General features: G+C 40.1%; 1 protein-coding gene across 2 annotated transcripts; it reads left to right on the top strand.

Annotated features, from left to right (window-relative positions):
* Positions 1–4,756: 4,756 nt before the first annotated feature.
* On the top strand, positions 4,757–33,742 carry herpud2.L (HERPUD family member 2 L homeolog). Of its 2 annotated transcripts, none has more exons than XM_041565254.1 (10): positions 4,757–4,971; positions 13,617–13,742; positions 13,862–13,999; positions 16,427–16,504; positions 19,256–19,366; positions 23,212–23,366; positions 24,983–25,102; positions 28,066–28,377; positions 30,059–30,170; positions 32,293–33,742. In XM_041565254.1, exons 2-10 carry the CDS (start codon positions 13,731–13,733, stop codon positions 32,446–32,448), a joined length of 1,194 nt encoding a protein of 397 aa, XP_041421188.1. In that variant the 5' UTR covers positions 4,757–4,971; positions 13,617–13,730; the 3' UTR covers positions 32,449–33,742.
* Positions 33,743–72,089: the final 38,347 nt, after the last annotated feature.

Consider the following 72,089-nt stretch of genomic DNA (forward strand, 5'->3'; position numbering starts at 1 on the left):
GGGTGGTGTTTGATTATCATTGCACCTTAGCCAATAATATTTATGATTAGATATATTTAGTGAATAGTGTACCCCCCTATATAGGGATATTATTAGTCACAGAGGATTGTCATAACCATATAAAAAGCATGAAGCCAAAAGTCAGGTTGTGGGTTATCATGGTATTTTACAAAGGGGGGTACATTTTTTATTATGATAAATTATTATTTGAGTGAGTCATGTGACAAAAATTACATCACTAAGCACCATTTATAAGGATATAATTTAAAGGATATTAAAGGACAAGGACACCCTCCAAACGCATAACATTCACAGACAATTGTTCATACTAGCCCCTTGCGGCTTGCCAAACACTATATTTATTTTGCCCCAAAATATATTTATTTTGCCCCAAACAGCTTACTTTTATTAGCAGAACCTTGAAGAATATCACTCTATTTTTGAAAAGTGCGACCACCATATTTATTTCACTGATATCATGTATACCATGTATACCCACATTGTCCCGCTCTGTACTTGGGAACCACTACAAGTAGCTGGCTACAAGTAGCACCGTGTGTCATAGCTATATTACTCTATTTGCTGTATCCGACTAGGCTTCCTGATAACAAGCAAATTCCTAGACAAAGCATTTTAGACTTTTTTCAGTTTTTTTCTTTGGGGGGAAGGTTTAAGCACACTGAGATGTAAATTGGGCAAATAGTTGTGGTTTCTTTCCAGTACAGTTTCTTGTGGAATGCTATTAATACTAGGGATGCACCGAATCCAGGATTCGGTTCGGGATTCGGCTAGGGTTTGGCCTTTTTCAGCAGGATTCGGATTAGGCCAAATCCTTCTGCCCAGCTGAACCCGAACCCTAATTTACATATGCAAATTAGGGGTGGGGAGGGAAATCACGTGACTTTTTGTCACAAAACATGGAAGCAAACGATTTTTCCCCTTCCCATCCCTAATTTACATATGGAAATTAGGATTCGGTTCGGTATTCGGCCGAATCCTTCACCAAGAATTCGGGGGTTCGGCCGAATACAAAATATTGTATTCGGTGCATCCCTAGTTAATACATTTTAAAGTCATATATTTGCCTTTGACTCAGAACACATTGCAAGGGTAAATGGTAAGATATGTTGTTGATGGCTAAATCTGTGTTTCCGCAGGTGACAAATCTCCTGAAAATGCCATCCCCTTTAGGGTCACGGCACACGCTCAGATTCGGGGAGATTAGTTGCTCGGTGACAAATCTCCTCTTATTCGGGTGACTAATCCCCCACGAAGTGCCTCCCGCCGGCTAGAATGTAAATCGTCTGTGGGATGGCACTCGGAGCACTTAAGTTTTCCAAAGTCCCCCGAACAGCGATTTACATTCTAGCCGGCGGGAGGCAATTCGGGCAGATTAGTCGTCCTGAAGAAGAGAAGATTTGTCGCCGGGCAACTAATCTCTCTGAATCTGAGCATGTGCCCTGACCCTTAAATTGCCACTATTGTAAATTACATTACTCCTGGCAATTCAGCTTTAGCAAATCTACATAAGTAATATAATTAACATGCATCAAAAATATCCTATATCAGTTGGTTCCATTTAAAATGGATTTTATTGTTGAAACAATAATAACCTATGTGTGTTGGCGTTACACATCATCATTTATTTATATAACACCAGCAAGTAACATAGCACTTACATTAATTTAAAACAAACTAGGGTCTTACTAAAATTTAACAAATAAGGATTACAGATACACATACATAAACACTAGTTACACCAATGGGTGGACTACCAAAACAAACTGGATTACAGCATATACCTCTCATAACTAACTTTGGTAACTTTTTTTGTGAATTTTATACACACTTTTTACACTTTACATATACTGTCCTTTAGACAAAAAGTATTGTGGTTTACTTAATACTCTTAGATTATTTAAATTTAGGTTAATATTTCAAATGTTCCACTTTTCTTTCCTTAGAGATTGGGAGCTAAAATACATTCCTTGCATCTGTGCCAAGAACATCTGCTTCTTTTATCACCAACATTTACTATAAGTACTCTCCACCATCTTCAAGAACAACATTTTACTTCAGCTGAACATACCTGTTTTCAATCAGCCATAAAAATTCCTCATTGCTGAAGAGATCTCCTCTGCTCTGCAGGCAAGAATAAAAAGGAAATAAACATGCCATCTCAGACTATAGAATGTATTTATATATGTACTCTGAAAAAAATCTGATTATTAACCCTAAAATATCTCCCAGTACCCGAACAATGAGAAATATCTCTAGAAAAGTGAAGTGACACTATGGGGTAGCTTTATCAAGGGTCGAATTTCGAAGTAGAAAAAACTTCGAAATTCGACCATCGAATAGAATCCTCCGACATTTGAAGTCGGAAGATTTTATACATCGTACGATCGAAGTCTAAGTAAATTTGAAGTCGTCCTATTCGATGGTTGAAGTATGATACACTGCAGGCATTTTTAGACCTTTTTTATTGTTAGAATTTAAAATAAAGAGGAATTAGGTTTTTAAAAATTCAGTCTTGGATTAAGATCAGCCCACAGTTGTAGTCAGAAGGAGGGGGAAGTTGGGGGAACTGTGGAATCTTAACATGCACCCTTTCCACCAATCACCACTGCAACCGCAGGGTCTGCTTACCTAGTTACACGTTTGTATAGAATTGAACAAATCATCTTATCTCCTGTGTAAATGCATTGTCTACAGCCCAATTTTTACTTATATGGTTGTTCCTTTGGCTACATATAAGATTTATTATTTAATTATTGTTCTTTATAACCTGTATTAGTGTTTGTGAATCAACTATACAAAATGTTCCTGTACAGTGTTACATGAGGTTTAATTAATCAATGAGCATTAAGAGCTGCAAAAACACACCTCTTAGTGCTTATTCCACAAGCACTTACCCTGGGCTATATCTGTGATCCTTTTGCCAAAATCTGGTTTAAGGTGGAGAAGCCAGCAGGCATGTACTTACCACTTGCCATAGATGGATACGAGGAGAAAATGCCTATGTGTAGTGCAGGTTCTTGCTCTGTAGAAGCTGGGCCAACTGGTGTTAAAAGCTCAACATTTTAGTATGCTCATCTCCCATAAGTTTCATTTTAAGCAAATAATCCTATATTTTTAAACTTATTTTAAAATTATTTCAGTTTTCTCTGTGTTAATAAAACACTGTTCCTAACTAACCTGTATGAATCCATAATCTTAAAGTATGGTGGTCCAAATTATGGAAAGACCCCTTATCCAGAAAATCCCTAGCCCCACACATTCCCGATTTATAGATCCCATAACAGCATATGTGTGTGCAACATGGGAGCACAAAATCGAGTAAAACTCAACCTGCACCCTGCCCACAACCAACCCGAACCCACTCATAACCAGCCTGAACTCGCTCATAACCAACCCAAACCCGCCTTCCCCCCTTTTTTATAGACATACCTATAAAACCAGAATCAGGCAGCGTAAGGTCAGGGAGAGCAGGCAGAAGAGCTCAACTCTAACCTGCCAGCGACCCCAAATGGTGTCGGCCCCACCCGTCTCGCAGGTATCATGCTGGCCCACACATCACTAGTGCACAAGGAAAGAAAAACCGTGTCTGTGAAAGTGTAGGTGATGCTTTCAATCAATCCATTTCTGCATTGATCTTGCTGGCACGTCTGGAGTTAATGTAGTGCTTATTGACCATTTTTCAGTGATCTTACTGGCATATGTGGAGTTAATGAAGTGCATATTGGTAATTTTTAGTGATCTTTCTGGCTTGACTGGGGTTGATGGACCATACCTCCCAACATTTTGGAAGTAAAAAGAAAAATTTTCTGCACATAGCGCAGACCACACCCCTTTCTGTGGCCACACCCCCAATTACCATGTTTGTTTTACAAAATTTGGCAGGTTATGAAAGTTTGAAAATATTTCTCCTTATCTAAACTGTGTTTTTGTGTCTCAAAATTGTTACAAAGTATCTTATTTGCACCTGTTAGCTGTTCTGGGCTCTCTGCTAAAAGCCAATTAAGTGAGAAACTTTGTTTCTTTTTCTGGCTGTTCAGTGCAGAGAAATGAGGGACTTTCCAGTACAAATGAGGGACTGCAGGTTGAGCCGTCAAAAGAGGGACTGTCCCTCCAAAAAAGGGACAGTTGGGAGGTATGGATGGACACTCATCTGCCATTTCTACAGTGATTATACTGGTACAGCTAGGCTTATTATGCTGATTATATATTTGCTATAGTAATGACACTGACATGTTCAAGATTGATATGCACTTTTTATTTAATTATATTAGCATGTCTACAGTTAACATGCCGATTATCAATTTTGTTTAGTGATTATACTGTCACATCTGGGATTAATATGCTCATTATCTATCTATGTTATCTAGTAGGGAGGTATGTGTATGGATGCTGGGTTTTCATTTGGAGGGGTCGAACTTGATGGACTTTGTCTTTTTTCAAACCAATTTAACTATGTAACTATGTTATGTATTAATAATACTGTCAGGTCTGGCTTATGTTTTGGTAATGGATGTGGTATTTAGTGGCGTGACCACAATGCGAGCATGGGCAAAATTGGAAGTATATTGCTTTTCTTATGCATAATCTAGTATCGCGTCCTCCAATCAAAAAACCCGTGCCACATCCGTTTCACCAATCATACCCACTGAACGTCAGAAAGGAGGCAGAAACAAAGATAGCGGCATCCATGTTGTTTATCTCCATATACGGATGTCAAAACACGAAGGTCTGCCTTGCTCGCTACGTAAAGTATTGGCGGAAGACAATTCAATAAGGTTGGATTCAAGTGCGCATCACATTCAGTGAAACGTCGTTGTGAGGGCAGTTTCTCCAGCCTTCTTGCCATTCTCTTACGTAACGCGTAGAGCGACGTCCCGGGGATGTGTCAGAGAGTATAGAGGCTCGGAAGGGGGAGAGGCAGTGACATTATAGCACTTGTTCGAGCTATGGGTTAGTATTTTCCCTAATATACTGTATATACTTTGTTATAGTAATTCTGCAAGGTTTGGCAGTCTTGTTCTGTACGGACGGGTAGCAGCGAGGGCCTTTGCGCAATAAAAGCGAAACAAAAATAATGGAACGAACAGAAGGCCCCGCAGGGAGTGGGGCTAAGAGGTGCGGGATCTCTTTTGGGTCGCATTTTGGAATAAGAATCTATCCTATATAACCAATATATAATAATTGTCTTGTAATAATACTGTAGTGGAAACAATGGAATTTACATGTCAATACCGATTGAACATAAAAGGATTTGGGTTATTCAGAACTTCCCAGCTGTGGCTGAGCTCTTATTCTCAGTGATCTGCTGGATGTTTGAGCTCAGCAGCAGTTGATAAAGTTAATACATGTTATATTGATCTTCGCTTTGGAGTGCTTACTTGAAAGGAAACTTGAGACTGTAGGATGAGCAGCACAGAGTTTTGACAAGTTAGGCTCTTTGTACAGGTATGTGATGTGTTATCTGGAATACTTGAATGCAGACACTTTGCAGTCCTCTGAATCTTGTGAAAAGTATTTATTGGCACAATAAACAATTTTCAGAAGATTCGGAGTTCTGTAGTGTGTTTGCTCAAGTTATATGTGGCAGCTTGGCAGTGGGACAAGCAGCTTGCACCTGGCATTACAACAAGCAATTGGTAAAATACAGCATTGCCTGAATTTGTTGTTTGTTATATGAAATACTTGGAATCAGGGTTTTTCTCGATAAGGAATCTTTCTGTAATTTGGATCACCATACCTTAACTGCCAAAACACACTTCAGTACTAAAGGGGACCTGCCACCCAGACAGAAAAATCTGTATAATAAAAGTACTTTTCAAATGAAAAATTAAACCCAAATTATTTTTATGAAAGCATCCATACCTGTCAAAAACACATTTAAAGGCTTTGCTGTCAGTCATTAGAGATGGGCGAAGTTTTTTGCCGCAGAAATGACGCCCATAGACTTGTATGGCGTCGTGCGACAAAAAAAAAAAGATGCGCTTCAAAATCTTTTTGATGCCCATAGACTTTAATGGGTGTAGGCAACATTTCGCCGGCGGTGAATTTTGGTGAAGCGAAACGTGTCAAATTCGCCCATCCCTATCAATCATGTATTGCCTGCCCCTACTCTATGCCTTAAAGGACCAGTAACATCAAAAAGTTTTTAAAAAAAATTTGTTAGTATACAACGAAAAATAAACACCAAGACAAATTAGACTTTTCAATTTCAAAGCCTTTATTAAGAAATAACTTACCGAAACTTCACTTCCTGTCCTCTGCAAAAAAGGCGAAAGGGCGACCATCCATCCTGCAGAGCTCGATTTCTCCTCCTGGCTATTCTAGTGACATTCTGCAGCGCTTCCCCTATTCCCAACAGCAGCAGGTACTGGGAGAGCTGGATAAGTGGGGTGTGCATGCCACCTGCTCCCCATCGATGTGCCCATCTGAGTGTGCCTGGGGCTAGCAGTGCCCGCTGCTGAATCCTCCCAACAGAAAACCGCACCTCGCCTCCTCCTCAGTCCATGCCTCCTGCCCTCAGCGCTGTGCAGCAGCAGCATTATGTGCAGCGGCAGCCCCCACAGCATCCTGTCCAACAGGCCCGTGAGTCTGGAGGCTGCCCGCTGCTGCATGAGAAGGCGGTAGAGCCATGCAGGCACCTACCTGGTGTCCAGCCCCAACTCGATGGAGTTGCCTTGCTGAGCCAGTGTGTTGGTCTGGTGCGGGGAGTTGAAATCGCTGACTCTTTGCCGATGTGATACACCGCCCTGCTGTCAGAGATGTGGATGCTGCGATACCGCTTATTATACCGATTATTGCCCAAGCTCGTGCTGCTGAAGCCGTCAGTCTTGGGCACAGAGCTGCAACTTGTGGCCAGGGAAGTCTAAACACTGAGTGCACAGGGCGTGGAAGGGAAGCCGAACAGCTCGCTGCATCCTTTGCCTTCATATGCGATCAGCAGCAGCAGCGGCTCCGGGCAGCAGCCTTTCCCAGGAATTGGTCTGTGCCTACGATATTGCCATGCTGATGGTGCGCGATCCCATCTTATTTCTTGGGCATCGCCGGCTGCCCAACACTACTCGTCCCCATTAGGAGACTGACTGCTTCAGCAGCAGCACGAGCTTGGGCAATAATCGGTATAATAAGCGGACAGCAGGGCTGTGTATCACATCGGCAAAGAGTCAGAGATTTCAACTCCCCGCACCAGACCAACACACTGGCTCAGCAAGGCAACTCCATGGAGTTGGGGCTGGACACCGGGTAGGCGCCTGCATGGCTCTACCGCCTTCTCCTGCAGCAGCAGGCAGCCTCCAGGCTCACGGACCTGTTGGACAGGATGCTGTGGGGGCTGCTGCTGGACATACTGCTGCTGCTGCACGGTGCTGAGGGCAGGAGACATGGACTGAGGAGGAGACAAGGTGCCGTTTTCTGTTGGGAGGATTCAGCAGCGGGCACTGCCAGCCCCAGGCACACTCAGATGGGCACATCGATGGGGAGCAGGTGGCATGCACACCCCACTGATCCAGCTCTCCCAGTACCTGCTGCTGCTGCTGCTGGGAATAGGGGAAGCGCTGCAGACTGTCACTAGAATAGCCAGGGAGGAAAAATCTAACGGTGTAGTAAGTGCATAGGCATCAGGAGCCCCATTGTCTAGCATAAACAAGATTTTGGTATGGCTTAAATAAAAAAATTCGGTTTCATGTTTAATTTGAAAAGGACTTTTAAAGGACATGGTGTGAGCGGCCATGTTGGTCCAAGCTCATGCGCATAACTCACTTATGATGTCATGCGCATAATGAGCAATTTGCAGCATTCGCTCACTAAATGCATGTGTGTGCCCAAACATGGCCGCTTGCACCAGGAGATCCCTCCCAATGTGGGTGGCTTAGCGCTGGCGAAGCCAATTTAATAAGAAGACAATCTTCCTTCCCCTGCAACCGGAATACGGGCTCTATTAGCCCACACCTGTGGTTGGGGATATTTTTTGGCAACAGGTGCCCTTTAAGCAAAACACAGTGGAGTCTTTTTTTCTTTTTTTTTTTTTTAAGACCACTAAGACCTGTAGTGGCATTTAGAAGGGTCACCACCTGGATAATTAATTTTTTCCCCCAAGATGAAATAACAAAAAATGGTGGTCATCTGCCTGCTCATTGCCAGGTCAATCCTGTGTGTGAGGGGGGGGAACTTATGTAATGAAAGCTGCAACGTTTGCTACACTACTGATCACCAATAGCAATCAATCAGGAGGTAGCATTTACTCGTTACATAGTTAAAAGCAAACATCTAATTGGTTACTGCACCTGGGCAAACTTTGCCTTTTAATACATATGGGGGCTGTTGAATCCTGGTGGGCAGCTGAAGCCCCTGTACATCTGATTAGTCCGCTACAGCTTACTTAAACAAAGTAAAAAATATTTTAAATTTATTTAAATTAAAAGCCAGAATCCGAAAATACTCCTGCTAAAATCTGTATATATATATATATATATATAAAGTCAATGGCAGAGGTCCCTTGAACCATTTGAAGAAGTTTTTTTTTTTACCAAGGTTTTTCTCAAAAACTTGGTTAATTCAAGTTATTCGAGATTTTTCTCCCAGTTGTATCAATCAAATTTTTTTCATTCGGGTTTTTTCATAAATAAGCACATATTCGGCAAAACCCCACAAACTCAACCTTTGATAAATAACCCCCTAAATATCTTATGCAACTTGGCCACCAAGATTGCCACTTTGTCCAGATCCTCCAGCAAGCATGACACATCCTGCATGTGCTTAATTGGCTTGTATAGTTTTGTGTCATTGGCAAACATATTTGATTAAAGTGCTCTTCTCTAAGTCATTAACAAATAAAAATATTTCATTTGACCCACCCAATACTGAATCTTGAGGCACTCCACTAATAAGCATAATTCAAGTAAAAATTGTACTGTTGCACACAAACATTTACTTTACATTTTCTATGTACAAATACCAAGACCAAAATATATCAAACATTTAATCAAACATTTAAGTGGTACTGTATTATACTTTGTTAAATAGACCACATCTACGGAAACCCACTGTGCAACCCACTGCGCAAATGCCTACCTTTTTCATCCTTCAAAATGCCATGCTTATTGCTATTTATATGCATTCTCTAGAATATAATCTTGAATGTGTTTCTTTAATAAATAACCACAACAGATGTTAAACTTGTATGCCTATATTTAGCAGGTTTGACTGTTCTAATCCATTTTTCTAATAGGATGGAGCACTGTTTGTATTTGCCCATCCCCAAGCACATTAGAAAGCTGCTCTTCTTTAAGCCTGTCAGAGCTAGGGGGAGGGGGGCATCTCCATTAGAAAACATGAGCAGCACTAGAGTTTTTATAGGTACAGTAGCACGTTCCTGTTATGTGTCACTATACCTTTTAAATATTTGGTTTACATCACCTTTCTTCCATTCCATTTATACCATACTAGATAAAAGAGAGTCTGACAAAATTGTAAAACTGGTTTGCTAAAACAGAACTAAGGTCTCAGTTTAACTACCGACATCTTGCAGTTCCTCTTCAATACCATTAAAGGGGTGGTTCACCTTTAAGTTAACTTTCAGTATGTTCTAGGGTGGCTAATTCTAAGCTAATTCTGATCTTAATTTTTTCTTTTTTTTTTTATAGTTTTTGCATCATTTGCCTTCTTCTGACTCTATACATCTTCGAAATGGGGCTCACTGACCCATCTAAAAAAAACAAATGTCCTGTGTAAGGCTGCAAATGTATTGTCATTGCTACTTTTTATTACTTATTTTCAGGCCATCTCTTATTCATATTCTAGTCTCTTATTCAAATAAATACCTGGTTGCTAGGGTAACTTTAATGCTAGCAACCAGATTGCTGAAATTGCAAACTGGATAGCTGGTGAATAAAAAAATAAACAACTCAAAAAACACAATTAAAAATTAAAAACAATTGCAAATTATCTCAGAATGTCACGCTCTACATCATACTAAAAGTTAACTCAAAGGTGAACAACCCCTTTAACTTGGTAACCTCTCATTTAAGCCAAATAGGTGAAATCCAGGCCTGCTGCTGTTTGACCAGGGAACTAAGCAGCAAAAAGCTAACCCCCACCAAAAATTAAAGAATGAGGAGAGCACTGCTCAATAGCAAAAACGCTGTGGTTGTGTTTATTAAAAGCTACTACACTAACCTCCACCACTTACTACAAGGATCCGAGTGATAAGAGCATGGATGTTCTACAAAAGTAAATATTCACCCTCTGCCCTTCATTTCCTGTGGTTATATCCTCTGTCACACAGTTCTATAGGAGGCCCTAGCAGATGAGAGTGGGAATTTGATTGATCAAAGAGTTTAGCCTATAATAGGTTGATTTGGACTTGGCTTGGACCCTTCCTGTTGCAACCATGAGGATTCAACCCTTTACAAAAAATCCCCTACCCCCACCCCACGTAAACTCCCTCCCTCCTCCCCTCCCAGCCTAATTGCCCCCGGGTAAATGCCTCTAACTTTTTACTTACCCCTCGGCGCAGATTCAGGCACTGGAGTTCACTACAGCCATCTTCCAGGTCTTCGGTAAGCTGAGATGGAGACCAGCGAAGCGGCGCATGCACAGTTGAAGCAATTTACCGGTTTGCCACAACTGCGCATGTGCCGAAATAGACGGAAATTGCAGAAGTGCCGGAAGACAACACAAAGTAGGGGTGGCCTCTGGTACGGTGATCCTCTTTATGGGTAAAAAGGCCCCCTGCTATTTTTCTATAATGTCCTCTAATGTACTTGTAAAGTGCAATCATGTCCCCTCGCAAGCGCCTTTTTTCCAGAGAAAACAACCCCAACTTTGACAGTTTACCCTCATAATTTGTCTTCCATCCCTCCAACCAATTTAGTTGCACGTCTTTGCACTCTCCCCAGCTCATTTATATCCCTCATAAGGACTGGAGTCCAAAACTGCACTGTATAGGTGAGGCCTTACCAAGGACCTATAAAGAGGCATAATTATGTTTTCATCACTTGAGTTAATGCCATTATTTTTATCTAAAACATAACTTTATTTGCTTTTGTGGCCACAGAATGACACTGCCCAGAATTAGACAACTTGCTAACTTCAGAACCACCTATATCCTTATTAGTTCAGGAAACTCCCAACACACTGCCAATTAGTGTAGAACTAAAGTTTGCTTTTTTTTACAATATAAATATGTTTGTTCCTTTCAGATTTCTGCCATTTTCACTTGTTTAGTAAAATTGGATTTTATTATTTAAACAATCCTAACCTTTCTGTAGTCAATCTGGGAAAGATACAGAGTGTCACTGAGTGGGCTGGTGTTACGTTAACATACATGCTTAAGGGTGGGTTACACAATCAAACTGGCTTATTGCATTAATTTTGTAGTTATACATCTTTTATCTTGACAATTTGGTTACTTGTATAAATTATCTTTGTATATCATACATTTGCACACAATCTATATATATATATATATATTGTTCTATGGGCAAGACAGTAGTAGTTTACCTAATGCTTTTTGATTATTATTATTATCATTTCAAACTTTCCATTTTCTTTTCTTAGAACATTGGGAGGTAAAAGAAATGTCTAGGCAGATGCACCAAGAACATCTGCTCCTTTTATCAACCACATGTATTACAAGTCCTCCTTACCATTTCTAAATAAACATTTTACGACAGCTGAACATACCTGTCTTCAATCAGGCCATAAAAATTCCTTATTGTTGAAGAGATCTTCTCTGCTCAGCAGGGAAGACTAGAAAGTAAATAAGCATGCCATATCTGCCTACAAAATAGATTTATATGTGTACTCTGCAAAGAAAAAAAAAATAACCCCAAATACCTCCTACTCGCTAGGCAATGAGAAATATCTTTATAAATGTCAACTGTCACATGTCATTAGGGAAGTAATCATTCACTGTGAATCTCTGTGGATTGAGACCTTATCTAAGGAATAGTTCACTTTTACTTTAACTTTTAGTATGTCCCATTCTTAACAACTTTTCCATTGGTCTTTATTTGCTATCTTTATATTGTTTAAATTATGTAGCTTTCTCCTCTAACCCTTTCCAGCTTTCATATGGGGATCACTGACCCCTTCAGCCAAAAAACTTGGATAACAAATAAAATTGGATAGCATCTGCTGTCATCGGATAGACATTAAGCCAGCTCTCTGATATCTTTTCAAAATTAGTTTGAGTACCACACACTTCATATGTCAGTTTAATTAAAGGAAGTGTATGGTTTAATGATGTACAGGTAGACTAAATGTCGACCTGCATCCTAACCTGGCCCCAACCCTAACCTGGTGCTCTACCATATATATTCTATCTATATTCTTTATCCGCTCTCGCTGCACCCACTGTGACATTTCGGAAGGAGTGGGGCACACCAGAGCAAGTATAAAGAGGCAGATGTGGGGCATAGAAGGTTGCAGGATGGACACAGGTTAAAGTTCAGCCAAAACCCATCCGTGAACATTGTGAGGAAGTTGGCCCGAATCGGCCTGACTTGAGGGTAGACCCAAGGGTCCAACAGCCTTTGGGCCGGGCCACACATCACTAGGAACCCCAGGACAACAACCGAGGAACCAGTGAAGGCATTATTCTCTGTGGTGTGAAAGATAGAAGCCCCTTCTCCTAGCTCCTTCCAGCATGATAATGATCCAAAGCAAAACTACAAAGTAGTGAAAATGTTGGAGTGACCATTACAAAGTGAAGCAATTCCACTAAATAAAAAGTTTCTATAAAGGTTTGACCCACAGGAAATCAGACATGGTAAATGAAAGCTCAAACAAATCAAGCTATTAACATCATAGAGAAATAAACTAGAGAATCAATTTCATTAATGCAAAAAAGAGATGAGGGAGCACTCACTGATCTTGCTAAAGAAACCATGCTTTTTGTCTGTGCAACATGCTGTAACGCTTCTCACAAATTTCCATTGCGTGATGCAACAGGAGCAAGCGATTTAAAAAAAAAAAAAAAAAATCAGCAATTATACCTAATTTATTTTAATTTATTTTTAGATGGGCTCAGTGACCCCCATTTGAAAGCTGGAAAGATTCAGAAGAAGGGAAATATTTAAAAACCTATAAAAAAAAAATTAAATAATGAAGAGCAATTGAAAAGTTACTTAGAATTATCCATCGTATAACATATTAAAAGTTAACTTAAAGGTGAACCACCACTTTAACGTCTTTCAATCAACATGGAAAATACATTAGGAACATAACAACAAAAACTGTTGTGGTCCGCGATCCGACAGGATTTTTAGCCCTGCCCAATTGACATCTGGCTGACTTTCGGCCAGATATTGATCAGGAAGCCTGCTGGAAGGCCCCATACACTGCCCAATAAGCTGCTGACGCTGTCTGTCTGCAGCTCTTATAGGCCTGTGTATTGGCACCATTACTGAGAGAGCTGGTGGGTCTCCCAATATCCAATAGAGGAAATGAGCGAAAGGGACAGTGGACTTTTGGGATTTTGGAGAAACTGAATCCAATAGTTATGCTAAAAACTGTAGTGCCTTCAATTTTGTAACATGTATAATTATACAGTATTAGGCTAAGTGAAACGTATTTACTTTTTTGCTTTTTCCTTACAGGAAATCTGGGAGAAAGCAGTGTATATAAAAGTCTGAATGGGAAGCATCATACTGTCTTGTAGCTCTTATGGTATTAAAACACTGGTAGACGCTGGAAACATATTCTGAAAAGCCATGACATGCCAGGTGATATCACATAATTTGTAATGTTTTCTGGGGCTTATTGATTTTTATTTTTTCAAGTTTATTTTATTGCCTGCCAGAGAACACTAAACTCTTGGATTTTCTCGTTGGCCATGGACCAGCCTGTGATGGATTGCCCTGTAACTTTGGTTATTAAAGCTCCAAATCAAAAATATGATGACCAAACCATTAACTGCTTTCTGGACTGGACTGTGGAAAAATTAAAATCTCATCTCTCAAAAGTATACCCCAGCAAACCGGTGAGTTTTGTAGTAAGCTCATAATTATGGTAACTCTCTGCCCATGCTGTGGTAGCACATTCACAAAAGTAAAGGGTAAAAAAAGCACTATGTCTATACATTCAGCTCATTAGTATTCATGTTATGTATTAAATATTATATACAATATATATATATATATATATATATATATATATATATATACGAGATCCAAAGGTGCACTCCGTTAACTGCGTCAAGCCCTGGGTGCCAGCCAAAGTAAATGGATATTTGCAGAAGAAAGCGACACTCACAGGAAGTTTTTGATGCAAGATATTCGTGTATTTATTCCACTCAACGTTTCGATCCCTCACTGGGATCTTCGTCAGGAGATTTTTTGTAATCTCCTGACGAAGATCCCAGTGAGGGATCGAAACGTTGAGTGGAATAAATACACGAATATCTTGCATCAAAAACTTCCTGTGAGTGTCGCTTTCTTCTGCAAATATATATATATATATATATATATATATATATATATATATATATATATATATATATATATATATATATATATATATATAACAATTGATAACAAAAAACTAAAAAACTAGGGAAAGTAATGCTCACAAAATTTTTTAAACCATTAAGGGTGGTGCAATGAAGACAAATACAAGAGGTCCTCTGCACTCAACCCATTATCAATATATCTGAGACATTTTGTGCATACAGCTACTAAAAATGCCATACCCTTTAAAACAGGGATTGTTTGTCCATATATTGCAATATATTTAAGCTGACCAACTACGTCAAAGTCATCCCATATCTGGCCAGTCCTACGCTCAACTATATCAGTCATCCCATATCTAAATTTTCATCTGATCCATTAAGAATTTGATTGCTTCATTATACATTTAACACAGGGACTTAGTTTTACATGCAACTTACTTGCTGCTTTCAAAGTTAAAACTCCCAAACATGGTTGCCCTTTTATTGGCCACCACTAGGATCACCTGACTATAGCTGGGAAGGGATGGGAGCTAAAACAAATTTTTAAAACATTAAGTGAGGGTGCAATAAAGCTGTGACCACAAAATTCATATAGACAAATACAAGAGGTCCTCTGCACTCAACCCATTATCAATATATTTAAGACAGAGACATTTTGTGCATACAGCTACTAAAAAATGCCTTATCCTTTAAACAAAACAGGAATTGTTTGTCCATATATTTCAACATATTTAAGCTGACCTACTACGTTAAAGTCATCCCATATCTGGCCAGTCCTACGCTCAATTTTCATCAGATTCATTAAGAATTCTATTGCTTCATTATACATTATATATACACACACCAAGGGTTCTGCTTCCTCTATAATTGTTAGAAATCCCCCCTCCTTAGCCTCACTCCTAACTGTCATAGTGCCAGTGTGTAGCTGGGTGGGCGGCTTAGCAGATTTTTTTTGTAGGGGGACTCCGTAAGTTGTAGTTCTCCCATTGGAAATGGCCATCTTCTAATTTAGAGCTTTCCAGATAAGAGATTCCAAACTTGTATTGCCTTCCATTATTTTTACAAAGCAGAGCAGCCACTGTCGACTATATGAAAATGTCAGGAAAAGGCCGTAGTGTCTCCACTGTTACTGTTACACCAGCTTTATAAGATGATGGCACTCAATAAAAATAGTTTAAAATTTGCAGGGCAAAAAGAGACACAAACTAGTCATGTAACCTGCACCCAATCCTAACAAAAATGTTGTCATTGTAGGACCCGCACCCAACCTGTACCCATGTCTTCTTGCTCTTTACGCTATTTTTGTGTATGCCTTTGGTTCAAGACAGGGAATCTTCAGGAGCAGTGGAGGAGTGTACTTCCCCAGACCTCAGCCAACTCTAACCTGTAATTTTTGGCCAAATTTCAAACCCACCCAACCTGTGGTCAACCCACACAGCATTAACACAAACCCCTTGTTGAGTAGCTCTTGTGCAATCAATTATTCTACCTCAGTCCATTATTGCCAAAGAACTGCCCACCATCAGTCAACATTTGCTACTGTGCCCGCCCCTGCCGTAGGGTTTGCCAATGTGCAGCCCTTGCTGTCCATTATTGCCATTGGACATCACTGTGACAATCTGTAATTATGTAAGGATTACTAGTCTTAAAATATAACAGGATGCTGACTGGATAATGCATTGGTGCTGCTAATTGACACATACGATTGGAAGGAGAATTATTCACCTTAAGTGAGTTTTAGAGTTTCATTAGAGCTTTTTTAGTATGTTTAGAGGAACACATATGTGAATACAGATAGAGTTTAAAACTATTCCAATAATGGGATACAATTGACACAGAGCCTGTCTGTATAAGAGTGTGCTTTATAACTTGATTACATGCACAGTATGACAAATCCTTTACTTTGGTTTACAGGCTGCTATGGTTAGGTAAAAATCTACATTTTTGTTTTCTCTGTAGTCAGCCAAGGATCAAAGACTTGTATACTCTGGAAAGCTGCTTCTTGATCATCTTCTGCTGAAAGATGTTCTGAGGAAAGTAAGTAAAACTAAAACATGTAATCAGATTTATTTTAGGCTATTTAAATATGCTGCAGTTACAATTTTTATACCATCAGTGATCACTTCTGGAAAGCTATAACACCAAATAATATAAAATAATTGATAAAGAGTGTATTGTTCAGTGCTAAAATCAGTACAGAGAAGCAGTGTCGGACTGGGACACCAGGGGCCCACCCAAAAACCTTTGACTAGGGGCCCACCAATTAATCTTAGACCAGGGGCCCACTCTTAGTAGTATTGTTCTTCCTCTCCTCCCTCAACCTCTATTCTCCTAGTCTCTTTCCTTTACATACTATAATCTATTATTCCATCTATTTAGCCTCTTTGTTCTCAATTTGGGAATAGCCATGAAATATGTCAAATGTCTAGCAGCATGAGGGCCCACTGACACCTGGGCCCACCAGGACTTTTCCTGGTATCCTGGTGGGCCAGTCCGACACTGCAGAGAAGTGTAGTTGGCCTAATAGTACTGATAATATAGGCATTAGCAATATGTAAGGGGACCTTACAATAAACTTATCACTGAGTTTTTTATTCACCAATATATTTTTAGATTGGGTAGGATCTGTTTTACCCCTTGTATCAGCTATTGGCTGATTTGCATTTAAATCTGTATGTTCAATGTATTTACCCATTTATTGTATAGTGCTGTGGAATATAATGACACTTAATAAGAAAGTTATAATAGTAATATTTCTTTCCATGCACACCAAGGTTTATAAGAATTTATGGATAAGTTTGATAGGATTTATAGTTTGAAGGCTGAGCTTTAGTGTAGGGAAATCATGCAGACATACGTTTGAGAAGTGTTGTGTATGTATGTCAGAGAAATCTGTTCAGTATGAAATTGAATAAGGTCCAGCATCACTTCTAAAGCTGGCCATAGATGTTGAGATCAGAAGAGGATCGCTCTGTGGTTCTCACTGGAATAACCCCGGCCGGTGCAGTTTTCTGCTGATAGGAGCACCGGCCTGGGGTTTCAGGTAAGTCAATAGAATCACTAGGGGGTGCCTAACATTTGGCACCCCAAAGTCCAGGATGACTTTCCTTCTTTGTTAAGTCAAACCATCACTTTCTTCTACTTTGCTAAATACAGTTCAAGGTGCAGTGAATGTAATACACAAGCACAAGAAGTAGGCTAAAGGGGAAGTATACACCAATATGCAGCATAAATGAGCACAAAAAAATAGGATTTTGTAACTATTCTTTTAAAAGAGAAGAAAAAGTTCAATCACTGGCACAATGCTAAATGTTAGGCACCCCCCCCCCCCCCGCCAGTGATATAATCACTTGCCTGATACCCAGGGCTGCTTCTGTTAGCAGAAGACTAAGGGTAGGGACACACTGGGCGATTTGGGGAGATATAGTCGCCTGGCGACTAATCGCAGCGACTTTTCTCCCCGAATGCCTCCCCTCACTCTGCGCCTGGATAAAATGAAAAGTCGCCGGCGCTAATCACACACGGCGATTCGTTTTCCGAAATCGCCCGAAGTTGCCTCACAAGGAAACTTCGGGCGACTTCGGAAAACGAATCGCCGCGTGTGATTAGCGCAGGCGATTTTTCATTTTAGCCAGGCGCAGAGCGAGGGGAGGCATTCGGGGAAGATTGGTCGTGGAAAGTCGCGGCGATTAGTCGCCAGGCGACTAAATCTCCCCAAATCGCCCAGTGTGTCCCTACCCTAAACCGGGCTAGGGTACTGTGCGAGAACCACAGAGCTATTGTCTTCCTGCTCCTTCCTAGCGTGGGTGCATAGTAAAGTAAAAAGCCAAACTTATTCACTCACTGTGCATGCATCAGCCAGGGATTGTTGAAGAAAGAAGAAGCTGAAGAAGAGAATTGCTCCATGGTGCTTTCTAAGAAGTACCCAGAGCCAGTGCAGTTTTCTGCTAACAGGAACACTGGCCCAGGGTATCAGGTAATGATTATAATTACCTGATTTTTATGCATTTTTATAATTTTTGCAATGAAAAACACAGAAATTGGTTTGCTTTTCACTGAACATACGTCCTCTACCTGTTAAACTGGCTACTTTGTCCAAAGGGTGGTAATGTGCTGTGAATCAATCAAAGCTTAGGTGAAGCATTTTTTAGGGCACCCAATGATTCAATTGAACAAAGTGATGTCGCCCACGATAAAGCTCCACTTCTTTTGCAGGTGACTAATCTCTTCCAAATGCATCCCCAACGGCAATAATGTAAATAGCCAGTGGTAAAACATTCTGCCATGCTTCGTTTATTTTGTTGCCTGAAGCCGGATAGGAAAAAACTGGAGCATTCACATAGAATCTTGTAGCGTGCATGTTAAGGGATTTTATCTATGTAATTATGCATAAAGCATTGGAGGTAATTAACTTGGTGCAGGATAGAGATATTATTGGAACTATGGGAATACCGGTAGATTGGATTTTTTCATTTTTATTGTGTTGAAATGCTCACTAGAGCGGCAGTGTGTGTTTCCAATTCAAACAAAATAGCAAGAGGTGTTCTAACCAATGCTCTTCTATAAATTGTTCAAAAACATACCTTTCAGACGTATGGTACATTGCCATGTTTTTATATTTATGACGAAGTAAGTTCATACTTCTCTGTGTGTCGTTGAGCTGCCATTGTAGTTGCATAACATGGAGTTTAATCATTGTTAACATATGTTTATATTTTGTATTAATTTGTTTAAAGAAAGCAGGACTTTTTGAATATTCTTCCTGTTTCTTCTTGTTTTTCATTGAAGCAAGATGAATATCACATGGTTCATTTAGTGTGTGCCTCCAGGACTCCTCCCAGCTCCCCCAAAGCCAGCAAGAGCAGCAAATCTATGGGAACTTCAAGCAGCGGCAGATCTGTAAGCTATTTTACATGCAGGTATATTAAGTTTTGGCAGCTATAGGCAGCTACAGCAATTGGAACATCTGAACCTGCTATATTTTCCTCTCCTCTGTCTTCTCTTTTATTGAGATCATGGCGTGAGTTATAGTTATGTCACATTATCAAGAGATGAAACTTGCAATATATAGTATTTTCTTTTTATTCTTCTCAATAGTTTGATATGCCATATGTATGTGATTACCCAACTATGTACCATGTAGAGGCCCCAAATGTAAATAGTGCACACACATTTCATGGCTAACATTTGGCCTCTGCCTGTGTTTTAAACCCATCTAAAAGATCATTTTCATGAAATGTTAGTAGTAAAAGTGGCAGCATAGCTAATTGTACAATTCCCTGCATTTTTGCCCAATGGAGAGAGTACTTTACAGGGTTTGGATGTAAGACAATCCATTATAAAAGTCTTAGTTTTTAGGAAGTATAGATTATGAATTAAAGACTAAATGCTTCATATCTCCAAACAGGAAATCTTTTTTTTTTGTATTTGGTTATTTAAAAATCATAGATTCAGAGACCCTTAAGTATTAGTGTATAAGATTTTTTTTATACACTTAGGGGGTTATTTATTAAACCTCAAATTTTTCTGGTCATGCTTTTTGGGGCAAAACTCAAACTTTTCAATAAAACAAAATCCCTCAAATTTCACAAGATTTATTATACCCTGATGCTGCAAAAAGCCAGAATCCGAAAATCCGCAATCTCGGACCTGTCGAGGTCCTGTATAAGTCAATAGGAGAGGCACCTACAGTATCTCAATTTGAAGTGATTGTGGTCTTTAGTGGGTTTAATTCGAAAATCTTATTTTTTTGAGGTTTTGGGCAAAAACTCATAAAGATCGAGTTTTTCGGGAGAAAACCCCGAAAAAAACATACGATTCTGGTTTTCAATCATTTTTTTCAGAGTTTTTTTTTACAGAGCCGATTAAATAGAGCTAATTTATTAATATATAAGACAAAATCAGGCATGGGAGTTTGGTCAAAACTGACACTTCAGCCTGTGCAAGAAAAACTGATATTATTTGAATGATTTAACAAATTGACTACTCTGTGATCTGTGGTCAAGATTCCTGTCCACAAGGCATACTGTGCAATTAAATTTTTTGGTAAACCGCAACAAAAGTAAACGGTTGTGCGTTGTTGTGTACTTACCTTTCTGTGTGGCTTAGGCAGAAGGTCAGACAGAGGTAGATGTTAAATTTTTGTTTAGGCAAAATAACACGATACAGTGCATTGTATGCATGTGTGTGCTGTGAGTGTGTGACAAAACCCCCGAACCCCAAAAATGTTTGTGTAATATAAATTTGTAATAGTGTAAAAAGTGTGTCTTCTTTAGTGTTTGCAACACTAACTTTAGGCAGGCAAGGAAACAAAGGAGGGCTATTCTCCTGATGTTGATCTCAATGTAGACATCTCTGGGGGAGAGCTTAAAGAGAAGACTATCCCCGGCAGTTCATACAATCACTTGTTGCATTCTATCTAGAGATCATAGATTATACTGTGGCATTTAAAGGACACCGGACACCACACCTATCACAGCAAAATAGGTTCACCCACTGGATGTGTGGGCTAATGAAATCTACACTCCAGTTCATTAAACAATACTAGTTTTGGCAGAAATGCCCCACACCCCCCCTCCAATTTGCTTATGTGCTACATAAATACCTTACACACATACATAGTAAGATAGGTTGAAAAAAGACACAGGTCCATTTAAGTTTATATATAACCTGCCTAACTGCTAGTTGATACAGAGGAAGGCAAAAAACCCCATTTAAAGCCTCTCCAATTTGCCTGTCTTTCATTACCCTGTATTCCCTCATTTGCTAAAAAGCCATCCAACCCCTTCTTAAAGCTATCTAATGTATCAGCCAGTACAACTGATTTAGGGAGAGAATTCCACATCTTCACTGCTCTCACTGTAAAAAAACCCTTCTGAATATATAGATGGAACTTCCTTTCTTCTAATCAGAATAGGTGCACACGTGTCAGCTGGAAGGGCCTACTAGTAAATAAAGCATTAGAGAGATTATTATATGATCCCCTTATATATTTATACATAGTTATCATATCCCCCTTAAAGGGCATTTAAAGGCAAAAAGGAAACAGAAACATATCTCCAATATACTTTAATTGACTAATGTTTAACGTTTTTATAAGAAACCTGACTGTATGCAGTGAAATTCCCCCTTCATTTACTGCTGTGGATAGGAATTGACAGTCTCTAACTGGAAACAGTTATACTTATGAACAGCAGGGGGAGCCCCCACTCAAGCAGCTGTGTTTGTTTCCGTGTAGAGCAGTCGCCGACTGTGTAAAGATTTGTATTGGATTTTATTTTTGCCTTTACATCCCCTGTACTCTTTCCAACTCCAGCTGCATGGATTAAGATCATAGAGCCAGATTTTAACAGATAAACTGGGATTCTATTTGGAGGATTATTTTGCTGCAGCCACTGGTTCTGCAGAGTTGGAGAAAGTTTGTATTTAACAATGCAAAAACTATAAAATCCACATTAGATTACATGACAACACAGGACCCAGTGCAGTCTGATTATTAATCAGTCTTGCTGTATCGGCTTCTGGCAGATATTATTTGACTTGTGCTGTTTTGATCATTTATGACGATCCCTAAGCAGCCCAGACCACACTGAGCTTGTGCACAGTATTGGTCTTGCAAAGATGTTTAACAAAGTTACAAGATGGTGACCCCATGTGGCCAACTTTGAAAACATAAATCATTTGTTTGATTAGGCTTGTGGTGCAGTAAGTTCGTGTTTATGTTTACAATACAAAATACGGCATTTCTAGCATTATTCTATTTTAGACTTTACTTTCTCTTTAAGCGCCTCTTCTCCAGCATGAACAACCCCAACTTGGCCAGTCTTTCCTCACAGCTAAGACTTTCCATACCTTTTACCAGCTTAGTTGCTCTTCTCTGTATCCTCTCTAGTTCAATAATGTCCTGTTTAATCACTGGAAACCAAAACTGTACGGCATTTTCTAGATGGGGCCTTACCAGTGCTCTATGACCCCCTCCTCCAGTGAATCAATTTTATTTATTATCTTTTTTTTGTTTATTATCTACGAGGAATCCGAGGTTCTTTTCCATTATGGATTTGCTTAGTGCAGTCCCATTAAGGGTATAAGTGGCTTGCATATTTTTACATCCCAGGTGCATGACTTTACATTTATCAACATTGAATCTCATCTGCCACTTAGCCGCCCACTTAGCTGCACAGTTTGTCAAGATCCTGTTGCAAAGATGCTGCATCCTGGATGGGATTACTTGGGCTGCACAGTTTTGTGGCATCTGTACACACTGATACAGTACTTACAGTACCCTCCCCATAGTCATTAATGAACAAGTTAAATGAAAGTGGACCCAATACCGAGCCCTGAGGGACCCCACTAGAACCTTACTCCAAGTAGAGAATGTACCACTAACAACCACCCTCTGTACCCGATCCTGTAGCCAGTTTCCTGTCCATAAAATTATAAATTAATTTAATTATCCAACTGTACATCCCTCCAGTGGAGGAAACAGTTTTGCTGTGATAAGTGCCCTTTAAAGTGTTATGGCAGGACTCTGCTTTGTAGAAGCCACAAAACCAACAGCACAACATATAGGCAATATTCAAAGAGTTACATGATATTAATAAATTATCTTGGTCAATGTAATTGTTTTCATTTGATTCATATAATAAACGTGTGTGGATAAGATTTCTCATAATTGAAATCCTTTGCCTCTCAAGAAAAGTTAATTGAGTAAAGTTATTGATAATTTTAAATGTCTCTTACTTCAGAGTTCTTCAGGATCAGCCAACCCTGGTTCTACAAGTCAAGACACATCATCCACCTACCCTGATCCCAGACCTGGAGAAAGCATAAGGCATCGACATACTCCGCTAATGTATAATAATCTAGTTCATAGCCACCCATACTCTTACCTAAGACAAGAGTAAGTACGAATTCTGCCTTTTAAGTCTACCTTTGTCACTAGGTTAAAGAGACTTATAAAATATGAACTAAAAGAGTAGGTGTACTGTTGGACAGGAATTTGTAAATCATTTTTCCTGCCTTTGCTTTGAATGACAGTTTGTATGCTTTCAGTTAATTTCAAGACCACAAATTCAATATTATGCGGTAGGGCCATGTCACACCAAAAATGTTCTCCAGCGTATCTATGCCAGGGGAGAAAATACCATGTCACAGGTTGGTGATCTGCTTCCTTCTTCACTAACAAGTGTGGCATCAGAAATGCAGACTTTTTTTTGCCATATAAACAAGGCAATTTGTTTAGAACTGAATATCTAACTTTACAGGCAATGACAGAAGGGATGTTTGGTCATATGAGATTTGACATGCGAATCACCACCAAGGAAACATACATGGTGCAGCTACTTTCCAAAGTACCTCCAAGTTTCCCCGGGGCAATTCAAATGTTAGCCGATGGAGAGGAAATAAGGTAGCTGAAATTAATCACGGGGGCGACAAAATATCCCGTGTGTTATTGCCCTTAAACAAACAAATCTCTCCCTTATCTAAGCAGCAGTCTTTGAGCAGCTTATTATCAGGAGCTTCTCAGTGGATTGGTAATTAGATTCATCAGCTCCTGACATTTTGTGGGACCAGAAGTGACAGGAAGAACTAAACGAAACTGTCTGCATATTGTGTTCAGAACAAGCCCTATTCATTTGTCTCATGTTAAACGGAGCCTATACTGTCCCTTTAAATGGGATGTAAAGGCAAAAAAATAAAATCCAAATTTTACTTTCTTTTAATGAAAAAGAAATCTATCTCCAATATACATAAATTAAAAAATGTGTACTGTTTTTATAAGAAACCTGACTGTATGCAGTGAAATTCCCCCTTCGTTTTACTTTCTCTGTTTCCCTGTAGAGCAGCCTGCGACTGTGTAGAGATTTCTATACATAGACCCAGTGCAGTCTGCATATTCTGTTTATTAATCAGTCTTGCTGTATCAGCTTCTATGGCAGAAATTATTTGACTTACGCTGTTTTAATAATTTCTGATGATCCCTAAGCTTAACCTCCCAACAGTAGCTCAGACCACACTGAGCATGTGCATGGTCTTGGTCTTGCAAAGATGTTTAACAAAGTTACAAGATGATGACCCCCTGCGACCAACTTTGAAAGTATAAATCATTTGTTTAATTAGGCTTCTGGTGGAGTAAGTTCATATTTATGTTTTGGACTTTAGTTCCCCTTTAAGCCATAACATTAACTGCTACAACTATGTATACTCTGCAGTCTGCTGACTGACTGTCATACAAAATGTCTGCCTAGCAATTTGAAAGAATTAGTAGCGAAAAAGCAAAACTGTGCCAACTGATAACTTTCTTAGGCTTGTGTTTGGGATCATTGCTGTACTAGAGAACAGGGTTTTTCTTTATTTTTATGTAACTGATAAGTGTGATTTTGACATCCAAGTGTTGCATTATAAGTTTACCCTAAATATGCCCTTCTGTTCTTTCATTATTTCAAAGTTTATATTAAAATGCTCTGTCAGCTGTATATGTACTGTGGTAATAAATCATTTTAACTTTATTTCTAGATATGCATTGAATCCGCCTCCAGGGCAAGAAGCCCCATCTATATTTCCAGCCTATTCAGCCTTCACTCCTTTACAGATGATGTGGTGGCAGCAGTTGTATGCACGCCAGTACTATATTTAGTAAGTTTTTTTACAGCTTACTTATTTTATTGGATAGGTTTATAAAACATTCAATGGGCAACTGGTGACTTAAAAAAGGCAAGTTCTAAAACACTGATAAAACTCTAAGTCAAATTCCCAGCGCAAATGTATTTTTTACATTGAAATATGAAAGCATGGCATAAAAAATGTGAGGAACTAAAGCCCTTTTTAACACAATCACTTCATTTCAGGGGCTCAAAAGTAATTGGACAATTGACTCAAAGGCTATTTCATGGGCAGATGTGGGCAATTACTTTGTTATTTCATTATCAATGAAGCAGATAAAAGCACTGAAGTTGATTTGAGGGGGGGTTGCTTGTATGTGAGTGACAACATGCAGTCAAAGGAGCTCTCCATGCAGGTGAAACAAGACATCCTTAAGCTGCAAAAAAAAGAAAAAGACCCATCCAAGAAATTGCTACAATATTAGGAGTGGCAAAATCTACAGTTTGGTACATCCTGAGAAAGAAAGCAATTGTAAACTCAGCAACGCAAAAAGATCTGGACGTCTACGGAAGACAACAGTGGTGGATGATTGCAGAATCATTTCCATGATGAAGAGAAACCCCTTCACATCAGCCAACAACACTCTCCAGGAGGTAGGCGTATCAATAACCAAGTCTACCATAAAGAGAAGACTGCATGAAAGTAAATACAGAGGGTGCACTGCAAGCCACTCATAAGCATCAAGAATAGAAAGGCTAGATTGGACTTTGCTAAAAAAAAAAACATCTAAAAAAGCCAGAATAGTTCTGGAGAAACATTCTTTGGACAGATGAAACCAAGATAAACCTCTACCAGAATGATGGCAAGAAAAAAGTATGGAGAAGGCGTGGTACAGCTCATGATCCAAAGCATACCACATCATCTATAAAACATAGGGTTTTCAACCAAGTATTAGAAATTAACATTTTTTTTTTTTTTTTTTTTTTTAATTATCCAATTACCTTTGAGCCCCTGAAATAAAGTGATTGTGTTAAAAAAGGCTTTAGTTCCTCACAATTTTATGTAATCTTTTTGTTTAACCCACTGAATGAAAGCTGAAAGTCTGCAGTTCAACTGCATCTGAGTTGATTCATTTAATATTCATTGTGGTAATGTACAGAACCATAATTAGTATAAAGTTGTCTCTGTCCTAAGATTTATGGACCTAAAATTTATGGCATCAGGGTCCCTGCTATGTGAGGATTCATTTGTGGCCATATTCAGCTATGTACTATGCCTTAATGCAGTGATGCTCAGACTTTGTTACCCTGGGATCTACTCTTGCCAACTGGCCTCTGTCATGAGATCTACCTTGGCAAAAATAGTGGGCCGTCTACCGTATGACGCAAGCCACAAGAAAAATACCATGCTGCTGTCAGACATTTAACCACAAGAGCTATTATTATACAGCCATTCATTTTCTATGCTATTATCTACTAGATAAAAAAGGCCATGGAAGGCCTGAAACGTTGCGGACCAGGTTGTTTTGCCATGTAAATTACAATAAAGGCATTTTTATCGTACTTGTGCGTATTTGTACTGGATTGAATATTGTGGAGGATGGACCACTGACCGTACATGCACCGACATCTACTTTTACTGGGGGATTGAGCTAATTGAAAGAAACCTTTGTTATTGCCAGTCTAGCAAGTGCTGACTGGGAGTCTAGCAGATCATTTCCTTGCTTTGTTTTGGCATTGCATTGTAGTTATCCTTCCTAGATAGTCTAGGGCAGTGGTCCCCAACCAGTAGCTCGTGAGCAACATGTTGCTCTCCAACCCCTTGGATGTTGCTCCCAGTGGCCTCAAAGCAGGAGCTTATTTTTGAATTCCTGGCTTGGAGGCAAGTTTTGGTTCTATAAAAACCTGGTGTACTGCCAAACAGAGTCTCAATCTAGGTTGATAATCCACAAAGGGGCTACTAAATGGCCAATCACTGCTCTTATTTGGCACCCCAAGAACATTTTTCATGCTAGTGTTGCTCCCCAACTCCATTTTCCTCTGAATGTTGCTCACAGGTTCAAAAGGTTGGGGATCCCTGGTCTAGGGGCAGGCTTTGATAAACTGTTCTGGAGAGGGATCACCATACACGGTAGGAGTGGACTGGGCCACTTAAGGTAGGGGTGAGCTAAGCCAGTCGTAGAAGGGATAAGCGCAGCCTGGGCCAATCATGATAGGGGGTGGGCTGGGCCAATTGTATTTAGGGATGGGGGCAGATTGGGCCAATTGAGGTAGGGGGTGGGCTGGTCCTGTGTAGGATGAACAATCTAATTAGTAATAGCGGCCCATTTACAGAGAAAAGAGAGGGCCAGGGTCAGACAGCTGGGGCCCACCGGGTTTTTTCCGGCCCGTCCAACCCTGCAGGTCGAGGTCTACCAGGAACGTTGCCAGGATCAGTTGGTAGACAGCGATCAATGTTTTGGGCACCCCTGCCTTAATAGTAATTGCTTATTTGGTATCCCAGTCCAGGCCTTGTAATGGCACATTACCAGGCCTGGACTGGGAAACCAAATAAGCCCTGGTATTTTAAGTACTCAGAGGCTCAAACAACCCCACATCAGCCCAGTAAATGGTGGCATCTATGGCATCTTACAGCAGCCCCCCTGGCTTTTGTCAGAATCCACAGATTGCTGTGTTATATTAATATATGGCTAATATAGAAAGTAGTCTCAGAAAGAGATATTTTACCATTCTTACTGGTATTACTGAATATTAGATTAGCTGTATTTTGCAAATGTACAAATTACCATTTCAGTAAGGAACAGCTTGCAAGCCAAACAGTTCTGTAGATAACTGTGTTGACCTAATCATCTTCTTACTGGTATTACTGAATATTAGTTTAGTTATGTTTTTTAAATGTACACAATACCATTTCATTTAAGAACATCCTGCAATCCAAATTGTGCTCTGTATAAAATTATAGACCTAATCATCTTCTTTTATTTCTTGGTTCAGCAGTCAAGCCACTGCCTCAAATCAGTCCACATCTAACGGCGAGAATGCCCAGCCAGTTCCCCGTCCTGTTACCAACTCTGAAAACCCACCTCCCAACCCACCAAGAGCACCTCCTAATGTAGCACCTGAGATCAACCCTAATATCCAAATGAATGCTCAAGGTGGACCTGTCATGAATGAAGAAGACATTAATCGAGACTGGCTAGACTGGATTTATACTGTTTCTCGAGCTGCCATTCTCCTTAGCATAGTATATTTCTACTCGTCTTTCAGCCGTTTTGTCATGGTGATGGGTGCTTTGATACTTGTGTACATGTAAGTATTCTATTCAACCAATAAAGCAAACTTTGGAATATTACAAAATGATTCACACACATGCATTGTGTACTTTAAAAAGGTTCAACACAAACATATGCTCCCTTTAGTAAAGCAGTAATAGTCAGCTCATGGCCTTGAGTTCTTTTTAACTACAACCGCCAGCATTTAGTTTAACAGAAACTGAAGCTTTGTAAATAGATATCAATTCCTGATGCGATAATGGCGGAGCTCACCCGGAACACTGCGTTGTCCTGCTTGATCGCTGCTCTCGCGATACACCGGTCACTCCATGCCGGCTACTGCACCAAACTCACAAAACTACTGCGGAGCGCTGATCAAGAACAAGTCAGGAAACTGACACAGTTAACATCAAACTTCGGCTTTATTCAGACGCATGTGAGGATGACAGTGGAGGGTGTACAAATCTAACGCGTTTCGTGCCCCATAGCTGGGCACTTCAGTTTGATGTTAACTGTGTCAGTTTCCTGACTTGTTCTTGATCAGCGCTCCGCAACAGTTTTGTGAGTTTGGTTTGTAAATAGATAACATAGATTATGAGTTTCAAAAATATATACATTTATATGCGACATCTCTAGTGGGCAAATTATGATGGATGCACCACTAAATTGTGTTTGGCAGAAAGAACATGTTACACAAGGCAAGCAAACATTTAAACTCAGATATAAAAGGGGTGGTTCACCTTTAAGTTAAGTTTAAGTATGTTATAGAATGACCCATTCTAAGCAACTTTTCAATTGGTCTTCATTAATTATTTTTTTATATAGTTTTGAATTATTTATTGGCTCTTCTAACTCTTTCTAGTTTTCACATGGTGGTCACTGACAGATTTATTTTTATTGATACTTTTTATTAGTCATCTTTCTATTCAGGTCCTGAATAGAAAAACTTTTGGTTGCTGAGGTCACTGACATTTGTAAATGTATGACAACAACATTTCAGACATTAACAGTGTCAATCTACAGCCTGCTATTGCTATATTTATATATTTTCGGTACATGTATGCTGGCTGCACTATCCTGAACCATACCTGTGTAGACAAGATGTTGGTGTGTTTGTTGGTCTGCAGTGTTGAAAAAGTCATCTGCTGATTTCCCATGTCAGTCAGTGCATGAAGCATAGGCATATGAGGAAGTAAAGAGGAGCTTGGCTCTTATCCACTTCTTGCTGTTGTGTTCATTCTGGCTCCAGGTCTGAACAAGCAGATTAGAAAGGTGACTGCACTGTGTATGTCATGTCTATCTCATATGGTAGGGCAGGGAACTAATGCACAGTGGTACGGGGGAGCTGGGCACATACCGGAGAGTAGGGTTGGCGCTTGCCTTTACCGCCATAAACCTTAAGCCCAGCACTACGGTGTTCATCCATATTATCTACATGATTGGCTCAATCGATTTACTGTACACACTTTTAAAGGGGCTAAATGTTCAACTATGATTTGGACCATTGCCTACTAAATTTTTTACAAAACATAACTAACCAATTTGCCATAGTTGGCTCTGCAACAGCTCAAGCTGCCTAGTGGATTGTTCCCTGTTTGCACATTCCCTATTTAAAGTAGTAAATGTGATTTTTTACACATTATGGGACTGAAATAAGCAAGTAACTACCAGTATGTAACCTTTGTTTTATATCTAATGTTTATTTGTGCATTGAGCAGGCACCAGGCTGGGTGGTTTCCTCTCCTACAAGATGAAGGTCAGCAGCATCCAGGGGACAATGCTGCAGAAGTGAACCCAGACCTTGTTAATAACAATGATCCTCAGGAATTGGTATGTATTTAAAGTACACAAAAGAAATCAATGTTGCACCACCTACACCTATATCACTTAAAGGGGAACTGTCACGCTAAGAATTAATTTCAAATCCTTTTTTTTTTTTTGGTATTATTCAAACCAAATACATGTTACCTACATAATATAAAGTATTAAAATCTTGTTTCCTTCAGTCTTGAAATTCATAGTCACCACAAACTGGCAGTGATCATTTTGTGAACACTGTTTGTGAGGCAATCTTTGCATCTAGTTTATGTGCCAGAATGCGGGATCTGATGCCCACTCTCATGCATTGGCTACACAATTAGATGGAGAGGAGGGGAAATGTGAGGAGTACAAAATGGAAAGTGGAAGTATTTGCCTGCCCGCCTCTATGCCTAAAATATATAGAAGGGGCAGGCAATATACCATTGACCGCTAAGATTTTTAAATATCTTTATAACAATTATAGGTGCTTTATTAAAAAAAAAAAAGAATATGGGTCTTATGAGTTTAATTTGAAAAGGACTTTTATTATACAGTTTTTTTACGTTTGGGTGACAGTTCCACTTTAATTACCAAGAAATATAACCTTTAACAGAAATAAGAATAAATTAAAAATATTGTGAATAGCACTGTTCCAATAAGGTAACAAACTGAGGATATGTGGATAGTAAGGAAATAATGCTGTCTTTACCTACCCAGTTGTGTTTCACCTTTGAGAAAGCTCTCAAGTGAGAATGAAAACGTGCATCAGGAGGCTTTAGGGTTATTATTCTTTTTATGGACACTGAGTACATTCCGGTAGCGGGCAGATCTATGTGGGGCATGAGCAGCTGGAAGGAAATGAGAGACAGAGACAATGAGCATCTCTTAACCAACTTGACAGGCAGGTCCTTCCTGATTTGCTACATTGTATACAAATTAATTGTTTCACATACCAGTTTTGTATGGTGAGGGTGTTACATGAGATTGATGGGGCTCTTTAAAGTGAGCATGGTGCATACATAAAGGTGTTGATTTGATTGCTGAAACAATTTCTGAATATTAGACAAGAAGCTGATTGCTTCACATGTAAAGACCATGGCAAAAAAAGTTTTTCTAAGTATATCAATATTAAAAAGTAGTTATAAGGTCAATCTTAACTTCACAACCCTCCCCACACTGCCTATGAACCTAGCACACACTGTAACCTTACATAGTGCTGTATGCTGGTTTCTTTCAATTGGAAGGTGATGAGAGACTTGACAGTTTGTGATCCAGCTCCTAGTTGTCTTCACCATACTTACTTTAACTGTATTCCCTTCAACCCAGCATACATGCTTGTGAAGTATAATTCTGTTCTGTGTGAAAGCTGTGTGACAGAACTCCCTTCCCCAAACTCTGCTGCTCCACCCTGTTCTATTGCTTACACAGCCATAAAACATTGCAAAGGAAAAAAAAGAAACACTTCTTCCACTATCCCTCCTTTAAACATAAATGCCTAGAGAACTAAATGTATCACTTCTAAGATCAAAGGCTTAGTAAAGTCTAAGGATTTTGGAACCTGAATGCAAGGGCAGCATGAAAGTTACTGTATAATATTCAATTGCACTTGCATATCTTATTTTGTCTTGTACAGCTACAGGAAACAAATGGAAATGCTGTTTATTAATAAAGCAAGTTAATATATTGCAATATGATATTCAGTAAAAGGGTTAAGATAGTTTGATACAATGCCCCATAAACTATTGGTTTTTAAACTAATGTCTATTGGTCTGTTGGTAAGTCTTTTTCTGCATGGAAAGAAAACCTGCTTTTGTACAGAGGATGGTTGTCAATGGCACGTTGTATGCTTGGAGTAGGGTGCCGCAGAGTTTTATATTGGAGCCACTTTTATTCCATTTGTTCATTTAAACTTTCATTTGAAGCAATGTAGGTGGTTCATTTGGAAATTTTAGAGGGTTGAACTTGATGGACTTTAATATTAAAGATGGAAATATAACTGCTGTATAATTGGCTTTGGATAAAATTTGCCCCAGTATACATGCGGTAACGAAATTAGATTGTAAGATCAAGTAGGGCAGGGACGAATATGAATGACTGTATTCAGCTCTTTGTCAATGAAATAAATGATAATGATTATTTTCTTCTATTACAGGAGCGTCGTATGGATGATGGTTTACAAGAAGTACACAATAATGATGCAGGAGTCAATGTGGTTGCAAGACAGGGAGTTCTGGCCTCAGCCTGGTCTTTCATTACCACATTTTTTACTTCCCTTATACCAGAGGGACCTCCTCAAGGTGTCAATTAAGATATGATATTGCTGCTGTGTGGACAGCATTGGGCTATTTGGGAGGAAACCAATATTATACACAGCTGTACAATGTTAAAATGATTTCATTTTTATTACATTTGTCTGCTTCCCCTCAACCTTTTGATCTTCAATTATGAGTATATTAAGCACAATGCAGCCTTTATTTTTTTCTTTTATTAAATAGTTTTCTTTTTAAGAGAGAAATAGAAGTAATAGTATTTGTCTTCCATCATTTTGAATAATTTGGCAGAAAGATTGAAGATGTTTCATATGTTCTGGCAAGTATCGTTTTAATGAAACCATTCTATTTTCTGTATAACTGTAAATTAACATTTGCTGTATGCTTTTCAAAATACACATCGGTGAACAGTAACAGTTATGGCTAGCAAAGTATTAGAACTATCAAAGCAATTCAGATCATTATGGATATCTTCCCTCTGATAGACCATTAGTGTCTTAGTAATACTGACTTCTACTTTTCAAGCAGACCTGTCTTAATGTACTAAAGTGTACTATAATGTTGAACTAATTGATAAGAGGGTGCATGCATCTGCAGTTGATTTCAGGGGTTAAATGCAAACTCTCACGATTTGATGGCAAAATCTGCTCAGAGTACCTGAACCCTGGGCAAGGTAAGGGGCTGATGCAGCACAGGGATTGATTCTCAGCTGTCAGCATTTGCTGAGCATCTACAGATTTCTAGTCTGTATCAGAGTAGTACATTTCACTCTTGACAAGGAACTGTAGTTTAGCCTTATGAACAGGTAGACAAACAATTTTGGGGGCGGGGAAGTATTTTTTTTCTTCTATTTGTGGTGTGTTGAATGTGCAGAAAATAATAGTAATAAGTTGTAACAAATAAGATGGAAAGATTGTCTTAGACAGCAATCATTGCTGCAAGGACTTCTACTATAAGGATGTCCAGCTGATGCTAAATCATAGTTTATCTGGCTCAAAAATAGCTGAAGTATTACATCTTGGTACTTAAAGATCATCTTTTCCAGCTGCTCTCTCTGATCTCTAATACTAAAAAAAACAGGAAACTACATTACCATCAGCATTAACTTGTAGATTTTCTAAAAGTTATGCATGAATATTTCTGAAACGAGGTATGGAAACAGTCCATGCTAAAAAGATGCCATCCCGTGGTTGTACTAATTGGACTTAAATAATAAGTTGATGGTGGTCATGCAACTATTTATGAGTGATTGATGGTTTTCTTTTGATTTACCATTTACAGTGTTAATTTCTTTGAATGGCTCTATTAAAGAATTTTGATAACACCTTGAAATGTGTGTAATCATTTTTAATAGAAGCTAATGGTTAAATGCACCGTATTGGAAGAACTAGATTATTAATGCATGGGCTAGTCTAATACGGACTGCAGTGTGTTCATCCGGATTGGGTTGGGGTCAGGTGCAGGGTACTTATTACCAGCAGCAGAGCATAGTACATTTTAACTTAGCACTAAAGCTGGTTTCCCTACACCTCATTCCTAGTCCTTCATCTCCTATCCCCGTTCATCGGTGGAATACTGTGGGTCTGAGCTCAACCCTCCAACTCTAATTTACCATAAGGTTATAAAGGATATGCAAAAAGCGCACACACATATAAACATTTAAAGGAAATCTCAATCCAAAAACATAATTGATATAATGTTAAGGTGCTTCTCTGAGCACTTTTGCAATTTAAATTCATAAATTAATTTCATTGGGCTTTCGACTTAAAGCGATTCTATATTGTTGTTTATGGTGTTGTTTTTAATACTAAACTATACTGTGTACATTGCAAATAATGTATCTGTAGAAATAAATCAAATCAACTGGACTTGCTGTATTCTTTCCTTGAAGTCCAGTTGATTTGACTTATTTCTACGGATATACAGTATCATGACCTGGATGAATGAGAATCTTCACAAAGACAATATTAGTGTGCAGACAGTCTTATCCAACCATTGTGCCTGATTCTGTGCTTTCAGAAAGAGCCAGAAATTCACAATGAAACTGCTTTCAGATAAGCCATTGTTTCTCCTACGCTAATAATTCTAGCACTGTAACTGGAGGAGTCATGACATGGATTAGCCAGGCTTGGGTGTTTTACTATTGAGTGTGGTTCTCATTTCTACCACTAAGTGGGGCATGGCAGCATTTTTAGCCATGCAGGTGTCCAGGAGCTGTAATGTGGTAGGCTTTCCATTGTTCTGTTGATTGTCTACTGGGGGGAAAGGGGAGGGGGGGTAGATATCACTCCAACTTGCACTGGAGCAGTAAAGAGAGACTGAAGTTTATCAGCGCACAATGATTGTTCTTTTGAAAAACAGATTTCAATGCTGGATTTTGTTGCTCTTAACTGATGCATTTTTTTTTTTTTTTTTTAAAACGTTTTACTGTGACAGAATCCATTTAACGGTAGCAGCCGTTAATCTTCAGATTAACTAAAGATTGAAAAGTACAGAATATACAGATTGGGTTGCTGACATGTTCATAGAAAGGCCTAACATGTTTTGTGTCTACATGGCACTTAATCATAGTCTAAAGAACACTTAACACAAAACAGATTTCAAAGGCAAAGTCACCAATGAGGACACAATAAAGTAACCATTTTTTTTAAAGGAGGAGGGGGAAAAAGATATTACAAAATTAACATATGGGATTACAGACCCATATAATGCAGAGACGCTATTTTGGATAGCAACAATCAACAATACAGATTCTTCTCTCTCGCTCCCCTAGTTTGTTTATTTGCTCACTAGTGTAGTAGAGGAATTAGGCAGATGAAATTCACTACTCTGCATCAGAATCTGGCAGGAGAAGGTAGTGATAGCCAGCAGCCCGTCTTGCCCAGTGTATTGATTCAGACACAGGCAGACAGGCACTACATCAGCACTTGGATCCACAGCCATTAATCCCTCAAGTGCCTCTCTCTGATTCCCTCACGTGAAGGATGGTAGCCAGTGCTTTCATCAGGGGCACACATCAGGCTTTGCATATAGGGCTACTGCAAAGCGTGTACAACCAGTGCATTGGGACAGAAGGACCAACAATTATGTCTGTCAGGTAGAGGGTGCCAGTTGGTGTAGTGGCAACAGGGTCCACTAGGCCCAAGACAGGGACCCATACCACCATAGAAAATAAGTAATTCATGTGCACAAACAGAAAGGGACTGTAGCTACAGGGACCCACTGGGATTTTCCCGGCGGGCCAGTCCGACACTGCATGTAGACAGGGGCATTTCTGCCATGAGGCCAGGTGAGAAGCTTCGGCTTATCTAGCTCAGACATCACAATTGGGCTCTCCGCGGTAGTGATACGGTCCCCCTCTGGACCCTAAGGCCATGTTTAGGTAAGTGTGGGGGGTGAGGGGGCGGCATCGCAAACGCTGCCTCATATGGCATTAACACAAGAATCACCACTGGCCTCCCCCATAAATATAACCTGACCCATGATTAGTTAAGGTGGCCATACACGCATAGATCATAGGCAGAGGGTGTTTTTTTTTGTTTGGGTAGGCTAATGTTACTTTAACAATTTCTTCACCAGTGATTTTTCAGTTGATTCAGCACCATATTATAAACACTGGCAAAAGTTGTATTTCATCTGTCTGAGCACACAGGGAGGATTTTCGTCTAAAAATGTACCAAAATCTGAAATCTATATATGGGCTGATTTAAGAGCTACTAACTGGTGGGCCACAGACTACTAGTATGTTCAACTTGCCATGGACGAAGTCCAGACTATTTTAAAAATAATGTACATAGCACTCTCTTATCAAAATTTTTGAAAAAGTTCAGTCCATCCACATTACTGGAAATCAGGGCTAATGATTGGGATTAACAAACTGTGTTTATTGGTATACTTGCACATAAAACACAACAGATATGCTAACTGTGTCTTTTATGGGAGATCTTACATGCAGAAAGTATAATGCAGATTTAATGTATAAAGTATAGGGATTGGAACAGAATTTCTAGTGTTGAAGGCAATTTGAATAATGATGTTGCTGGAGTTATTTCCCTATTTGCTGTGTTTGTCCCTTCCCCTCAATCACAGCATGGGAATTACTTGTGATTTTTTTGTTTCCTATGGATTTTCTGCTATTATTACATTTCGATTGGACCCAATGAGAAGATCCCGCTCGCCTCACATGAAAACTAAAGTCAGGCAAACATGGGCAGATCTGGCAGCAACACTTACATCAGGCATATTTCTCCTTTGTGGATCCAAAGATACTGGAATTATAGGGGAAATGCTGAATTTTGGGTGAACGCATTGCAAAAAACAGTAGCTGATTTTTTTTACTGCAGTTTCAAAGTCATACAATATAATTGTAGATGAAGTTGGAAAAACAAAAAGTAAAAGTAGCCTAACTGATCTGCTAGCTGACCCAGAGGAGGGGAAAATACAATAAACACACATATGCTGCAGTGATACAAATTAAGGCAACCCTCCAGTAAGAAGGAATAGCATATTTGTTTGGTAGGCAACTAAGAATACAAGGCCTTTAACCTTTGAGATGCAATGTAAGTTGCACATACCAGGGCGCATTTCAGGGGTGCCTGGGAGGGGGTCAGAGTGGGTCGAGGAGGCACCACATCGCTAGTGCAGTGAGAGATATTGCGTTAGCTGCATTTTCATTTAAAAAAACGGAAATTCAGCTCTCAAGGATACCGGAAGCGGCTTTCTGCCACCCCTGGTAACTGGCCGCTCCGTGCCGCCTGAGGCAAGATTCTCACCTTGCCTCATGGCCGGAGCGGCCCTGGGGGAGGCATTTGCACAAAACCCACCCTATTTCTTCCTGTTAGAAGTAAATATGTTACCAAATAATAAGTGTCACTGTTACAAGATGCGGGTTGGAAATGGGTAGTATTTCTGTTTTCTCCACAAGAGGAGAAAATGTTTGATGTGACATTAGCCTAAAGCTGCCCATACACATAACCAAGTCTGGACTGAGAATCTAAATAGGCCCTGGCATTTCGGGTATACAGATGGCCAAATCAGCCCACACAGAGGCCTAAACAGCCCCTACTAGCCCACTAAATACTGACTTTCTATGGCACCTTATAGCAGCCCCTCTGGCATTTGCCAGAACCGACAGATTGCCAGTCCGGGCTTTCATATAACATATGGTCTGATTTTCAGCACATGAATGGAGACCTGCTGATCCCAACTGGTATCCATGTATTATGAATTCATGTTTGTTGGCACAGTCTGCCCTTGTGTGACCAATAGAAAGGCACCCACATTTATACCTCTCAGATACCTATTTATGAACAGCCACCTTGATGGATCTTTTTAATTTTTTTAAGGGCTGATATGCTGGTGGAGATGTTTTGTTCTTGCAGTATCCCATGTAGAGGTGGGTTCTGATTTTCAGCTTGTTTGTTTTTTAGGACATTATTTAGCAGCACTAACTACAGTGCCCTTTGTGCCATGAGGAAAGTTGGACAAGTTGCCTCAGGTGGGACTTTCTTGCTCTCTCTACAGTAGAGTGTTGCCCCCCATCAGTGCACTGAATGGGGAGTAACATGGTGTCAGCAGACCCAGATGCACCCCTGACAAACGAAAACACTCAAATTTTACTTTTTTTTTTTTTGTAACTTATACTTTTTATTTTTCATTAGAAAAAGCATTAAGCATTAACATGTTTTGTACAGTCATCACATATAAGTCTTGAGGAACAATATGGGGGTTTTAGTTACAGATTGATGACTCAAATTTTACTTTTATTCTTCTGTGCCCCATTTCTTAATGATGGTCTTTCTGCTCATATGGCTGCTGGTCCCAGGATGGCACCGCTGCACTCCAAATCTATTTCCCTTATTGGCTGCCTTATTATATTCCCAGTCACCTGCCTGAGGGTTTCTTGTGGCGGAGGTGGGGCCCCCAGATGCCTTGACCTAATGGTTGGTTTTGTGCTTACAAGAGTGTGTCCTTGTGACAAGATGCACTGTGGGTACTATTGCTAGCTTGCCAATGGAAATTGGCATTTGATCCCAGTAACTTGAAGGTAAAAAATCAGCCTGGAACCAACTCAGCAAATTGTTCTAAACGATACATTAGTAAAATCATGAAAGGCAAAGTCCTGCCTCCAGTTCCAACTCAATGAATTGAATAGCGAAATGGTCTTTTTTTGCTACAAGCATGAGTAGGAGAGAAAGGAGAGGCTGAATCGGAAATATACTACTGAGGACTGATGGTTGGAGATTGTGTTCATGAGTGCTGGGCCAAATAATATTTATTGCCTAGGGTACAAAAAATACTTGGCCAGGCTCTGTCACACAATTCTTTTCAAATTAATAGCACACTAAAAAGCACCCCAGTGTCCGCTGCCACTTGCTATATACTGTAGCTTTATGGCAAACCTATTCCCTAAGGAACACCTCTCTGTGGTGCTTAGAAACTAGGCCTAATTGCTACTTTTTTAAACATATTTGTAAAGTAGCTGCCCCACTAACCTCCTAGATAGGGCAAAAGAGCTGCCCATGCTAATTAGCCCTAACTGTCTCTCATTCAATCATGTTTAAACATTTGGATTATTTGAATAAAATTAAGTTTAGGGGAGACGGTCTTTCTGTAATTCAGAGCTTTCTGGATAATACATTTCCGAATAAAAGATCCCATACCTGTATTAGAAGTCTATCCTGTAATATCTTGACCTACAAATAACCAGTCTGAACTCTGCAAGGTTAGACATCCTAGATGTTCTGTCAAGCAAAAGAAGTCCTTTCCTTATTGCACTTTAGATTTTCACTCCACCAATATAAATATGTTAGTTAGCAATTGTCTGATTGTGACATGATTTGCCTCTTCCCTTCATGGTTTAGAACTAACTAGGTCAAACCTCAGGGGTTGCTGTCCTCTTGTGGCCTTTCTAAGACTAGCAGCTCACCATAATGCATAAACATTTACACCTTCCCACAAGAATGCAAGATGTTACATTAAAAAAAACTTTTGAAGCTTCTGGCATACTGGGTGCTTTTTTTCATCATGCTTGTGCCATACTGATAATATATGTTTCAGAATAGTGAATTTCCAGACCTGCATCAATCCCCCCTCGACCTGCGCCCTTTCCCACACAAAGTTTTACACGGTTTTAAAAACCTGTGTCCTTCCTGCCACCTCAATAGATGTCAAAGAAAGGCAGTCTCTCTGGTGGTTATATCACAGAAGCAGGTGGAATATGTACACACACATCAGGTTTTTTATAACTTTTGTGTGTGTGGGGGGTTACCATTTTTAGCGCTGATGTCTGTGTGGACTTTTAACTGAGGTGTGGGGTGGGTCTTGGGGAAGTGCCTTGTATAGCCTCAGTGCACATGGCCCAAACAGCGCCATTCTGGGGTAACTGAAATTGGAAGGTTATTGCTAAGCCTTTGCCCCAAGGACCTTCTGAGAAGCCAATTAAATGAGCCAAGGGGGATCGACAGCAGAAAAACCAAACCCTAAGATAATGATCCATTAATTATAATGGCCATCATGGGGGTTGTGTCCCTATGCAGAGTTCCTTAATCAGATGTGTTTTTAGTAATTTGCTCCCTTACCTAAGTTACAGAGGAAGATGATATTTCTGCTGTTTTTCCTCAACCTCTACAAGGAGATAACTTTTTTAGTAGTAGATATAGGTAGCGTTACAGCATGCTGAGAAATAGTATATGCATTCTGTGCTTTCTCTACAGGGTAGGCAGGGCTGCCATCAGGGGGGACAAGTGTCCCAGGCCCGGGCATGAAGGGGGGCCCCGGCAGTGCTGCACTTTTGAAAGAGCTGGGCCCCCCTTGAGAGCCGATAAGCCGAACAACAGAAGGACCCGAAGTCACGAAAACAGCTGGAGCTGAACTCCTGAAGCGGCGAAAAGACCCCGAAGCTACAAAAATAGCCAAAGCCGAAGTCCCGAAGCAGCGAAAAGACCCAGTGTCACGAAAACAGCCGAAATCAAAGTCCTGAAGCGTGAAAAGACCCGGTGTCACTAAAACAGAGCCGAAATTAAAGTTCTGAAGTGGTGAAAAGACACAAAGTCATGAAAGGAGGCAAAGTTGAAGTCCTGAAGCCACAGTTTCAATTCTACTGAACACCAATTTGTGTTTTTGTTTTTTTTAATCCCCTGGCCACCAATGTATTATTTTAATATTCTTTAGGACCCTACCACAAATGTTTTTTTAAAAAAAATATTTTTTGGGGCCCCTTTTTTTAACTTGTAAGGGGGGCCCTGGCGCCAATGTTTTTTTAAAAAAATATTCTTTGGGGCCCTAATTTTTTTTAACTTGTAAGGGGGGCCCTGGCACCAATGCTTTTTAAAGAAAAACTTTTATGGGGGCCCTGGCACCAATGTTTTTTTTATGTGTGGAGGGGTTACTTTTTAGCGCTGATGTCTGTGTGGTCTTTTAACTGTGATGTGGAGTGGGTGGGATGTGGGGTGGGGCTCGGGCGCCAGTGTGGGCAGGGCCCAGGGGGCCCCACAAATTTTGTTATACGGGCCCCGTGATTTTTAATGGTGCCCCTGAAGGTAGGTACGTGCAGGAACTCAAGTTCTTCCTTCTGCCTCCAACTCTTTACCAGTTCTTCCTCTATGCCAGATTCAACAGCATACTAATGCAAGCCAAGGGAAAAGACATGAAGCCATGGCTATGCCGCAGCAAACAGAGGAAGCCATCAATATGCAACAGCAAAACCAGCAAGAAACCAATTGATTACTTATTGGCTCAAATCAATGCACAGACAGAGGCCAGTACATCTACCCTGGAACAGCAACATCAGATTAATTGTCTTTTACAGCAACTAATCCAGGCCATGGCCAAAAAACTACAGAGTGGTACTGGACTAGTCCAGGCACCAACAACTGCTTGCAAAGAGGTACAGACGTTTAGAGGTAACGTGTATACATGGGATGTTAAAGAATATAGCACTGTTATGGTTACAATCAAACCCCCCCTGTGGTATTATCTGTCATGAGGTAGGGGTGGTAAAATCATGGAGTATAGATCTCCGTAAAAAAAATTATATGCAATCATTTGCACTGGGGTGCGCTGTTGCTAGAAACCTTCTGGTGAGACTAAGCTCTACATCTTATCTTTATTTGTTCTTCAATTAATCTACTGTTCTTGTTTTACCACATTGGTGCCCACATTATTCTAGTATTTCTACTAAAATTTTATGTTTGAGTCATAGTTTGGATACAACACCTTATTTTACACCACTTCAATGAAAGCCAAGCTAAAAAAAGAGAGTTGAATGTAGCAGTGTTGTAAAGAGAGCTACTGGAAGACATGGCAGAGTAAGGGACAGATGTGTGTGTGCACTCCCAAACTTTGCACCCCAGTTAACAGGTTTAATTTATAAAGGCAGCTGCAAATGTGGTTACGCTAAAATAGATGCAAGTGATGCACATGTTGACACCTTTCATTGAAGGTACATGTGGCAAAACATGCTCAAATGCACCTGCCCAGTCAGTTTGGAAGAACTGCCCACAAGTGTGCATACTGTGGGAACCCTAGAATAACCACCACCTTCAGGGTAATATTATTTCCAGGCAGGCCTGGATTTGTGGAAAGGCCACCAAGGCCCGGGCCTAGGTTGGCAGTATTTTAGGGGGCAGCATGAAACCCGATCTGATGAAAATTTGTGCATTTGCACAAATGAAGGGGAGGGGACATGGGTGACGAACAGCAGTGGGTATAGGGGCACCCGATATGTAAATCCGGCCCTGATTCCAGGTTCCCACCTCTACAACAGATTTATGCCAAGATTTTATCACACACCAATGCAGTTTACATGCTGCTCGCCATAAATGATGGAATCTACATAATTAAAATATTAACTACAACCTGCACTCACTTTGGTCGTGACGCTGGAAGTCTGGGAAGAAAAGCTTCATTGTGGGAAAAACGTGGTGATTTGCACCTGAAAAATGCACTTTCAAGTTCACCTTTGTAACTAAGCTAACTAAAGCTTAACAAAGAGGTGGAGTAAACAGGCTATACATTATATTTTGGGGTTCTGTACAAGCCCAAGACACAACCCATTAGCAATGAAGATCTGTGCCTCTGAAGGTGCTCCCAGTTGCTCCCCATCTTCTTTTCTAATTGTACAACACATACACTGATCTGGTGATGTGCAGGTAAACTCTTTGACTCTTCACCATCTGCACCAGATCCTTACCGGGCACGCCTCCGTATTTATAGACCCATGCCTGTCCCACCCTGGTCTGACATCACAGAAGGGACTGGGGCACACATGTGCGAATCTATAAAAAGCGCCAACTGGAGGTGGAAGCCAGCATAGTAAGGTCGAACTTGTCGGAAGTTGTCCCAAAACTGCCCAACCTGCGTGTCCACGGATTTCGGGCAAGCCCACGCATCACTACTCTGTTCTGCTGTAAGTTACCTGATCTTTATGACCAACTTACAATATAGTCACAATGGGTTTACAACTAAACAACTAGAGTGCCCAGAGTCTTCTAGTAGTAGAGTAGGCACTCAAAGAGCAAGCTAACAGGCGTACACAAGGACACTGCCTTACGCATTTTGTATCTTACTAAATGCGCAAGGCGGTGTTCTTGTGTACCTAATAAACTACAATCCTTTTTTTACACGTCTGTCTGGAAGATTGGTCTTTGAGTGCCTGCTCTACTACTATATGGATTCATCTGCTCCCTTAGCTGGAGGTTAAGGGTGGCGCACCTGGACATCTTCCTAAACTTGGTGAGTTTGACTTCTAAGACTTGAGATTTTTGTTTATGTCCAGAATCTTCTACCACATCCTGTTCTGATGCTTACCACTAGGTAAAACATATAAAGATTGGAGCAGGAACCAAGCAGGATAACTGCATCAGTCAATATACAAGGCTGATTAGTAATTCCCAATTCTCATTAGATGGCAAGTCGGAAATCAGTGCGACTAGCATCAGCTTCTTTGACAGGCAAACCTAATTTCTGCTAGCAACAAGCCCTAAGCTCAGGTTTTCAACAGCTGCCAAGAGCAGATGGGTGTCTACTGACACTCCTACCAAAATCCAAAATGGTGAGCTCCTGTGACAACTTTGAAGGCTTGGGGTCATTACTTCTATAAATGTGCTGAAAATTTAGGCTGAAGCGTTAAGCTCAGTATATAAAATACAGTAGGGCTCATTTATAAACAGTGGGCAAATTTGCAACTAGGCAGTAACCCATAGCAACCAATCAGTGATTATCTTTTTTCAGACAGCTGCAGAATGAGCACTGAAAGCAATCATCTGATTGGTTGCCATGGGTTGCTGCCCAGGTGCAAATTTGCCCGTTGTTTATAAATTAGCCCCAGCATATATAGCCATATTTGTTTTCAGAGATTAGTTCTCTTGTATGCCCCATAAGAAGGTAACACTGAAACATTGCCTTGTCTTGGGTAGCATGCATTAAGCACCAATAATAAAGGTGGCCATACACGGGCAGAAAAGCTGCCGATATTGGTCGTTTGGATCAATTTGACAGCTTATCTGCCCGTGTATGGGGGCTTCTGAGGGGTCTTCCCGGTCGATATCTGGCCACGATATTGATCGGAAAGGTTTGATTTTTAACCGACCAACCCATCGGAGCCCCTTGGCCAAACGTTCGAATTACCCCTGATATAGCCATGCCGTTAGTGGCATCGGGCAAAGATCAGCTCGTTTGTCGATGTCGCCAAACGAGCGGATCTTTGAGTCTATAGCCAGCTTAACTAATGACATCACTAAGCACCATTTATAGGGATATAATTTACAGTCTATTCATGGCTCTTGTGTATTATATATACAGTATAAGACGAGTGTATTATATGGTTATGAACAAGCTTTTCTAAAAAGGCTATGGCTGCATACAATTTTTGGGTATTGTGCAAAGTAGAGCACACTTATTTCTGTGTCTATGGATATCACTCAACATCTGGTGACTTTAAATCAGGTCTCTGTAATGAATAATCTCTGATAAAGATCTGAAAGACAGCAAAGTACTGTGAAAGAATGAAAGCAAAAAATATATGCAAAAACCTGATGCATCGTGGAGTAAAATTCCTTTAATCCAATGACAATGGATTTCTTTTGGAAGATTGGGCAAGTGCAATTAATTATGCATGCCACTCACATCATTTAGATTTCATTTTGTTTAAAGGCCTCTTAGTGACTTAGGAAATTGGATTACGACAAAGAAAAGCATCAGATTAGAGGGGGATCTTTATAATATATTGATTACTATTTTCTTGATAAATACATCTAACTATAAATTGCTTTAAATTTATAGAGTGTTTTCTGCAACATTGAGACACCACTTTGCACTCAAAGTTTTGTGCAGTATAATAGATCCATGTGGCTGAATAAATGGCTAAAGTGCCTCTAAGTATGGATTTTGTTCTCATTTATCAGTGACCTCATATAGTTTGGATTCCTGGCAAGTCATTTAACTAGATAAGCTTAAAGCTTGGATAAATTGTTCTCTGTGTGGCATATTTATAACCATTCTTTAACTGTTTACCTGCCATAGATTGTAAATTCTATGGCGCCAGCTGCTTGCCAATGCTGTAAAAATTTACATTTCTGAGTATGTCTTTGATCTTGCCATACTATACATTTGCAACATGAAACATGATAAGATCAAAGTACCCTGGAAGCAGAATGGTTAAAAGATTAGATAAATACATTGTTGTTATGTGTGCTTACACTCCCATATGTGTGTTCCTTTTATTAGTATTTGGAGATATCTATTCTGCTGATTGTTTAGTTTTCCAGTTATGGGAAGTTAAGTACTAGTATTGTCCTGGAGTTGAAGAACCATTCATATAAAAGTTAGTGATGAAATCGCGCTGTGTGTATTTGTCGTGGCGATTTACATTTCTGTCACCGCTACGACAAAACGAACGACTTGTCGCCGCGACCCGCTTTTATAAGATCGCGGGCGATTTTTCGCCCGGTGTGGCCTTAGCCTTAAACACATGGCAATCCTGCTATTAGGTGCTACTGCCCCCGGGTAAGGGGTACAGGAGGAAAAGCAACTGTAGGACTGTTGGGACTGTGGCCCTTCACTGCTACACACATTTTCCAGGCTGTATAGCAAGTACTTTTGGCTAACAGGGCCTAGAAGGATATGCAGTTAAAGGAGAAGGAAAGGTCCAATCCACGGGAGGGGGGGGGGCAGATGCTAGGATACCGCCCCCCCAACGTTTGTAAACACTTATCTATTAACCTGGGCCTGTGCTCCTGTACTTGGGGGTTTTGCTTTACCAGATCTATATTTATATATGTTCATTACTACCTCTATGATTACTATATTAAAGGTTTGCACTGCAGCTCAAAAATATGCTGTAAACCATGAATTCTCCAGTCCTGGAATCAAGCTGGAAGCCACTACCCTTCAAACTAAGCTACAGCTTCAAACTCTGACTAAAGCTTTCTATTATTTATCTGGTGCTTACTATACCAAATAATCAGAGGCAACTCTCCTGTTATGAAAATTGGATTGCAGATATACCTGCTCTGTAGGTTATTGGTCTACCATGCTGCATCAACTTCTACTACCTATGGTATCAGCCAAGGATTCATTTATACAAATTAAATGTATCCATCACACTTAATGACTCCGAAGCATCTCAAATGTATTCATCTAAGTAAGGGGGACTCATGCTGCAGATACGGATAAGGTAACTGGGTGCATGCAACATGGTCCTGTCCTAATATCCAGGATTTTTAGACTTTACGTTATACTATGTTATGCCAACTCTATGGGTGTTAACTCTTCCACCTGGCTTTTGTGGGTTATGGGCCCTGGCACTAACAGTCCTCATGTTTTTGTCATAACTTGTATTTTGGTTGTAGACTAATGTGAGCTGAACTTGACTTCCCTCCCTACCCCCTCTTTTTTTTCTCTTTCCTTCTTTCCATTTCATACACTACTTCCAAGTGTACGATTGATTTGTATTTAATTATAAAATAAAAAATAAAAACAATATTTAATTTGTACAAGGCTGGAAAAATGTAAACCCTTATATTTTTTAATCACCAGCGGAACTCAGTTTAAAACATTGTTACATTTTAGTTATTTTTTTTATACATATGTTTCTCTAATACATACTTAGACATTCCTTTTTAGGTTTTTCCTTTCCCTTTATTATTCAAATGACTCATTGTATCCTTGCACAAAATAGCACAGGAATAACCTTTCTCTTTAATGTTGGCAATCACTGTATCCATTAATTATTGTCACTGTGCCATTTGACACATGCATACTCTCCATGTCAAAAGGAAAATTTACTCCAATCATTTAGGGGTTATTTATTAAATTCTGAATATTAAAAACTTGAAAAATGTTAGCTTTTTCTACTATAAAATTCACATTTTTAGTGGAAAAACAAAAACTCAAATTTTTCGAGATTTATTATACCCCGAAACTGCAAAAAGTCAGAATTCGAAAATGCTCCATTTTCAACCTGGCCAGGTCCTGTAAAAGTCAATGGCAGTTGTCCTATTTGCAATTTGAAGATATTATTGTCTGCGCTTGGTTTCATGCGATAATCTGAACATTTCAAGCTTTTCCGCTGTTTTCTTGAAAAATTTGGATTTTTCGATCAACAATCCGAAAAAGTTTCGGTTTTCGTGCAACAATCTGAAAAAGTTTCTGTTTTTTGATCTAATTTTTTTTGTGTTTTTTTAATGATAAATAAGAGTAAATCATGGATTCTAGTTTGGTCTGATTTTTTTTTATTAATTAATCTGAAAAATGCAGATTTTAGTATATAACTGTCACGATCGCCGCCCGGAGCAGGTCCAAGAGCTCCGGGCGGCGCGTCCCTCCTTGCCGGCGTCGCTTCCAAAATGGTGGCGCCCATGGCCGCCACGTGGGTAGCGGCGCCGGCGCGATGACGTCAGCACGCCGACGTCGGCGCAAGGGCGTCAATGACGTCACAATGGCGCCAAATTCAAAATAAAAACGCCAACTAGACGCCAGAATGGCGCCCAAGTATAGGACTACTTTCCCTATAGTATCCTGGGTTTCCTGTGAAGCTTTATTGCTATATCTTGTTCCTGATTTATATTCTGACCCTTTGCCTGGACTTTGGACTTTGCTGATATCTGCCTGCCTGTGAACTTTTGCCTGGATCTCGACTACTCCTTTGATTACCCTTTGGACACCGCGAACTTGCTCCCTCAAGAGGGCTTCCTCCTCGATCCTGACAACCTCCCTGGTGGGAGCATCCCGGCTCCCTGACATTATACTTGGGCCATGGATCCTACTGAGGAAGCTACGCCTGATGTCGGACGAGCGCTCCGCGGACTGGCGTCCCGCATGCAGGAATATGAAGCCCAGCAGTACCACATAGGACAGGCACTCGATACCCTTCTCTCCCGAGTGCCTCCAGCGCCTCCTGCTTCCTCCTGCAAATCCTCCCATGGCGGACGTCTCGTCTAGCACAGGTTTCTCGTCTGGTGAGCCTCGTATTCCGCCTCCTCCTCGCTTCAGTGGGGACCCACAGGCCTGCAGAGGTTTCGCTACACAGTGCCAGATCCAGTTCGAGTTTCAACCCTCGCACTTCCCCAATGAACGTTCCAAGGTGGGGTATGTGATGTCTCGTTTGGTTGGCAAACCGCTTGAGTGGGCAACATCTCTTTGGGAGAAGAATTCTCCACTGACTTTTGATGCCAAGGCGTTTCTTCAAGCGTTTCGTACGGTGTTTGATGCCCCGGGTCGGGTCACAAATGCTCCTTCTCGCCTTCTGCAACTCCGTCAGGGAAACCGCAGTGTCAGTGACTATGCTATTGACTTTAGAACTTTGATGGCTGAGACTTCCTGGAATGACGATGCCTATAAGGCCGTATTCTATCAAGGTCTGTCTATTCGCATTAAAGATGATCTTGTCTCCAGGGAGTTCCCTGATCTGCTGGAAGACCTGATTGCACTATCCATTAAGGTGGACACTCGTCTTAGAGAGCATCAAGTAGAGAGGGAGCGTTGTAAACGATTTCAACCCGTGTTGGCACCTCGCTTCCAGAGACCTCTCTTGCAAACTCCAGCTGCTCAAGCCTCTCCTTCTCCTCCGGAGGAACCGATGCAAGTTGGAAGGGCTCGTCTCTCCGAACAAGAAAGACTCCATAGACGAATGGCTGGCTTATGTCTGTATTGTGGCGGACAGTCTCATTTTGCAAACTCTTGTCCGGTGAAGCCCACGAGTTCTGTTCCCCGAGGTATTTCCAGGGTAACTCATGTAGGGGGCACTACTCCGAAGTCTCAAGAGAACTCTCACAGGTTTCTCCTTCCTTTACAGATTCGCCTAGCCACTAAGACCATTGTCGGCTCCGCTTTCATTGACTCTGGAGCTGCTGGGAACTTCATGGACGCTCTTTTCGCCAAACACATGGAAGTTCCCTTATTCCCATTGTCCACTCCGCTTCGTGTCACTGCCATTGACGACAGACCCCTGGTGGCTGAATTTATCTCCATGACGACTGGTGAATTGCCTGTGCAGGTTGGGACGCTGCATAAAGAAAGACTTTCGTTCCTAATTATTTCCTGTCCATCAGTTCCAGTCGTTTTGGGTCTCCCTTGGCTACGCCTGCATAATCCCACCATTGATTGGTCCGCAGGACAGATTTCCCGTTGGAGCCCATTTTGCCAGAAGCATTGTCTTCCTGCTGAACCCCTCCAGAGGGTGAATATCTCTATGTCTGATCTGAAGACTCTACCCTCCTTTTACAGGGAGTTCTCTGATGTATTCTGTAAGAAGTCTGCAGAATTCCTTCCTCCACATCGACAATACGATTGTCCTGTCGATCTTCTGCCTGGAACCATGCCCCCTAGAGGTCGTACTTATCCTCTCTCTCCAACGGAAACCACTGCCATGAAGCAATATATCCAAGAGAATCTCCAGCGGGGGTTTATTCGCCCTTCTACTTCTCCTGCCGGGGCTGGATTCTTCTTCGTGGAAAAGAAGGATGGAGGTCTACGTCCCTGCATTGACTACCGGGGTCTTAATAAAATCACCGTTAAGAACCGGTATCCCTTGCCCCTGATTGCTGAACTCTTTGACCAACTGAAGGGGGCTAAAATCTTCACTAAGTTGGATCTCCGTGGGGCGTATAACCTTATCCGCATCCGGGAAGGTGACGAATGGAAGGCAGCATTCAACACTCGGGATGGGCACTACGAGTACCTCGTAATGCCCTTTGGTCTCTGCAATGCCCCCGCTGTCTTTCAAGAATTCGTGAACGACATTTTCCGGGATCTCTTGGGAAAATTTGTGGTCGTGTACCTAGATGACATCTTGATTTTCTCCAAGGACCTTGCAAGCCATCGCTCTCAGGTGAAGGAAGTACTCTCTCGTTTGAGGAAGAACTCTCTCTTTGCCAAACTGGAGAAATGTGTGTTTGAAGTGTCCAAGATCCCTTTTCTGGGCTATATCATCTCCCCAGAGGGTTTCGAGATGGATCCTGTGAAAGTGTCTGCAATCCAAGAGTGGCCTCTACTCCTAAGCACTAAGGCAATCCAGAGATTCATTGGTTTTGCTAACTACTATCGGCAATTCATTAAGGGATTCTCTTCTCGTATTGCTCCAATCCTTGCTCTCATCCGAAAAGGGGGTAAACCCAGCTCTTGGCCCCCACCTGCTGTTGAAGCTTTTCAATCCTTGAAGGATGCCTTCACTTCTGCTTCGGTTCTCCGCCATCCTGATCCAGAGTTACCTTTCTTCATCGAGGTGGATGCTTCTGAAGTTGGAGCCGGAGCTATCTTGTCCCAAAGACATCCCTCTGATGGGAAGCTGCATCCATGTGGGTATTTCTCTAAGAAGTTCTCTCCTGCGGAGCAAAATTATGATGTAGGAAATCGAGAACTCCTGGCGGTTAAGCTTGCCTTAGAAGAGTGGCGTCACCTCCTTGAAGGTTCCTTGATCCCAGTCACGATCTACACAGATCATAAGAATCTTGAATTCATCCAATCTCTCAAGAGGCTGAATCCCAGACAAGCAAGGTGGTCTCTCTTCTTCTCTCGATTTAACTTCGTCTTGACTTTTCGCCCTGGCTCCAAGAATCGGAAGGCCGATGCTCTGTCTCGAAGTTTCACTCCGGTGGATCGTACTCCTGAAAGACTAGAGCCTATTATTCCTCCTGTCAAGATCATCGCTTCCTTGTACCCTCAATTCGCTGATCAAATCCTGGCTGGTCAATCTTCTGCTCCTCCTGATACCCCCATTGGGATGGCGTTTGTCCCCTCCGAGTTACGTCTGCCCATTCTTCAACAGACTCACTGTTCCAAGCAAGCTGGACATCCCGGTCCAGAAAAGACTCTTGAACTCCTTCGACGTTTAGTCTGGTGGCCGACTATCCGAAAAGATGTCAAAGACTTTGTTTCTGCCTTTACTGTTTGTGCCACTTCCAAGTCCAGCCATTCTCGCCCCAGTGGGTTACTACAGCCGTTGCCTGTTCCCTCTCGTCCTTGGACGCATTTGGCAATGGACTTCATTGTTGAACTTCCTCCCTCCTGTGGGAACACCGTGATTTGGGTTGTCATTGACCGCTTCAGCAAGATGGCCCACTTCATCCCTCTACGGAAGCTTCCATCTGCAGTGGAGTTGTCACAGTTGTTCATCCAGTTCATTTTTCGCCTGCATGGCTTCTCAACTGAGATCGTTTCTGACAGAGGGTCTCAATTCACGGCTAAATTCTGGCGTTCCCTGTGCAAAGATCTAGGTATTAATCTTCAGTTCTCCTCAGCTTATCATCCCCAGACTAATGGAGCGGCTGAGCGAGTGAACCAAGCCTTGGAACAGTTCTTGAGGAACCACGTTTCCCTTTGTCAAGATGATTGGTCTGATCTCCTCCCGTGGGCGGAATTTGCTCATAACAATGCCTGCCACGCTTCCACTGGAAGGTCCCCATTTATGTCTGTGTATGGTCTACATCCTCTAGCCTTCCCACAAGACTTTGTGTTGTCTGATGTTCCGGCCGCTGATGACCATGCAGCCCACATGTCTGCTATTTGGGCTGCAACCAAGTCAAACCTGGAGAAGAGTGCTCTGGTTCACAAGTCATTTGCAGATCGTAGACGTAGACCCTCTCCTCCCTACAAGGTCGGTGATAAAGTCTGGTTGTCTTCTAGGAACATTCGGTTGAAGGTACCATCTCCTAAGTTGGGTCCGAGGTTCGTAGGTCCATTTCCCATTTTGGAGGTGATCAATCCTGTGGCTGCCAGACTTCAGCTTCCCCTTGAGATGCGAATTCCCAACGTGTTTCATGTCTCCTTGGTGAAACCCGCCACCTCCAACCGCTTTTCCGTGGTCCAGCCTTCCCCTCCTACTATCTCTGTGGATGGCCAACAAGAATATGAGGTGGAGAAGATCCTTGACTCCAGGATCTCCAGGGGCTCTCTTCAGTACCTCATCAAGTGGAAAGGCTTCGGCCCTGAAGAATGCTCCTGGGAAGGATGCTCTGATGTCCATGCTCCTCGTCTGGTGAGGGAGTTCCACTCCAAATTTCCCCAGAAGCCAAGTCCTGGTGGTCCGGAGGCCCCCCGTGAGGGGGGGGGGTACTGTCACGATCGCCGCCCGGAGCAGGTCCAAGAGCTCCGGGCGGCGCGTCCCTCCTTGCCGGCGTCGCTTCCAAAATGGCGGCGCCCATGGCCGCCACGTGGGTAGCGGCGCCGGCGCGATGACGTCAGCGCGCCGACGTCGGCGCAAGGGCGTCAATGACGTCACAATGGCGCCAAATTCAAAATAAAAACGCCAACTAGACGCCAGAATGGCGCCCAAGTATAGGACTACTTTCCCTATAGTATCCTGGGTTTCCTGTGAAGCTTTATTGCTATATCTTGTTCCTGATTTATATTCTGACCCTTTGCCTGGACTTTGGACTTTGCTGATATCTGCCTGCCTGTGAACTTTTGCCTGGATCTCGACTACTCCTTTGATTACCCTTTGGACACCGCGAACTTGCTCCCTCAAGAGGGCTTCCTCCTCGATCCTGACAACCTCCCTGGTGGGAGCATGCCGGCTCCCTGACAATAACCCCCTTAATGTCACAACAGCATAGTAACATAGAAGAGCCTGCATCCATAAAATTTAACTTATTCGTCTGCTTAGCTCCACAGAAAAGCACAAAACCCATCTGAAGTCTATCCAATTTGCTTCAGAAAAGAAAAAACCTTTCTGACACCTTCCTGACATGCGATGTGAAAAATCAGACTATTCTCCAAATCATCTATATACTAAACGTTAATTTCTGTAATTTTTGTAACTCCTTCTCAAAATATAACATCAGTACAACTGTTTTGGAGAGAGAATTCCACACAGCTCCTGCTGTCAAAAATGAATTTTGCATTTTCACGATGTAATATCCTATTTATCCCTCCCTATCCTGCCTTCTCAGCTGCTGCATTACCCCATATAAGGAGAGTCTGACGTTTGGTATTCCAACAGAACAGATGCCAAGGTTCCAGTCATGACTCATGCTTCCACCTATAACAGCCGCCTTTCACTTTAGGAGGAGCCCTCCTCTACGCGGATGCCACCAGATCTTAAAGTGAGTAAAACCAAGGAGAGAGTTCTAGTCAGACAAATGAACCGTAACATGTGAATGTAGAGCTAAGAGTAGTTGTAGAACAGGCTGGGGCAAAACCAATCAGTCAGCGCAGTACAGAATCAGGATCCAGAAGAGAAGAGGTCAGTAACAGGCAAAGGTCGGTTCAGGTTCCATACAGCGATGGTCAAGGACAGGCAAAGGTGAAGAAACAGAGAAACAGACTAGAAGCACACCCAGAAACTAGGTACAATAGACCTACATTGGGCAATGGGAAGTAGGATGTGACACCTTTAGATATCTGAATTTTGTGTGTCACACGTGCACTGAAAGAAAAGATGTGTATGAATGGATGCACACACCTGGATGAAGGATTGCAATCCTACTTGGAAGAAAGATGTGGACATCCGTACAGCCTCACAGGTATCCCCATAGACAGGCCTGCCCCTGTTCTTTACATTTCCCTTCCCAGTTCACTCATTTCCTGCCCCATCTGCCCCTTTCCCCTGCATCCCCCCCCCCTCCAAGTGACATCAACATCCACCATGGACCAGAAGGCCGGATTCTGCATCAGAAAAGGTGGAAAGCTTAACTTAAAGGATTTACTGGTGATTTAAACATCAGAGAGTTAATTGTTTGGTCCACTTACATCTAAGTGCATCTTCTTCTAAATTCTGCTAAATCTTGATACAGTGATACAACGACCCTATCCTCCCATGAATCTATACCCCTTTCCAGGTCTAGCATTAAAAATAGGCACTGGTATTTATATTATACAAAGGCCCAAACCATCCCAATAAATTGTGACTGTCTGTGACAACAATCCCTCTGCCATTTGCCAGAATCCATAGATTGCAAGCAGGAGCCTGCCCTATGAAATCTGGAAAAAAATTTCTAGTAGAAGACTGAACAGCACCACCAACTCTTCAAATGGTTAAAAAGCCTTTATTTATCCTTTTGTGGGCATCACCGCAACGTTTGAGGCCATGCGGCCTTTTATCAAGCTTGATAAATATAAGCTTGATAAAAGGCTGCATGCCCTGAAATGTTGCGGTGATGCCCACAAAAGCATAAATAAAGGCTTTTTAACCATTTGAAGAGTTGGTGGTGCTGTTCAGTCTTCTACTACACAGTTTTGCCAATGGTAAGTGGCCATTGTAGAATGATGTGCTGACTACACTACTCCCACAAAAAAAAAACTTTCTGCCCGTTTCAGCTACTGACTGGCATTGCTTGCTACAGCTTACTTTGTTATCCACAATTACCCCCAGATCCTTCACTATCACAAATGTACCTAACTTAGTCATATTAGGGGTAGTAGTGACTTGCCTTTTTTTAAATACCACGTGTATAACTTTTATATAACTTTTTATAACTATTATCAATCTCCTCTGGCATTTGGACGCCCAGATAGCTATCCCCCTGCAAGGATGATACAGCTCAACAGACACTGATCTACTGTTTACAATGCCCTACCCAAGTCATTAATAAACACACTTAACAAATATAGACAAAATACAGAACCCTATGACCCAGCCACCCATTGTAAGGGATCCTTTAGTCAGTTTTCTATATATGTAGAAAACAGCATTATCATGGCCATCTGACCTTAGTTTAAAATGTGGCACTGTATCAAAAGTTGTGAAATTTGATTTTATGGTGCCATCTATGAAGGTTTTCATTCATGCAAGTCATTATATACAAAATCTAACAGTGCTAAATCAAAACCAACTGGACTTCAGTAATTTTGAAAATATTTCAGTATTTCTAAGCGGATTCTTCAGTTCAACAGTTAAACTGAAGAAGCTACACTGTTGAACAGTGAAAGGTTTTCAAGATTACTCAGCGATTCCCAGAAATAAAGGGCTACTCCCATTGCTACACAGCCACTTGTGTATATATAAACTATAGTAGTGTTACTTAAGCAAACACACCCGTTTTCCCAATGCAGGGCAACAGTACATTATATTTTCCTTCCTTTAAAACACTTCATTTTTCAGTTTTATTCAGGAAAAGAAAAAACTGTAAATAACAAAACCTAGGCCAACTTGGCACTATCTAATACAGAAAACAACCCTCTCTATAAAGTTTTTAGGAAAAACTCACAGAATTTCCAAGAAGTTATTTCACTTGTTTGCAGCTCCTGCTTCCCAAGGCACAGACAGATAGACAGACTCTCTAACTGAAGCCCTATTTACCAAGGATCAGGCCTCTAGAATTTAGACTTTAGAATGGAGGGCGCACCCTACTCATTCCAGGGACCTCTTATCCAGCTTTCTAAAGCTGGAAAACCAAATGTAGCATTTACCTGCTACAATAACCACACATTTTACCCTGGAGCTAGTGCATGTACTGTTTCATCCTTGGTGAAATATACACACCATCTACTATCTGCATAGCACTTTTCTTACAATAAACAAATCATTATGCAATTTATATATGTGAATGAATAAATAGTTAAAAAGGTCAACCCCCACTTTGACTGCATCAGGGTTCACAACAGATTTTTTTTATAAAACAAAAATCAAAATGAATACTAAAAGCAGTTCCAACTACAGTTTACCAAAATCTGGTAAATCTAAAAAGTCTATTCATAACTTTAAGTTTTGTGCTAAGACTGTTTGGATGCTATTGTGACGGCTCCAAGTTTATTTGGTTCTTTTGGGTGGAACTATAACCATAAATTTGTTTAGTTTGGTTGGATGTGTATGATGCATGTTATGTGAAATGCATGCACAAATTAATCAACAATACATGCTTCTAATGCTGAGACGGTTAACCTAGGACTAGGAACAATATAGTTCCTTGCAACTTTTGGGTCTGTTTCTAATTATTTATTTTGATTTTATATAAAAGAAATTGCTGTGTATCCTGATGTTTTTAATATGGGGTAAAACTTCTATACTATATATAAATAGAGAGAGAGAGAGAGAGAGAGAGACTGAAATAGTTATGAGACATTTCTACATTAATCAGAGGTACTTTATTGTGTTATGGCTTGCTTTAGTTAATGTGCTAGGATCTTGGCCTACATATACATCTACATTTTGGCCTACATCTACATTAAGAGATATTAGATAGTATGAGGAGTGGCTTTTTACCCTGTGTATATCTACAATTGTTGCTTATGTAAAGTTTAAAAGTTTAAGAGTCTAATAGGACTATTCTGGATTCAGTACCCAAATCAAGGTACCCAGCTTCTGCTGTAAGGAAGTAGTATGGATTATAAAAACTGAAGAATGAAACTGAAGAACTCTTACCCCTCTAAGTCTCAGTAGGAAAGATAATGTTTTTTAAAATACTGTTTAATTATATGGTTTCAAGTGGCTTTTGCATGAATATTTACATCAATGTTAAGTGAAATTAAATGTAAAACACAATTGTGATAGGAGTAATACCACAAGATGGCAGTGTATGTATAAGTTCTCACATGTTGATAGCAGTAATAAGTTGGCATCCACTTTAGTCCTTGCTGTAATGATTCTGTTGCCATATATAAAATGAAGGTAAATTAAAATATACTAGATACACAAAGGTGTTGTTATTTTGGAAGACTAATACCAAGTAAAAGATATATATATATATATATATACAATCCGAAAAGCTCCTAGCGCACACCGTTAAAGTGAAATACCTGGGTGCTACCTTCAGTGGCAGATTACGTAGTTTGCAGAAACGAAGATGCACACCAGGATTTGGCAAAAAGGTTAAAAATCCATTTTTATTAATTTACATTTAAAAAGAGCTGGTCAACGTTTCGGTCTAATTCTAAGACCTTTATCAAGTCTTGATAAAGGTCTTAGAATTAGACCGAAACGTTGACCAGCTCTTTTTAAATGTAAATTAATAAAAATTGATTTTTATATATATATATATATATATATATATATTTAAAAAATTGCCCCAGCACACTCAGTACTAGCGTCTGTCCCGGTGCTCAGCCACCATAAGGAACTCTGTCCGGTCCCCAATTATAGATAAGAGTCAAGCTTAACAAAGGGCATGTGACTTGCCCGAAATGTCGCATTATAATGTGACTCTTTTAATACACATTTTTCAGCAAATTACTAAACCGTGTGCCGCATCTGTTTCTTGGACTATTATATATATATATACATAGATGGACAAGATTGGGAATTTAGGGTGAACATATGGCACATTAAAACTCAGCACATTATATATATATTCGAAGACGGCTCGAGTAGAGGAGCCGAAACGTTGAAATAAATATTTTTCTTTTTTTCTCATACGAAGTCCTTGGAGTGCAGTTTGTGACCAATGAGATTATATATATATATATATATATATCTATATATATATATATATATATATATATATATATATATATATATATATATATATATATATATATAGTCAAATACAAGAGTCCTCTGCACTCAACCCATTATCAATATATTTAAGACAGAGACATTCTGTGCATACTGCTACTGAAAAATGCCTTACCCTTTAAACAAAACAGGGATTGTTTGTTTGTCCATATATTGCAATATATTTAAGCTGGCCAACTACGTCAAAGTCATCCCATATCTGGCCAGTCCTATGCTCAATTTTATCTGATTCATTAAGAATTCTATTGCTTCATTATACATTTTACAAAGGGACTAGGTTTTACCTGCAACTTACTTGCTGCTTTCAAAGTAAACCCCCATTCTTGGCTGCCCTTTTATTAGACACCAGTGTGATCACCTGACTATAGCTGGAAAGGGTGGGAGCTACAACATGGAGCTGGTCACTGCTCCTGTATAACTATAACAAACAAGGGAAAGTTGTGCTCACCACTAGTTTTTAAAACCATTAGGCGGGGGTGCAATGAGGCTGTGACCACAAAATACATATAGTCAAATACAAGAGTCCTCTGCACTCAACCCATTATCAATATATTTAAGACAGCGACATTTGTGCATACTGCTGCTGAAAAATGCCTTACCCTTTAAACAAAACAGGGATTGTTTGTCCATATATTGCAATATATTTAAGCTGGCCAACTACGTCAAAGTCATCCCATATAAGGGTAAGGCATTTTTCAGTAGCAGTTAAATTAATTTTGATACGTTGACACATTTAAATAAGCCCAAAATATACAATTGTTGTATATTTACTATTGTGAGAGATCACTTAATGGCACATACACGTATGTGGCAGCCTGTTCTGATGGAAACTACTCTTACTAGTTCCCTGTTTGCCTATCCCTTTATCCCCTTAATGTTGATCAGTCCTGCCATGATTTTCCCTAAGTAAACTTGTTCAACTAGCAAATGATGTGAACCTCTTCTGTCTAAATACAGAATCCAGAATTTAATACTGGTGACAATGATGGCATATAATGCATATGAATCTACCTCCATGGTGTGTAATATGTTGGAAAAAGCAACTTTTTCAGTAAGAAGTTTTATTACATACCTTGCAACAAACCAAGCCATATGGAATATCTTGGGTGAAAAGGCTGCAGTTGTTTATTAAATCACATAAATACGACAAAAATCAACAGTTACGTTTAGAGCAATGTAAACAGTCACAGTTATCTAATATTTAACCATTAACTTTTGTAAAATCTGACAGCTGCTGAAGGTTGCAAACAGTTGTGCCCATAAGTGAGGGGCCCACCAAGTGCGCTTTCCTCTGTAACTCACACACCTTTCACCAGGCCCCTTCCATCACTTTGACCCCAGTCCTAACCCCTGTTATGCCCTACACTTGACACCAATATCCCAACTTTGCCGTAGGGGAGCCCCTCCCACTGCAACAATATGCTAATACCTCCCCTATACCCTACCCCTCTTTCTCTGGGAGGGTGGGTTGGAGCTGTTCAAGGTAAAATAGAACACCCATTTCACTTCCATCGTGTTTTAACTCCTCGTGACTCCATCCATCCCCACAGCAACGTAGGAAGCTACAACACCCAAAAACCCTAACACCGTTTTCTGGTTCCCTTTTTCCTAGTCCTGTCATGGCCCTGTTGTTCCCAGTTCCTGGCTCACTTCCCACCGGCATTCTTTCACTCATAAATTGTCACCAAAGTTTCCCTGTTTAAAAAAGCTATATTAAATTTGTGCAAAGGAATACATTTTCGCATTGCAAATATTTTCTCAGTTTAGGGCTTCTATTAAATATCTTTTTAAAATAGTTTTCCCTCTTGACAACCCCCACTAAATCCAGTAACTGCTCACTTGAGGAGATGATCAAGCAGCTTTGAAATCATTTAGTGCTAACAACATCTGAATCTGTTAAAAAGTTACAGTTTAACAAAGGCAACCAGCTGTCAGATAAAAGTATTGCTGTTTACATAGAAGAGCTGTGTAGATTGTCAGAAAATGGCAATTTTGGCAGCAGTTTGGAATCTTTGTTAAAAAACCAAAGTTTGTGGGGTCAGAGATGCAGCACTGAAAAGAAGGCAGTCAGTAAAGCATAGCCTCAACTTTTGCTTTGGCCTAGGAGGAAACACTTGCTTAAATACAGGCCTCATCCAGTTTAGTTATTGCACCAGATTAAAAATCCTGATGTTAAACTACAGCCCAAGTATCAGTTCCCACAGAAGGAAGGTGCCCAGTTGTGGGGGAGGTCAATTATCTTTCAAAATGCTGTGTGCCATAAATACAAGCATTGTCAAATCTGCTGCAAATTTGTTCATCCACAGAGACACAAGCAGTCTAAAGCAACTCCATCTTGTGTACACGTGGGCACACTCCATTATGGAAAACAGGAAGAAAAGTATGCCTCATCATTACTAAAGGACCCAGATCAATTAGAATGGTTTGAGCTCCTGGGCATTCCGTACCTTTTATTATCTTTATTGTATATAGCTAGAGCAAATGGAACTTTATTATAACTTTATTTTATTATTATTGCTATGTTGCACTGAGTATTAATTGTCTAGTCTGTGAAGAAGGCATTCAAGTAAGAATTTCATTTGAATGTGGTTCACGGGTAAAAAGGTGGGGACTCCAATTAATACCCAACTTGGGGCACACCAATTGATTTCAATGACATTCCCACTGGAGCAGACGCTATACAATGATTAACTAAAATAGTTACATCACTACAACAATGATTAGCAGATGCTGGTTTTAAACTCCAGAAAAAAAAAAGTGTTTTTGGGGTTTTTCAAGTGTAGGTTTCTTAATATGCATAGTTGATGCACATGGGACACATTAAACAGGTGCAAAGTTGAAATCCATTTATGAGGCTCCAGTTTCCTTAAAAAAAAAAAACTAGGAGCATTTCTTGGCCTTGCTAACTTCAACCACCTTTCTAAATGAAGAACAGTAAAACTGTGCAGCAAGGTTAAAAGAAGGGTTTTGATAAGCCTGCATGATAAACTAGCTGTCATCTGTGGGCAAACTGAGTAATAATGCTAAAAGTTGGTCAAACGCAGGCTCTAAAAGCACTACATTTGCATTGTCCTTACTTAAAGTTATTGTCATTTCAGTATCCCAAAACACAGCATAAACACCAAGGTTCCGGTCACGGCTCACGCTTCTACCTATGACAGTCGTCAGAAGGAGCCCTTCACTACCTGGATGCCACCAGGTCTTAAAATGAAAGAACCAAGTTGAGGGTTCTGGGCAGGTAAGGGAACTGGAATGTGTAACAGGAGGAACTGGGAAAGAGTAAGCATAGTTGTGAAACAGGATCAATAACCAAACAGACAGCTCAGTACAGAATCAGGATCCAGAAGAATAGTCAGTTATAACACCTAAACTGGGAACTGGCACTTATATAACAATGTAACAAACTGTAACCTGCAGCACCTTAATACCCCTCTGAATTGTGTCTGTATGTTACCCTCCCATTTAGACTGTAAACCCAATGGGGCAGGGTCCTCTAGCCTTTTGTTTCCTTGACACTGAGCACTTAATCTGTGTTGTAATTATATTTTATATTTATGTGAATTGTATTTCTAATAATGCACTTATTGTTACTTTTTATTTCAATGACCCCTTGTTTGTTACTACTAATTTATTGTGTTGCTGTACAGTGATCTGCGCTATACAGATAAAAATATACATACATACATACATTGTCTTCTCCTGCTTATGTAATGTTCAAATGAACACAAATGTGTAGTACCAACATTTCTGACCACACCCCTTGTTTGCGCTGTACACGTGAAGTAATACAAACCCCCAAATTATGTTACTGAAAAACAGGGTGTAGCTATAGAGGACCAGACACTACAACTCTTGGGGGCCCAGGAACTGTAGGCGCCCAGGAACTATAACCTAGAGGGATTTACCGTTACCGATAAACAGCCACAATACATGTTTATGGAAAATGTCTTGTTTTCAAGACAGCTGATGTTACGCTATAATAACTATAATTAACTAATATATATAGTTCAGTTTATTAATGGCCTAATAAGTCAGTCAGTTCAGTGGCATATAAGTGAAAGCGATACTTGAATCGAGTAAAAAAATGGATTTTCCTGTTTTGTTTAAGGGGTTGTTCACCCTTGAGTTAACTTTTAGGGCTACATTTATCAAAGAGTGAAGTTAAAGATCACACAGTCTGCTAGAGTGAAATTCCACCACTCTCCATTTCTATGGGATTTTGAAAGGCCTATTTATCAAAGGATGAACTTTCACCAATTGATAAATACTTTTAAAAATCCAATATAAATGAATGGAGAGTGGCAGAATTATCAATCTAGAGGACTGTGGTAATCACTAACTTCACTCCATGGGGTAAATTCACTAAGGGGCGAAAATTGGCCAGCGACGGCTTCACAGCCATCGCAACACTTTGCCAGGTGAAAATTGCTCAGACAACGCTAATTTACTAAAATGCAAAGTTGCGTCCAGGGTGCAGAAGAAGAGCTAGCGTTTAATTATGCCTAGCGCAACTTTGTTAGAGGTCTTCGCTCAGGCTAATTTGCATACGGCGGGAACTTATAAAGTTGAATGGACATATATGTTGCAGCAAATACATTACTTTACACAAGTCCAGGGAACCTTAATAAAGAAAACAGAGCTGTTATAATGCCCTACACATGATCCCACTGTATAGTTTATGTTCCATATGTTAGAAAATCTATGGGGAAACCCGGTTACCCAAAAAAAAGACGCCAGTGTTTTTTGCGACTTAAAAACCTTTTCCACTAAAAATATGATGTAAGTAACAGAAGATTGAGGAAGATATATGCACTCCAATGCACTTTGCCTGGTCTTAGCTGGCGAAGGCAAGTCTGGCGAAAGAGGTAACGTTCAGTAAAATCTGCATCTTATTGAATTTGCGGAGTAACTTCCATTTGCCAGAGCGAGAATTTGTCTGGCGATAGAGTGTGATTGACCGCTAGCGTCTATCTCTTTCGCTAGCGAAGTTATGCCTGCGTCCATTAGTAAATTGGCAAAGTGCCCCTAGAGTGATATTCTGAGACAATTTGCATTTGGTTTTCATTTTTTATTTGTGGTTTCTGGTTGCTAGGATCCAAATTAGGCGGAACAGTAACACACAACCCTAAAGCATTAAGCTGGACAAAATAATTAAACTATACAGTCACCTTCAGTGACTTGAAATGGCATAGTGGCTGTCTGAACCACATCATTATGTAGCACAGTGAGTAACAACCCCTTTCCTGTATTACATTTTTTGGGAACTCCTGCAGGGCAACACTGATGTCCAGTTATAGTGGGCCCTCTTTGTTTTATATGGGTTCCATTAAAATGACGACTGGGTCCAAGGGCCATATTTGATTCTATTTTTACCAGTGCACAATAGCCATTGTAAGCATTTGAAGCACAACAGCTCAAATAAAGAGAACAGTGGACCAATTAAACATACATTTCGATAGTTTCCACACTGATGTATCTTGGGTTTTTTTACTGGCTTTTTTTTCATGCTATTCCCGGCCCTCTTCTACCATGAGACTCAGCAGAACAGAAAAGCCATTGACGTTTGCAAATCAAACAAATGTCCCATGTGTCCATACTAATTACTAGCGGCACTGTAAAACAAGTTTTTATTTAAAGGCTAGGTGCACATGTGCAGACAATATTTGGCAATTCTGTGGATGGCGGATTCAATTTTACCATAAAAAAAAGAAAGAAAATGGTATTAGAAATCTTTTCATTCAACCCAATAGTATGGAAAGTAGTCATTTCTAAAAAAAAAAAAAAAGGACCAGAATGGAATCCCACCCAATCCTGTTCCAATTTAAACAGGTTTCCCAATATTATTTGCCTTCTAGATTTGCAATCGAAACTATGCTGGTACTGCTGTTTTCAGGATTTTTCAGGATCGAGGGATGCTAGTTATAGTGCTGCAAATAAAGTAGGACATTCTGCTGGCAGTTAATACACTTTCAAAGTACTGATTTCTAAGCCTGTAAGTCCTCAAACAGCTCTATGTTAAACATATATAATCTTCGGTGTATATAGAGTTGAATAGTAGCTCCGCATTACTCCAAGCCTTATTTTCACAGATGAAAGTAGCACATTACGTCAGTAATCTCACACATGCACACAGTAGTCACATAGTATTATTATTATTATTATTATTAACATGTATTTATATAGCGCCAACATATTGCGTAGCACTGTAAAGTAAATGTGATTAAACAACTACATCACATGAATTACATACATAGAATATATGGAGTAACAAACATCACAATCAATACAGGTACAAAAAGGTGAGGAAGGCCCCATGCATAGGCATACACTCTAAAGGGAAGGGAGTTATACACAAGGTGTGGGAGTGGGCAAGATCGAATTAAGTGGGTGAGAAATGTGGTATTGTATGTGGTGTTGCGTTGGGTAGTTAAGCAGAGTGAGGGTAGGCTTCTCGAAAGAAGTGCGTTTTCAGAGATTGTTTGTTATTATGCATTAATAGTGTTTCTTAATTTTTTTCCCAGGGGATCCAAATTAAGTCTGTGAATTGGCTTTATGACCAACACTTGGGGAAGATTTATCAAGGTTCGAATTTCGAGTTTATGCGAGTTTCTAAAACATCCCATAAACTCCCATTAACTTGAAATCCAAAAAAATATGAATCGAATTTGATTCAAATTTTTTCACCAAATTGATTGTAGGAGGTCCCCCATAGGCTAAAATCAATTTGGCAGGTTTTAGATGGCGAACAGTCGAATTTAAATTCTTAATGGGACGGTACATGATAAATTTCAAATTCGAATATCAATTTTTTTTAAAATTTAAATCGAATTTGGACTATTCCATAGTTGAATTATACTAAAATAAACTCGAAATTCGAATTTAAAAATTCGAATTTTCAATTTGACCCTTGATAAATCTGCCCCTAGGTGTAGAATCAGTTATGGGCCTGATTTTAATTACCATTGTATTTTGCTCGCATGAAAGAAATTATAAAAGGGACGCTATACAGCTTTACAATACCTTAGTAATATATACAGTTATGGGCATTATCCGGAAATCGGTTATCCAGAATGCCCCAAATTAAATATGAATGGGAGACGGCCTGAATAGAAAGATGTGTACCAGCCCAAGGCCACCATAGCCCTTTAGCAGTGAAGATCTGTGCCTCAGAATATGCCTCTAGTAGCTCCCGTCCTCTTTTCTGATTCACAATTTATGCTCTGGGCTAAAAAAAACAACTCATGATATAATGTATATAAAACATATCTGTCACAATACAAGGATTCATAATAATCAGTAACATCCTGTAGTAGCATCAGCTTCTATGGCAGACAAACTTCTTTTTTTGCTTGATGATTTGTTATGATGCCTAAATTTAGTTTTTTTAACAGTTGTCCAGAGCACACTGATCACGTGTCACTCAAACTCTAACAAAATCCAAGATCATGAGCTCATGTGCCAACTTCCACGTAAATGTTAAGCAACTTTCAATACATACACTTTTATTAATATTTCTTGTGGTTTTTTAAAAAATGTTTTTGTAAATGTAGCTTCAATTAAAAGCAACATTTGTCCATTCTGTATTCTTCTCTGGTTCTGACTTTTGAAACTATCTAGCAGTCAAATATTTTTCAGGTCAGGTCAGATTTTGAAACAATGATGCAAAACACATGGCACTTAATTTATGTAACTATGTAGGTTTATATATTGTAGTGTTTGTTTCCTTTGTACAGGTATGGGACCTGTTGTCCAGACTGCTCAGGACCTGGGGTTTTCAAGATAATGAATCTTTTGTTAATTTGGATCTTCATAACTTAAGTCTACTAGAAAATCATTTAAACATTAAATAAACCCAGTAAGCTGGGTTTATGATTACAGGGGCTTTCTGGATAACGGGTTTCTGGATAATGCCCATAACTGTATATATTACTAATGTATTGTAAAGCCGTATAGCTTTGAGAATTCACGTATTGCTTCATACATAATTACACGGATACAAACATTGGTGTTTCAGATGATCTGCTAATTTATTTGATGAAAGATTATATCCGAAAGCACATTGCACCAATTTCCGTGCTTGTAATGAGCATTTCCACTTCGTTGCACTATTTTTGACAAAATGAAGTCAGATTATTGTCTTATGTCATTGAACATCCCATCCTTTTCTAATCATGTGCCTGTATTGCTTAACAACTTAATGCCAGATCTCTGGGACAGAAATTCCCTCTGTCAGTTGCCTGAAATCTTTAGCAAAGTGTTTGACCCTTAAAAGCTATACTTCAATCATTTTTTGGTGAAAATGTAAATTTAAATGAAACTTGCCTAATCCTCTTCTTAAAACCTTTTTCAAATAACTTTGTAATCCAATAAACACAATTCACTCTGTCATTTGTTATTGAGTGACATCCCTCTCTTTTGAACTATAAACTATGAAATTAAGCTCATCATTTCCCTTCAGTTAACTAATCTCTACAACAACTTATTTTTCATTGACGCATTAAAAATGGCCAAGTCCAATAATATATTTTGTTCAATTCATGCTTCACTTTACCCCACAGAATGCAAACCCAAAGCTCAAAGGATTGTGAGAAGAGTCCTGATTTAGAGGTGAATAAGGCCCCATGTTATAACACTGGTTGTTGGTTTGGGGTCCCAATCCCTTATTACTTTTCACTACTCATTTCACTACCACACAACTTTTAAAGGGGTTGTTCACCTTTGAGGTAACTTTTAGATGTTTGATGTAGAGAGTGATATTCTGAAACAATTTGCCATTGGTCTTCATTTTTTATTATTTGTCGTTTTTGAGTTATTTTGCTTTTTATTTCAGCAGTCTGGTAGCTAGGGTCCATATTAGCCTAGCAACCATGCACTGATTTGAATAAGAGACTGGAATATGAATAGGAGAGGACCTGAATAGAAATTTGAGTAATAAAAAGTAGCAATAACAGTGACCCCCATTTGAAACCCGGAAAGCAGTTAGTAATTATTATTGATATGCAGCTTTGTCAAAACAGCTGCCATGTTTTCAGGTGAGAATAACAGACCATGGGCTACTTGTACCATTTTACATTATCAGTAATGAGGAGCAACACATACCATTCTTGGATTTTGTACTTTAATAACCCTAATTTACCATTGCCTACATACTACATACTTACGTTTGGTTGAAAAAAGACCAAACTCCATCAAGTTCAACCCCTCCATATGAAACCCAAGCGCACATACCTACACACACCCACTGAAACTATATATACCAATATCTATGTTAATTGTAGATTTTAGTACAGGTATGGGATCTGTTATCCAGAAAGCTCGGAAATTATGGGAAGGCCATCTCCCATATACTCTATTTTATGCAAATAATCCAAATTTTTTAAAATGTTTTCCTTTTCCTCTGTAATACATACAGTACAGTACAGAACCTTGTACTTGATCCAAACTAAGATATAGTCCTAGTATAGGACTGCTACTAGATATAATAGTCCTTAATTGAAGCAAAACCAGCCTATTGAGTTTATTTAATATTTACATCATTTTCTAGTAGACTTAAGGTATGGGGATCCAAATTTCGGAAAGACCTGTTACCTGGAAAAACCCAGGTCAGGGCATTCTGGATAACAGGTCCCTTAGCATTATCGCTATATCCTTGGATTTGGATTACTTGCTTGTTACCTAGTTGGGAAGAGATCAGTATTTATTCACACAAGTCCCATACTTCATGTACTGTACTACTGTAAAATCCCGTTAATAACTACTGACACTATTTTTCTGAAGGTGAGTGCTATATACCAATGATTCCCTTGAGTATCTCTGGGTTTTGCAAAATTTTTATTCTGACTCTCAAGCATTGATAACATTGATAATACAGATATAGGATCCGTTTTCCGGAAACCCAAATTACAGAACGGTTGGCTCACATAGACTTTAATTTAATCAAATAATTCAAAATTTGAAAACATTTATCTCTTTTCTCTGTAATAATAAAACTGTACCTTATACTTGATCCCAACTAAGAAAGAATGAATCCTTATTGGAGGCAAACAATCCTATTGGCTTTATTTAAAGTTTAAATAATTTTTAGCAGATTTATGGGGGGAATGTGATAAAAGTCAGTAACAGAAAAAATATTCGCAATGTGAAAAGTTATGCCTTTGTGTGAACAAATTTTCCTTTGCGCGAATTTAATATAGCTTTTGTGAACCCGGAAACTATTTAGTGACCACTTCAGACAGTGGAAGAAGGTTTGCGAATTCTATAGTTTGCGTCAGTGCGCATTGAATGTAATAAAACTTCTTCCTGAAAAAGTTGTTACGTTTGCTCCAAAAGATTACGACGCCTTCAAGCATTTCTTAAAAGGGGGCGATGCACAACGAAAATTCGCAATGCAATAACAGTTTAAGTAAGAATATTACATTGCGAAATGCAAATTTTTATTCTTATTTGTGCAAAGTGTTTTGCTCTTCATGACTTTTATAACATTCACCTGTTAGGGCACACGTTCAGATTTGGAGAGATTAGTCATGGATGGTACTTGGCTAGATCCGTTTTCCGAAGTTGCCCGAAGTTGTCTCACAAGGAAACTTCGGGCGACTTCGGAAAACCTAAGAGATCCGAGTGCCATCCCGTAGGCGATTCACATTATCGCCGGCGGGAAGGCATTTCGGGAAGATTAGTTGCCCGAAGAGGAGGAGATTTGTTGCTGGGTGACTAATCTCCCCGGAATCGCCATGTGTGCCACTACCCTTAAAGGAAGCTACCACAACCCCAATGGCACTAACTCCATCACTAGTGCTGTTAAACCATGGGTTACAATATATTAACGACGACGACAGAAAATTTATTTTTCACATTCTCACCTCAGCTAGGCTGCTAATCCCAAGAATGTGGAAAAAAACTGAAATACCTGACAGGGAAGACTTAATTAAACTCACTCTAACCTTACCTATGAAAGACTCACAGCAACAAGAGCTAAACAACAACTAAAGAGACTACCGCCTATCAATGGCAAAAAAATGAAGAAGTCGAGGCTGTCGAATATGGCGCCCCTGTGCTCCGCTGTGCTGCAGTATTTCTAAAGGGCACACAATTCTGGTGCAACAGTGTGCAGGGGGGAGGGGGGCCAGTGGGGACTTTTGACTGTGGGGGGTTTAGTTCTCTTTTAAGGTATGGAAATCCAAATTACAGAAAGATCTCTCATTCAGAAAACCTCAGGTCCCAAGAATTCTGGCTAATTAGGATTGGTAAATATATTCTTAATTGCATGCAAAAAGGTAAAAGTTAAATATTTTAAAAAGATATCAATCAATAAGTAGTGTTGGAAGAATACATTTCTGAAAGATGAAACTGCCTGCACACCAGTGATCAAGGACTGCATTACATTTACAGAATCAATACATGTTGTTTCATAAATCATATGTGCAATGAGTTAGATTTAACACGTGGAAAGTGTATCAATTGAGTGACTAGGACAATAAAGATATTAATTCACCTTTATTCACTATTTAAGGACAACTAAACCACTCCCCATCTACTAGCCCCTCTACCTGCTAGTCCATTATTTGGAATAGAGTCTCACAGACCTCTCTATTCAGAGTAGCGCAGCTGAGCTCATGGGCGCCATCTTCGGATCCTCTTCTTTTCCTTGGCTATTTACAGAGCGTTCAGACGCTTGCGCAGTAAGCACGTATACCAAACAGCTCCAACTGTGCATGCGGGAAAAGCTAGGTGTCAACGTATCTGAAGATACCAAAGATGGTGCCCGTGAGCTCCTCTGCACAACTCTGCATGGAAAGGTCTGTGTGATAGTCAGCAACTCTTTTTTAAATAAGGGACTATGTGGGAAGGAAGTGGGGAGGGTGGCGAATGGGTGCTAGTCGATGGGGGTTCTCTTTAGGAGAGGAGTTTAATTCTCCTTTAAAACAAATCAGTATGTGCATTGAATAGCAGCTCTCTGTGGTAAAACTGTAAATTCAAAAATGGAATATATTGTATAAACCCTTTGTTTATTGCAAATACATTAAACATGAAGTTTTCAACAAATACAAGGTCTCAGCTTTTGAGACTGGTATTTATTTGAAGAGATCCTGTCGTAACACTGTCCTGCCACAGACTAAGCAGACTAATAGGGTCTTTCATCACTTCAGTGCAGACCTTGGTGTGGCTATCTTTCACCAAGCCCTTGTGTGTATGCAAACAGCAGGACTGAATTGAACTTTCAACTGCTTGTTTATTGTTCCAAGAGGTTTGGGGACCTTAGTGTTGAGAGCAGACTGACATTGTTGCTATGGACTTTCCTTTGATATTTTGGTTGGGGAAAGAGAAAAGGGGCATTGAAATATGACCACTGGCCATTCCACTGATGACAAATAGCCTTTCACACAAGTTAGAATCAAGCACTTTATTAGAGAACATATGTTCCTGTCTCATGGGTGATTGAACAAAACTGAGACCTTCTATTGCATACTTCTGCTTTGATAAGGTGTAGTTTCTTTGGCAAACCATGCTTACAGATGCTTCAGTAGGACACTGCATATATATTTATAATTTATTATATTATATATGTATATATAGTGTTTGACTGAGTAAAAATTGCTGCCCTAAATTTGCTGAAAATCTACCATTGCCTACACCTGAGCCAACATAAGGGTTCCAGGTGCAGGCAATGTAAGGTGCAGATTGCAGCGTAGAGGCTGATTATAGGCGATTCTCAATAGGCCAAGTTTCAGCCCTGTGTGGTATTAACCTTAGTCATATAGGTAGATGTATCAATTTAATATCTCAGAAACTTCTACAAACAGAAAACAATATAAAGTGCTCAGAGAAGCATCTCGAGAAAGTTGACAATTAAAAAAAAAAGGATCATAAGCTTACACTGTTGATTATGGGCGATATTTCTCCCTCACAAAATAGTGAACAATCTGGGTAGGTGGACTTGAATATGTGGGAGACAGTGACAAGCAAAGAGAAATAAACATAGCAGGATCAGTTGCTACCATTGCTGGCATTGATTGCTGTGCAGAAGAGTAACGAATTACCAAGCAATTCTTGCATACTAACAGTGTATATGTAGGCGAGCAAACTTTATACATTAAAACACTCAGCAAGATGTGTATCTGCACTAACTGTGATCTGCAATTCTAATTTCATGGTCTTTGCTAAACAGCTGTTTGTTATTCAACCAGCATTCATTCAACATAATGGTTCCTACCTGCCAATGTGCTTTGAGGGATATTGTTAGCATTAAATTTGCCATTTACATTTTCATGTTTGACATAATTGAGGAATGGATGCTCTTATGAAAATTAAACTTGTGGTCCTTCTGGGCTACTGTAACCCTGTTAAAATGTAATGAGATTCCTGATGCATCTTCTTTGGCTTATTATTAAATAGAATATCAGTATGACTAATTTCTCTGGCCTAAATGCTGGCTTTGAAGAAGCATTATTGATAGTTCTGAGTACAAATGGTCTTCTAGAGTCAGCCTCTAATGGCCTAATAATGCATTATACTTGAATCAGAAATACTTGGAGTTATAGTGCTTATTGTCATTATTGGAAACACCTGAATACATCATTCATCAAGGTTACATGGAAACAGCCCACTTGTTTATTATTCTGTCACTACACATCTCTATTTGCGTGCACCACTCATTTGCTTGGCTGTAAAAATCTTGGCCAGATAGAAAGAGCTTTGTGGTTTCTTTATCTGTTTTTGGTGCAGAATTTAAGAAAGACAATAAAACATGCAAAACTGTTCTAATGCAGATAATTACTTCTGTTAACCACGTTGCCTTAGTTATTAAAAAAAGCACAAAAACCACATCAATTCTATTTACCGATTTCTTTGATGTCAGTTGTTTTTACAAAATGCTCCTGATGCTGATACTGTTATTTTGGGGAAGAAAGATAACCTTTATTGGAAAAAATAAAAATCTATATATATGAGAGTATATATGTGAAAGTATCAAAAGAAAAACTGTCCAGATGAAGATAACAACATCAATTTAATAAACAAAATTATTGCACTCAACAGTTAAAATAATACATGTCAAGACACCTAACCTAGCTTTAATCATCCCTTATAATGTAACAAGCATGCTTGCCAGTACATACCTCCCAACATTTTGGAAGTAAAAAGAGGGACAAAATTTTTTTTTTCGCATGTAGGGCAGCATTTTTTTGACCACACCCCTTTCTGTGGCCACACCCCCTAATTACCATGTTTGGTAATATTTCTCCTTATCTAAACTGTGTTTTTGTGTCTCAAAATTGTTACAAAGTATCTTGTTTGCACCTGTAAGGTGTTCTGGGCTCTCTGCTAAAAGCCAATTAAGTGAGAAACGTTTCTTTTTCTGGCTGTTCAGTGCAGAGAAAAGAGGGACAAATCCAGTACAAATGAGGGACTGCGAGTTGAGCTGTACAAAGAGGGACTGTCCCTCCGAAAAAGGGACAGTTGGGAGGTATGTCAGTAGAGTAACTAGATTACACCGACCCCCTTGCAAAAAAATCTTCAGAGGGGCGCAGCGCCCCTCCTGCCCACTTCCCGCCTCCGCCCACTTCCGGCACTGACTCAACCCACTATCTGACTGGACTGTGCCTACTCTCAACCTGGACCCTGCCTACTCCCTTACTGACTCCGCCCATTCTCCGCCCTGTGCCGACTTGCGCTCTGCTTCCCTGCTGCAGAGTAGGTGGGGAAGGCATGGTTTCTTGTTAGCTATAATCCGGGCGTGACTGCAGGGTCTGCTTCCTCTGTTCCACTGGTTACAGTTATATAGCAGTAGTGCACATT

The sequence above is a fragment of the Xenopus laevis genome, chromosome 6L, assembly GCF_017654675.1.
Source record: "Xenopus laevis strain J_2021 chromosome 6L, Xenopus_laevis_v10.1, whole genome shotgun sequence".
NCBI classification, from domain to species: domain Eukaryota; kingdom Metazoa; phylum Chordata; class Amphibia; order Anura; family Pipidae; genus Xenopus; species Xenopus laevis.

What these genes read in the sequence shown, in the direction of transcription:
- herpud2.L (XM_041565254.1), top strand. An exon ending in AAGTATACCCCAGCAAACCG is followed by an intron (nt 14,000 to 16,426) that starts GTGAGTTTTGTA and finishes TTTTCTCTGTAG; the next exon opens with TCAGCCAAGGATCAAAGACT. An exon ending in TACTCTTACCTAAGACAAGA is followed by an intron (nt 23,367 to 24,982) that starts GTAAGTACGAAT and finishes CTTTATTTCTAG; the next exon opens with ATATGCATTGAATCCGCCTC.